Source organism: Rhododendron vialii, chromosome 12a, assembly GCF_030253575.1.
Source record: "Rhododendron vialii isolate Sample 1 chromosome 12a, ASM3025357v1".
Lineage (NCBI taxonomy): Eukaryota > Viridiplantae > Streptophyta > Magnoliopsida > Ericales > Ericaceae > Rhododendron > Rhododendron vialii.
The window spans coordinates 20,501,007-20,571,976 of NC_080568.1; the positions used below are offsets into that span (position 1 = coordinate 20,501,007).

Below are 70,970 nucleotides of genomic sequence, written 5' to 3' on the forward strand. Positions count from 1 at the left end.
CGATCCGATAATCCGAATCCGGTAATTCAATACGGATCCAGATCGGATCGGATTAAATCCGTTATCAATCCGAATCCGAACTTTATTTTTTAAAAAAATTTTAATTTTTTTTTAAAAAATAATAATTTTTTTTTTGAAAAAAAAAATGTTTAAGAAGTTGTATTTTTATTTTTTTATTTTTTTCGGAAATTTTATTTTTTTTTGAAAAAAAAAATTTTATTTTTTTGAAAAATAATTTTTATTTTTTGCTAAAATTTTTGAAGTAAAAAAAATTTCCGGATCGGATTCGGATTTTCGGATCGGATCCGGATTACCACTATCGGATTTGAGTCTTATCGGATCCGGATCGGATTTGGTCTTATCGGATCCGGATCGGATTTGGTCTTATCGGATCCGGATCCGGATCTGTCGGATTCGGATCGGATCCGGTCCATTGACAGGCCTACTTCGGAACTGCAGAGAAGCATGGAGCAAGTTGCAGTTGGAATCATAGTTATTGATACCGTTCTGTACCGGCCAGTACGTACCGTTTTGAAGAAGAACCGGTACCCTAACCCCCCAATTTCGTTCTGGTCTCAATACCGGTCGGTACCGGACTTTTCGGGAAATATCGGCGGAAATTCCGGCTGAAATTTTGTAGAGTTTTTTTTTTTTTTTACGCTACGTTTTTCTTTTTCCGGTCCTAAAAAAACAAAAAAAAAACGTTTCATGATTTTTTTCCCAAAAAAATAAAAAAAACGTTTTTAAAAATTTTAGCAAAACATGGGCACGTGCGCGAGGCTTAGATCCCGGATTTGCACCCCCTTTGCGCACGAATAACCCGTGACGCGCACCCGGTTAATTGGTTTCCAAATCAATTTTTCCAAATTGCCTTCGGCCACGGCACATTTTTCCGAGCGCGCGAGACCTCTTATTGGGTTCTCATTCACAAGTTCACTAGTATGCAAAGTCATTTAAAGTGGAAAAAGGTTTTGTAACTAAGCAATGTAGGACTAAAGATATTTTATGATGAATTGTATGATATGGGGGATTTTTTTGAATTACAATTATATATAATTATTATATATATTGTAGTTGCGGTAAATCCGAAACGGTACCCGGTACCTGACCGGTACCGGTACGTACCGTACCAGTAGGAAAACCGGTACCCTGTCCGAAACGGTATTCAGAACTATGGTTGGAATTGCTTTTTTTTTTTTTTTTTCAATCGATAGAAGAGATCCTTTTTACTCCGTATTAGATATGAAGTACATAGTACAAACTCGGGACACTACATCAATTGTGAGAGTCCATGAGACAACCTAGCCGAGCAACTCAATCAATACAAGAAATAAGTCCATCATAGGGTAAAAACAAAGAAAGAAATCCCTCTAAAGGAAGAACAACTCGAACTTCTGATCTCCTAGTAAGATACAAGAGTCCTGATCGACTAAGCTAGCTCCAGTTGGTTCAGTTGGAGTTGCTTTTAGTCACTGCATTCTCAACTCTCATGACCATGGGACAAACTAGTAAATGGGACAGTAGGGGTATCAGTCAAGGGTTAGGATCTCATCCAGTTTGTTAATGTCCATTTTGGTTCGGTCAACGGCTGTGATTAACTCAACTAAATCCAAAGCTTCACCTCATGCCACATCCAAATCTCAGACTTTACTCTCAAAAGAGACAGAGAATGATAATAACGGAAGTTTGTCCACTTGAAGAACTTTTTTTCTGTAATACGTCCAGCTAAGCTTTTTGGCCTTGTTTAGCTTAAGCTAGCTTCTTCTTTTTTTATAAAAATTCACATATTTATGTATTAGTTAGTTTTTTTTGTCTTAGTTTAATTTTGGGATTGGGCCCCCAAGATAAGTTGAGATGCGTGTGAGCTGATCCAAACAGTGAGTTATCAAAAAAATTTGTGAATTATTGGTTGTCTCGACGAGAAGAATCAAAAATGTAAAAAAAAAGAAAGAAAGAAAGATACAAACACAATTTTCTTTTTAAAAAAAAGAAGTCGCTCAATTTGTTTAACATTACACAAACACGTTCTAATAGAGAGTTGTCAAACAAAACCCTAGAAGATGAAAATTGTGTTATGTTGATGAGCCTACCGAGATTACAAAATTAAACATTGAATGTTATCAAATAAAGTTTGAATGGTGTCGGTATTACCCATTAAGTAATGATCGTTAATATGACCGCGTAATATTACACAACTTCAGCAACTTTTTTTTAAAAAAAAATACTCCCTCCGTCCCTAAATAAGTGTCCGGCGCGCAAAACTAGGCCTTCAAAAAAATGCATTTGTTTCGTTAAAAAAATTAATTTTTTTTCACAAATCAATAGATAGCAATGAGTTCTATTAGATTGTGAAAAAAATTAATTTTTTTAATAAAAAATATGCATGTTTTGTAAAGCCTAGTTTTGCGCGCCGGACACTTATTTAGGGACGGAGGGAGTAACAATTTTGTGTTGGGATTTTTTTTTTTTTTTTTACCTTTTCAATTCCTCTCGTCAAGACAACTAATAATTCACTTCTTTTTTTTATTTTATAACTCAGGTGTTTGGGTTAGCTAACGTACACCTCAATCAATCTTAGGGGCCCAATTCCACCACCTACTTACAGGGTATCCAACTAAAGTCGGAGCAAAGTTTCGTATGAACTGACCCCAAATGATAATTCACGAAAACTTGACACAAACTAACAAATACAGAAAAAATTAAACTAGGACAAAAAAACTACTAACAAATACAAAGATATTTGAATTAGTCTAAAAAATAAGCTGGCTTATTAACCCAAACATGGCGTAGTGCTTAGCTGGACGTATTAGAGAACGAAGTTCTTGAAGTGGGACAAACTTCCGTTAACATTCGTTATTTCTTTTTTTAGTAAAGTCTGAGAGTTGGACGTGGCATGAGGTGAAGCTTTGGATTTTAGTTGAGTTAATCACAGTCGTTGACTGGACCAAAATGGACATTAACATACTGGATGGGATCCTAACCCGTCAGTCAAAGTGTTGCCAATTATCGGTGACTCTAATTCTGACACCGGCGGTAGATCAACCCCACTCCGTTCAGAATAGGATGATTATCAGTACTAAAAAAGGGTGAACTAGGGACTTCACAACTAAAAATGGCGAAAATATAACTGTTCAAAATGGCTGGGATATATGAAAACTTAGGTGCTATGGCCAAATGGGATAATTATTTAATTAACCCAAATTAAATACTTTAATGCCTCTGCGATAAGGTTGAGCACGAATCTGGACCACACATTGATTCGTGCTCAACCTTGCCCCTGGGGCATTGAGTAATTTCTCAGTTTCTTGAAACAAAATGCAGGATGACCCACCAATTAGATAAGGATAGATTTGAAGTTAACAAAATCAGAAAAAGCAGCCCATGTCATTTGTCCGCAAAGTTCAACTGATTTTTCATATGTTCCAAAAACCTCTCAAAAGATTCAAAATTTGAACGATATCTCATACCACAGAAGATAACGTTTCTAGTTTGGTGTTATCTGAAACGAAGTGTATGTAACGCCTATTTTTAAAATAGAGTCGTGCTTAATTTCATCTAATAAAATGGGAAGTTTTGAGCGGACAAGGAGAGGTTATTTGTTTAAAGGATTGAATTTTCCTTTTTTTGCACCTACACTAGCATGTGATTCACATGCTGAATAAATATTTTTTTTTGCTGGTAAAAGGTAATCCTATGAGATTATTCTTTTCCTTTGCTGCATCAAAAGATATTTGGAAATCAAGTTTGATGATCATGTTCTCTCTTTTTCCATCGTTTTTTTTTTTGCCTTTTAATGTGAACAAACAAAACCAACCCTGCGGGATTGACTTGGTTGACAAGACCGGTTGGCGAGACTTGAGACTTAGGAGCAGGGGCGAAGCCAGCTCTTTAGCAGTGGGGTTAGATGAACCCACTAGGTTGCAAAATTGTAGATTTTCCTGGGTATAATTTTGTTGTTTTTTTTTTTTGTGTCAAAAGTGAGAAGATTGTATTGATAAATGTCTAGCGACACTTACAAAACGGAAATCATTACAAAGAACTTGGATAAAACCAAACTAATCGTCTAACAAATAAAAACGAGTAAATCACAAGACAATCGATATCTTTCATCTTAACCCAGGGATGGCTTGAAGCAACAACGATACTTTTAAACTACCTAACATCTAATTAGGAATCTCAAACGAGAAAAAGTGCAAAGTTAAGGATAAAGACACCAAATACCCAAACGATCAGATGCACTCCAACCAATGATGAACGCACCAATGAACTCCTAAGAACTACAGATTTGCCAACCCGCCAAAGACATCGTGTAGGGATAGAACGTTAAAGCACAGATATCGTTGTAAAGCAATTTCGACTGAAAGAACCTGGTCTATAGACAAAATTCGTCCAAAAACGAAACTAACAACTCTCGTAAAACGAGAGGCAATGAACCCATAGATTTGTAAGAGAAGATACAAAGGAACAAACCCAACCCGAAGCATAGTCTCTCTCTCTCTCATGTCACTCTTGAAATTTCACCTTTACTTTTTTCTTCTTTTACTTTTCTCCATGTGGACCTAAAACATACTCCCTCCGTTTCAAATTGAATGTCCGGTTCGGTCTTCAATGCAAAATTTAAATTGTTAATATCTTTCAATCTACGATGATTTTTATGTGCAATATGGATCTTATATGATAGATCTCAATTAGTTCTATTATGCAAAGTTTTTAAAATCTTTAAAGACATTATAGATTGAAAGATATTAACAATTTAAATTTCGCATTGGAGAACGAACTGGACCATCAGTATGGAATGGAGGGAGTAGTACGATAATCCACAGAAGCAACAATGAAGCCTCGGAGTTGAAGGGAGAAAAAAATTAGTACAAGTTTTCTCGTCATCAATTATGAAGTTCATGTCCTTGTATATATTTCTTCGTTTGAGCTGAGAATTGTAGAGTCTATTAAAGAAATGTAATGAATGTGAAAGGTTTTATATGGTACAAAATTATTTAATGACACCACTAACAACAATTCTTGGAGTCGCCACTGTTTAGGAATTTGGTTTCAGGTTCGGAACTTTTTAGATGATGCTAACTCCTTTGGGGCCAGCTTATGTTGTCCTTTGCTGTGGCTTAAAATGAATCCCGCTAGTGGATAGTATGATTGATATCACGGGATTAATCGAGTTGCTATAAGCTGACCCGATCACATGGTTTTAAAAAAAATGTGGATATACAAAACCTTTTAACTTCTAGTCAGTAAAGATTATAAAATCTATCGCTCTAAGTGAGATTTAACTTCATCTCACACCAAATTAAGAGGAAATTCCAACTCAGAGATGGTGCATCCAATGATGGAACATCCAATTATGCTTCATTCACATCTCACTCTTCAAATTTTATCTCGGTTGGCCAGGATTTTTGGATCTAACTAAGAGGTCAGAAGTTCGAATTTCTCAACCTACGTGTGGTTGTTCTTCCCTTTTCATTTATCGGGATTATTCTTCGCATAATGGGGCTTGTAATTGGGATAGGCTAGCTTATAGTGATTGTAAAATTGTTTGGGGATTGTTTCTCTCCCTAATGGGGCTAAGGCTTGTAGTTGGGGTGAACTTATAGTGATAGTAGATTGTTGGGATTGCTTCATCCCCCAATGGGGCTAGTGCCTAGTAGTTGTGTTGTGCTTGTGATTATTTCCAGTTTCAAATTTTTATACTTGCTATCTCCTACCACTTAAATTTTTTTTATCTCAAACCAAATTAGGAGGAAATTCCACAACAGACTCTCTAAAATGTTCAAACAATTTACCGCAATTACTATACCTCATCAAAGGACCATTATTCACTCCATTCTCTTATTTTCTTGCACCAGGAACATTTAATGAAAATATCTTCATATATTTAAAAGAAGTAGTATGGATATTTAAAGAAAAAAGAATGAATTAATATAGTAGTAGAATAGAAGCCGAATAGAGAGTCGGAAGCAATGAAAATCTTAAAAGGAGATCACTAGCTTAAAGTAGAAAAATAATTACTACTATTTGAATTTGATTTTAACTAAATTTAAAGAGACGGATGGAGATCCTCCTATAATTCCATTGTCCTCAATTACGAGATACTACTAAAAAACAAACTGGTTTCTTGGGAAGCCAAGTTTTGGAGATTAAAATTAACAGAAAGACTTATTAACGGACCTTTCCATGTATTTGCGTTTACGGAGTCAAATTGCGTGCGTTCAAAGTGTATTGGACGGTTCGGATTGTAAAAAAAACTATTCGCACGAAGAGTTAAACTCTTTCAGCAAATACTTTTTTTTTAAAATCCGGACCGTCCAATGCCGAAACGGACGACTATAATTGCACAACTCCGTGAAAAAAGTTTATCTCTAAAATTAAAGAGATCACGTGGTAATGCTTTCCATAAGATTTTGGTTAACCATGTGCATGTACTAGAAATTTGCTTCCGTGGGGCAAAAGAATGTGGTAAAAAATCATTTGTCTTGAAGCTTATTAGCAGTCAAATAAACTGTTGACAGGGACTTATTGTCCTCATTCCTCAGTCTCCTTTGTTCTCATCTCATTTTTTTCCGACCCTCGTGTCTGGACCATGCATCTCAACTAATTATTTCTCTGGTCTTGTCAAAGCAATGTCATCTATGTCGAGACCAGAAAATTCACAAAAAATGACTTGATTCTAATAATTCAACCGTGATCAATTATGTAGGGAGGAAACTACCGACCAACCGTACTAATCTTTGGGCTGTTCTCATCTCCTTTTTATTTACATAATTGCACGACAACACTTCCGTCCAATCAATCTTCTTCTCCTGTTATCTCTTTCAAACTCTTTCTCATGGAGGGGCACTCTCATTGCCTGAGTTCTACTATTACTACTCTATTGCTACTACTTTCAGCAATCTCTGTTCCGAATCCAGTGTTTGGCACAGCCACTTGTGATTTTCCGGCGATATTCAACTTCGGCGACTCGAATTCCGACACCGGCGGCTTGTCTGCGGCATTCGGGCAAGCGGGTCCGCCCCACGGCGAGTCGTATTTCCACCGCCCTGCCGGACGGTACTGCGACGGTCGTCTAGTAGTCGATTTTATAGGTACTGTATACAAATCCTCTTTCTTTCTTTACTTGCTGCCATTTTCTTTTTTTGGTACTTCCTCGCTGGCATTTTCGCTTGCCCGGAAAAATCACTTGCTTGGGTGAAGAAAGAACCGAATCTCCGGTAAGGCCCCTTTTTTTCCCATTTTAACTATCTATCGGAAAAGCTACAATGACAGTTGAGCTACTAACATTTTGTTATGGCAAATAGAGCAATCAGATAAGATGACCATGAGGGAAATCCCGAGGGTTGGCCAAGTAGTCTAAGCACATGGGAGTTTGTTTTCTTCTAAGGTCTCGGGTTCGACTCTCTTTTGTAGCAACTTTTGGGGTACCTCACCCCCACTTGTAAACGTGTATAACGGCTGTGAGAGAGACTGTAGGGATTGATCCGAGTTACGCGCAAGCTGGCCGAAAACACCCTGCGTTACAACAAAAAAAAAGAAAAAGAAGATGACCATGAGGGTTCTTTGTTGTAATTCACATACTATTATGAGTAGTATTCCTTGAGACCTGAATATCCTGTGTGTAGAACAACCATACACAAGGAAGCAGGTCAACAGGTACCCAACTCATGATTACAAATCTCAAGGGTTGTCGCAGTGGTTAACGGACTTGCCACGGCGTGGTTTATCATCCCAAGACTGCATGGTTGATTTTCCTCGCCTATCGGTAGTAATTTGTCCTTGGAGTCACCTCACCTCACACAAACATGTGGAAAGGGCTATGAAAGCTGGAGAGATTAGTCCGATTCGTTAGGACACTCTCCGCTACCAAAAAAGAAAAAACTCATAATAACAAGTTTATGATTAATCTCAAGAAATTTGATTCCTAGAAAGTTTCAGTCCGTGGCACTCCCGATAGCGCTCCATCTTTTGACTAATGTGGTCACCATAGATTAATATGATGTCGTATATCATATGAGCAATGTTATGGAGAGCGCATTTAGATATCATTTTGGATATCATATGATGTGTCACTATTACATTGATAGGATGTGCTCACTACGCAACATAGGGGGACGATCCACAAATACAGACACATCATATGGTACCCAAAATATGATACTTAAATGTGGTCACGAAAATATTAGTGCATTTTTTTCATGTTTGGAGTTCGAATGGGATTCTTAAATTAAATATCTACTCTGTAATCATCTTTCCAAACCAAGTAGGAATTTGATTCCTCCTCTCGTTTATGGTAAATAAGATCCCAAGCTCAATTCTTTAAGGGGGGGAAAAAAAAAATTCGACTTTCCTAGAGAGGATTCCTCTATGATTTTGAACGCTTTTGAACAACTGGTATCTTCTCCAAACAAAGTAAAAGTAGTAGAAACTTACAAAGCTAAAAAGTTTTGTGGCGAATGCACTATACAAAAGGCAAGCCTTAAACAATACCAGCAAATCACATCATAAGTCCTCTAGCAAAAAGTCTCGGTCCAAATTTTTTTTGCCCACTTTTACTATTCTGAACATTTCTAAATAAGTGTTATATTTTTAAATGTATATTATTTTAAATCTGCAATATGAGTTTTATTTAATAGATTTTGATTATATTTATTCAATAAAGTTTTCAAAATCTTAAAAAAAAAAACGACAGACATACCTCGAAACAGACAAGAAATTTGAGACGGGGGAGTAGCTAACGCATGTGAGGGTCACTAATTAATGTGTATATCATTGCCTCTTTCCAATTAGTGGCGACAAAATATGCCACTGAATAAGGGGAACAACCGAACAACCATACGCAAAATTGGTAACTTTACCTTTAAAAAAAATTGGCCCTTTTTCCGGGTGTTTCTTGAACGGTGAACCGTGAACCCCTGCTTTTGTAAGAATTCCTGTGTTGTTTTTGTTGGGATTTTGATTGCATTATAGAGTCCACCGACAGATCATGGAAGCATGTTTTTTTTCGCGAAAAAGTATTCAATGCCCTTGGAGCATCACCACGTGATGTCCCATACCTTTCATCAACCATACATTTTTGTAAAACCCGAGACTAATTGTGAGAACCCCACAACAATGTGTGGTGGGGAGAGGCTTGGGACTCGCTGAGAAATCTTTCATTATCTTAATGCACCAAAAATTGGTCCCACCATCGGTGTAAAATTCTGGGCATATGCTTTGATATAGTGGGGTCCAAAACACAGAATTGGACCATTTCTGGTGCCAGAGCGAAAAGTTTGAACCCGTGACCAATCACCAAAAAATGTAACACAGTTTTCGTTTTATTGAGTTTTGGGCCAGCGGGTGCGTGAATCATTTTACATGCAACCCGACTAATTCTCTTCCCGATCATGCCGATGGGAGGCCATAGATGCCGAAATGGGGAATTTACAAGATAAACTCTCTGTTACCTGGCCCAAAGCGCTTTTCTTTTGGTAGAAACACATTCTACCACTTGATTAACACTTCTGTATTGTGGGTTTTCAGCTGAAAGTTTCGGACTACCATATCTCAGCGCTTACCTTGATGCAGTGGGCTCCAACTTCACCCACGGAGCCAATTTCGCCACAGCGGGATCCACCGTTAGACCTCAGAACACGACTCTTCATCAAAGCGGCTATAGTCCCTTTTCATTGAACGTTCAATTTTATCAGTTCAGTGACTTCCACCGCCGGTCACAGTTTTTTCGTAACCAAGGTACTACTACTGAAGTACTACTGAAGTCAAATGACTATCATCAACCTTCGTGTCTTTAATCGGATCAACCAATAATGTACTTTGAGTAATGGAAAAACTTTCGAAAAAGTGTTCATGAAAATGTAACATTGGTTGATCCGGTCAAGGACACGACTGTTAAAAATTGAAAATATTATGGGACACATGGATTAGGAATTACTAGATCAAACAACTGGTTTATTGCTGAGTTATGATCTTCGGCTCGACTTATTTGGTATATAGGAGGAGTTTTCAAGGGACTTCTACCGGAAGGGGAAGATTTTTCTCGAGCTTTGTACACATTCGATATCGGCCAAAATGATCTGACTGCTGGTTATTTTCTCAACATGTCGACCGATCAAGTTAGAGCGTATGTTCCCGATGTTTTGGATCAATTCAGTGTAGTTGTTAAGGTGAGAAACCATTGTTTACATAGCTTGATCATCAAGTTCTTTACACTGCAGTTTTAAGTCAATTTGTTGCTAATCAAAGTTGGAACTTGAGGGTGAAGATTTCGTTTCTTGGCCTACCTTGGATCCCACATCGATGATCTGAGTCTTCCATTTCAAATGGCTCATCACTAAAATTATCTATTAGCCCATTATCAGTAGCCATGCCATCGTAAATCATTTGTGTGGGAAAAAAAAAAAAAACACTAGATATACTGTCCATCTTTTTCACCAAAAATGTGTTATGATGATGCGTTGATAACAACATACAATCAACCTCATTGCTGTTTTTTCTAGATGATTATCTTCTCTACAAGTCCTTCAAATGAACGGCTCAGAATATCAAAGCAAAATTTGCGATGGGCCGAGAAACAAAAAGTGCACCCTGCAGTTGGATTTCAGAAAATGTAAAAATACCCTAGTGCTTAGAGTTGATGCTTCTTCTGATGTGTTTGATTTCTTGCAGTCTATATATGCTCAAGGGGGTAGATCATTTTGGATACACAATACTGGTCCAGTGGGGTGCCTTCCGTACGTGATGGACCGGCTGCCAATCACGGCAGGACAGGTGGACAAGGCCGGATGCGCGAGCCCTTTCAATGAGGTGGCCCAGTATTTTAACAAGAAGTTGAAAGAAGCTGTGGGCAGGCTCCGACTGGATCTTCCATTGGCAGCACTCACATATGTTGATGTATATTCACTTAAGTACTCTCTCATCAGCCAAGCCCATCACTATGGTACTCTTCTTTTCTTCTTTCTTATGCCCATTTTTATCCAATGGGGGCCGGGGCAGTTGAAATCTGGCCTTTTCCCCTTCTGATTTTGTGTTTTCAACTTATTTTGTCTGCGATTTGGGTAACACAAACTCTCCAAAATAAGGAAAGCAAAAGCCACACCCCAAGGGTTCACATGGTAGTCCTAGGTCTGATGTTCAAAACTCATAGGTGTAATCAACACGTATGGTGCTAGTTCATATGGGACATCGTGCATGTAGAAATTTATCGAAAAGTTTGTTTTCCCCTTGCAAATTTGGTTTCCGTGAATTTCTTCAACCACTTAAAGTCGTATCATTATAAGCGTGCATTTGTAGTCGCGTTTTTGGACACGCGACTCCAACTGACTTATCTCAAAACACGAAATAGTTTGCAATTTCAATTAAGAGGAAGTTCAGAAACGCCTACTGGGATACTAAAAACACTAATACTTCATAGAAGTACTTGCGGTAATTTTGGGAAGTAAGATTCGAACCACTTAGAGCACGCAAATAAAAAGTCCCCCAATTTTAGAACCATGAATACATTTTGCTGCCCTCAGCATTCATGTAGTTATTGTCGATGTTCGATTTCCCTTGGTTCAGATAATTGTGAAATTTCGCAGGATTTGTGCACCCGCTGCAAGCTTGTTGCGGCCATGGTGGGAAGTACAACTACAACCCGCATATCGGGTGTGGAGGGAAAATTACAGTGCACGGCAAGGAAGTATTAGTAGGAAAGCCATGTCAAGATCCTTCAGTCGCGATCAACTGGGATGGGGTACACTTCACACAGGCAGCTAACAAGTGGGTTTTCGATCGGATTGTGGATGGTTCGTTTTCCGACCCTCCGATTCCATTGAAAATGGCCTGCCACAGGCACCCACCCAGCACATTGAAGTGATCAACAATGTGCTTGCTAAGTCACTGGAAATACTTGGGTTTTTTTTTCGAAGAGTTCTTTGTTCACTGTATTTGTAAGTCTGCTGTTGCTGTGGCATTGTGGCACTGTAATGTGGAAGGTGACTTGAGCTTAACTGATGAGAAATTTCACAGGATGGTAATAAGTGGTAACAATTTTCATTGGCCAGGGTTCATGCTTTGCCAATGTGACTATAATCTTGTTCCGCTAAGGGAAACAAGTATATTTGTACTAATTTTTTAATTAAATGTGCTGTATTATGATAGAATGATCTGTCTTGTAAAACGAAAAATAAGTACTTAAAAAATAAGAACCTTAGAGGATCGAACGGGGCCTACTAGATATATCCATCACATTTCCAAGGCCTCAGTCTGAAACAAGTGTAAAGCAAATTGCAGGAATTGACCACCACTTATTTTAGTGGATGCAGAAAGAAAATGGTGGTCCTAAAACCTAAAAATCTATGTGAAGATTTCTCCTTTTGCTGTATAGTTGAAGGACACAGATTTTGCGGGACTGCTTTACAATCAAGAAAGCCATCTTGTTTCCTCTACCCACCAAAATGGTACTGTATTCTATATTGGAGTGTTGTAAAGAGAATGTTCATTACGAAAAGTCTCTAAAAAAAATAATGCAACATTTTCATTTTGGCCTCCTTTTCTCTAACCTTAAATTAATCAGGATTTCATGAAGAAACAATTGACAAGGGGAAAATTGAAAGTTTAACAAATGTACAATCTAATAATCATGTTCCTTTGAATGGTTTCTCCCACTGATGCCAACAAAATGGGACTGAGGGAGTATTTTCGGTCGAAAATAAAGGAGAAACAATCATACAGAAAATTCGTCGAAAGTGATGATTTGTTTGAATGAAAAAAAGAAACGAAAATGATTTTTCATCTTTCTAAGATACCTTTCTGAAAATGAGACTGCACTTTATTTTTATTTTTCTTTCTACTAGTCTAGTATACTTTGAGCCAAGTACTCTAGGCATGAAACCCGAAAGGATTTGGTCAAGTGGGCATGAGAAAACTAATAAGTGATTGTCCTACATAAGATTGCGTATTCGAATCACACGGAGGCCGGGGGCCACTAGAGTTTGCTACCTTGTTAATTTCAGAGCCCCAGAGTTTACACGCAAGCTAGCCCCGACATCCAGTTATAAAAAAAGGGTACTCTAGGCATCAAACTTCAAGACATGTAACATGCATTTTGGAGGGCCAAACCTGATAGTTTGCCTTTTCCTTCTGCCATTTTGGTACAATTGTTCAAATGGACAACCTACTTATATTAAAGTAAAGATACATGGGTCCTAAGTCCTAACTGATGATAAGTATCTGCTAGAACTCTTTCTGAGGTAAAAGAAAATTAATAATCATTCATGTGATGGGTAGGGACTAGTGGAAGCATTCATTTGAAATATTACCACAATAGAATGAACTCGAATTCAAAGGTGAAGCACATGAATTTACTCTCAATCTATTCAGGAGTGAAGGAGGGGGAAAAAAAATCATTTTAGGCTTTGTGTTTGGTGGATGCTGGTTTCACCATTTACTGCATTTCCCTCCAAAACATCAGAACCTTTCTGACAAACTTAATGCCAGCTTCTCAAGTACACTTAAGAAATTAACACTTACAAGATAGTACATAACAGTGTCTTTGATTCTTGTGTGCCAATTGGGGGCTGCCCAGTAGTGTTTTTCTTGATCCTTGGTTGTGGAGCACAATGTTTTGTTTAGGTTGTCAAAAGTGTTTTGATTCTTTGTAGTAATTGTTTGTTACTGTAGCCCGTTGGCTTTGTATAGCAGGGGTATGCCTCTGAGAGTTTTGTAAGTCCTGTTTGAGCTTCAATGGAAAAGTACTTATCAAAAAAAAGAAAAGAAATAAACGACAGAAAAAATAAGTATCATTCTAGATACAATTTTCCCCGAATTTTTGGTTTGTTATTTTTTTAGGGTATTTTCTTTTTTTACTTTTCCGTTATTTTTTGTTTAGCTTGTCCTTGTAATTTTTGTGATTAATCATCATTCGTCTCAATAGGAGGAATCAAAAAAGTAGGAAAATGTGAACCGTAGTTGAAAAAAAGTTAAACTAAGACAACACTCCAAACAAAAAAAGGAAAAAAAAAAAAAACAGTTTTTTGGTAATTTTTTTCTATAGTGAATTTTTTTTTGTTGTTGCTATCGGTCATAATTTTTTACTTTTTAGACTCCAATCATCGATATAGATGATTAATCCAAAAAATTAAAACGTGAATCTAATAAAAATTCAGAAAAGAAGAAGAAAAATACCGAAACAAAAAATAACAAAAATTTAGGGAACACCCTAATGTGAGCATATGTAAGATGCCACAGAACACCTCTGTCAAGCCTTTGGAAGGGGTTATGAGATTGGAGAATAATTGAGTGATCCACTCTGTCCTGTCTAATTATGCCTGGTTTAACCAAACCTAGCAGGCTGTTGCTAACCCGAACCTTTTCTTTGGGCCCAAGCACTCCCATGTGCCGGTTTCCAATCTCCCCCCCCCCCCGCTCTCTCTCTCTCTCTCTAAATTACCAATGCTCATATTGATTACAACCCATATTCTGTTTCAATACTTTGCAAGTTGTATGACAATGTCGATGAGATACATGCTTGGAAAACAATTCATCTTAGCTAGTACTAACAAGGGTCTTTTCCTTGGCTTCACAAGGGAATGGCCATTGTGATTGCATTTGTAACGTAAATTCTTTCATTTGTTCTGCAAACTAACCGGTGAAGCGAGCATTTCAAAGGAATGATCATTCTATTCCAGCTTCATTCAAGTGAAACGAACACCGCCTTAACTCAATCAACCTTCCATGCATAGAGAAAGAGGCAAAAACCAGATGGTTCATCGGCACTATAATCCTCTCCGGATTGCATATTCTCCGCCTGAGTCGGTGACAACAGAGTCGATAGAAACGGCAATGACAAGGGTGATAAAGGCCTGAAAATGAAAAGTGCATGCCTTAATCCAGGACTAAAGAACCAGTCATGGACATCCCAACACACCTCCATTCGAACTTTATCGTCAACTTGTATCAGTTCATTTCCCCTGAACTTCCATTGAAGGTGCTTCACGCGAATAACCAAATCCCCATCGATCCTAATCTCCATGTCCGGATCAAACCCACCGAAGCACTCGATTGAAATCTCACAAAACGCTTCTTTTTCATGAAATTTAGCTCTTGTGGAGAATTTCCTCTTTCCAAAAACGTGCTCTTTCCTTGAAACCAACATCGGATCGTCAAGAGCCGGTCTACAACCGGTCCTCCTAAAGGCATCTTTCTTCAAATCACCAAGAAGCAACACAACCTCTTGATCACATGTAATGGCAACATAGTAATTCGATTGTGGCCCTGTTTCACCATTGAATTTTGCAGCCTTTAGGTCCCAAACAACACCAATAGTCTCACCATCCACATTAAATTGCTCCAACCCTTCTTTCCTCCAAAAAAGCCATGGCTTGAGCTGGATCTTCCGACAGTAGTATTCACCGCCATGTGCTCCTTGAACAGAGACAGATAACCCATGAACTAACATATTCTTGTACCATGTAACAGTTATCAGATGAAAACGGCCTGCGATCTTTGTTTGATACGCTGACATAACTATAGTCTGGCCTCCCCTTATAATAGCAGCAGAATCATCATCTGGCCTCTCACTGGAGGAAAAACAAGCAGGAATTCCAATTGGGTGATTTGTCATTCTTCAAATCTTCGTTAAGTGTCCAACAAAAGGAGATCAACATGCATCTAGCTCACAAGAGTACAAAAAATGGACAGAAAACTAAAGGATGGAAAGAAATGGATCAAGATCTTACAATGGAGCATGAGAGATCTTACTCACAAGATTTGTCCATAGATGCTGCCAGAGGTGGCATTATGTTGTAATCAAGAGAAAATTGGCAGTACGGAGGAAGAGGAGTGATAATGAGAGGAAGAGTTGGCATATTATATAGTAGCAGCTCAATCATATGTAAGACAGGTAAGCTTCTTTACCTTTTACGTAACCTTTCTGTGACTAACAAACTTAGCTTTCCTTACCCACAGAAAAGAAAAACAAGCTTTCCTTATCCTAGGAGGACAACCTTTTACATAAGATTTCACTATCACCTCCACTAATTTATCTTTGTGAAAAAGCAAGGTGAAAAGGAGACAACCCCATTCAAATGTCTTTCATAAATTTATGATTTCCCGACGCACAAACACAAGAAACTAAGAAAAGAACAGAGTTTTGTGTTTTGCATTATACGGATCCAACCACACCTATCTTGTGGGATGGGTCCCACATTCATATGAGACGGGTAATGGTTTCTAGGGTGGATTTTTATCTCTGATATTTTCCTTCCAAGAAATGAGAGCATGTGGGTGGGTAGAAGAAGACTACTGCGAAAGGAGGAATGAACACATATGAAAGAACTTTTTTATATCATTGATTACTGGAAATAGAGTTTCATCTGAAATGATTCAGATCAATTATCATGACTGTAATGTCATCCAAACTACCCCTTGTCACTGCAAGGTTCACAAGCTCATTACAAGCAGCCATAAGTCCACTAGAAGCTGGCCTCCTCTCCTTGTAGCTGCTGTGTTTTTGGTTTGGAGATTCAATCTTCATGTTCGTCTGAGAAGAAATCCGTTGGATCTTTGATGGAGGACTTTCATTTTCACAAGCAAAACCATTTTCACGTTCTTTTCTGGAAACTGTTTTCCTTTGGCTTGGGCTTCGACCAATCTTTTTCTTTGGTTTTAACTGGGCAACTCTCTGTGCTACTGGTGAAGTACTTGTACTCAAGAAGCCAAATCCATCACCTTTTTCAATTCGGAAATCAGTTAGGGTTCCCAGTTTCTTTTCGAGCAGACATGAGCGCACCACAATATCAACAGCTTCTTGATTCCCAACCTGAGCAAATTAGCAGAATTTGAAGTTTGCGAAGCATACATTGTACTGAATAGGCCTTGCAGTTTTATCTGCCAAGACTGACTCAAAGAAACCAAAAGAAGAAATAAACTTGGGTCATATATTTCGTTTAAGACCAAGGAAATTAGCAAGAAAAGGAAAGATATCAATAGGAAAACAAGGGGTATCACATAGGGAATGCATTGATCTTAAGATCTATGTTACGTGGATACTCACCAAAATCCCATCTCCAAGCAGGGGACACAACATAATATTTCTACACGTCAATGGGTTTTTTTTTTCCTTCAAAACATATGACGTTTACAGGGTGAAATAGAGCATTTCTCCTATAATGTAGGGGTATTACACGCAAGTTCATAGACAAACTTGTTGGGAATGTCTACCAGCACATGTCAAAAATTCTTTGGGAAGTATTCAGTGTAACACATACCCCGTATAAGCACCCACACGTACGTGAGTACTTGTATATATATTTAGAGGAGAGAAAATCCATTTGAGCATAAGGACGACTTGTGAAAATTTGAATTTTCCAGCCAAAAAGGTAAATTATCCTCTTTCTCACCTCTTCCCATAGCCCATCAGAAGCTAAGACAAGGTATTCCATGTCTGGATCCAAATTTAAAGTTTTTGTATCCGGCTCAGCCAGCACCCAGTCCTTCAGATGAGCATCTCCTATGCTTCTCGAGACCGAAAGTATCCCATGGACTCTCCAAGCTCCTCTGTGAATCTCCACATATCCACCCTATATCACAAGACAAAAGATGAGATTGAATTTGTTATCTCCTCTATGACGCTACGATACCAGCAAGCTTAATTGTACTACAGAAAGTACCTTGCTCTCTATTCTTTTCCGTTCATCCGCCTGTCCTGCTCTATGATCTTTTGTAAGGGCTTCAGCCACCCCACGTCTGCAAAGAACTGCCCTACAATCTCCTAAGTTTGAGATTACAATCTCATTCTCTTCAATCAAGGCTGTTACACAACAAGCCCCACTACCTAAACCCTGCAGTTATTACCACTGATTAGTACAATATTCAAACATGTGATGCTTTTGTAACGTCCAATGCATGTACAGTACTCATTAATGTCACTAATAGAAGGCTACAAAGAACATAATAGTGTATTACACATCCACAGCACTTTGCAATGTACATGTGTCCAGTAAGTAATAGTTTCTTCATCCACCAATGGGGTTATCTATTCTCGTATCTAAAGGGCGAACACCAGCTTGGTGTCTCTCATTTTTGAAGCCCTGCCATTCTTTTTCATTCCAAAAAACTGTTTTAAACCGAATTAAAAGAACAGAGAGATAAACTGTAGGGAAATAATTGACAATTTACACCACATAAGTCATAACAACCTAATGTCAATTTCCTCTTTCCTCTCCCCCACACATGTTTCACCTCTTCAGTCTTCACAAACTTTTCTCTTTCTCCTTTTCCTGTTCATACTCTTCACCTTGAAATCCATCCAACCATTGTTTGCTCCATTGTCCATTTTATTTCATTGACTTTAAAGATGTGGTTATAACCCCACCCCAAACAGGAAAAACGGTTTAGCATGCCACAATAGAAAGTTGGATACTCGGTACTTCCGGGGTAAATTAGCCTGGCCATGCTCGCCAACTCAGTGTCAGTCCACTTTGAAGAAGGTTTTCCTGGTTGGGAACTCTTTTGGGCAGGAGATGCAAAGGAAAAAAATGACAAAGCCAAAAGGGTAAATGCACTGCCTCATTTAGGGTTCTCACCTTCTACTTACGCGAGTCTTCTTTTGTTTTTGTTTTCTTTTAAAAAAAAATACCTTTACAATTTCATAAGCAAAACATAAAGGTGTATGTAAATGGTTCGGAGTATAGAAGTATGTCTGATGATTCTTTAGTTTTGGAATCGAGATATGTCTCTAACCTTGGGGTTCCATTCATGAACTGGTTAAGAAATTGGAGTTGAATTTATGAGAGAGAAGATTTTACAGATGGGTTTGGAGCTCGTAAGTTGGTCATCTAAGAATGCTATGACTGATCAAACGACAACCGAATACCAGTAATTTATTGATTTCTTGTGTGCTTTATTATCACATTGGTTAGAAGAATAAGGTTTATTTGATATCATAATCCACCATAGCTACAATGATACAATCATTATAAGCAATACAAGATCGACTCGACTGTAAATGCAGGTAAAAGGCATTTTAGTCCCAGATGAATAATTGGGATTAGAACTGACATGGCTGAATAACAAAAGTTGATAGACAAAGAGTAAAACATAAGACGACGACGTTAACATTTTAATTTCTCTGCAACATCTATACTACTATCGCAGTATATAAGCAGTTGACTTGATGTGATCTTTACTTTATTGTTTTTCATTTTCAACAAGAAAAAAAGACGATGATACTACAAAATCTAAAAGAAGAAGCCAAAAGTTATTTTCTTGTATTTTAACGTAACTCAACTTGCCCACACGATATTGCACATGCGCATGTGACCGGATTTCTAGTTTCCATGATAGCGATTTAAGCTTTTAAATTCGAGTCATTTAGAAGGCTACGAAGAACATTATACTGTACTACAAATACACAACAATTTGCATCATAAGTATTCTAATATTGAAGATTTTCTTGTCTAGCTCTTTAATCTTTTGGATCCCAGTCATTAAGAGCAATGTTGAGGAGTTTAAAAAATGAAGATTCTGTTTCTATTGAAGTAATCTGGCAAGTTATTGTAGTTTACATTCATATATCTTTAACTACAATCCAAACTCTTCTTTGAGGCCTGTATTCGACAAGGTCCAACCTTAGCTGCAAAGAAAAAGCTAGAACCTGTACTTGACAAAGTCACATTGGTACAAACGACAAGTAATTGTGACTTAAAAATATTAAATTTCTAGGATTTGGATGGATACTACGGAAATTGTTATAATAGTGTACATATGCTATTATCGCAGTATATAAACACTTGATTTGATGTGATCTTGACTTTATTGTTTTTTGTTTTTCAGAAGAAAAAAATTGTATGATATTACAAAAGGTATAAGAATAAGTCAAAAGGTTTTTTTTTTTTTGGGAAACTTAACTTACCTTGGCTTGCACACACGGCATTACATACGCATTGTGTGTGCCCCGATTTGGAGTTTTCTTGGTAGCAGTTTAAGCATTTAAATTCGAGTCATTTAGACTATAAAATGCATTATCCTGTACAACAAATTCAAGTCAATTTGCACTGTACGTATCCTAATGTTTAGCAGTTTCTTTGCCCATACCGGTTTAATGTTTTTAAATTCCACTCATTAAGAGCAATGTTTAGGAGATAAAAATATGAAGATTCTTTTTCTATTAAAGTAATCTGATAAATGACTCTGCTTTATGTGCATACATGATTAACTAGTAGCCAAACTTTTCTTTGAGGCCTGTAGTGGACAAGGTCCAACCTCAGTTGCTGCGAAAACATTCCCCTATGCCTGCAGCCAGCTAAACAATTTGACAGAGTCACATTTGTTCATGTGAAAACTGAAAAGTACTTGTGACTTGACATATTAAGTTTCTAGACATGCTCATACTCTAAAACTATCAAAATTAGATACTGTCTTATCTTTTGCTAAGTCAAAATTAGACCCCCTCAAAATTCGCAAGAGGCTGTTTCTTGGACCTGGCAGGGGTACTAATCAAGAGTAAACAGTTACCTAGCTTGTTTCACTGCTGGAAAAAGTCAATTAAATCTCCCACCACAAGAAACAGATTGCATTTCTTTGTATATCAAACTCTTAGCAGCTACTAAAAGTGAGCCCCTAACGTTTCCGTGCAACTCAGTAGATGCATTTCAGACACATTGCAACTATCCAGTCTAATTTCAGCCGTAAATTCCCAAGCATCGTACTTCTTAGTTATTTCCATCACTTGCAAGTCTAAATCATGTAGTTTTTGTGGCACAAGAAAAGCAGTTGTTTAGTAACGGAAATTCATCATCCAACAAGTAAAAAAGCATGTAAACTTCGTCATATAAACCCATTTTCCAGACTTACTTTCCCTAATCCAATTAATAAGAGTCTACTAAACTCCCAAGGAGGTAAGCTAACTACTATTTTCATAGCACAACAAAATTTGGCTGTTTATTGCTTCCTTTGTCAAAGTCACACAGTTGAGGATGAACATATTTGAAGAAAATTGTCATTACCAGTTTCAGGAACTCCTGGTCTGTTTTCAGATATCCATCCCTAACAGCCTCTTCCTTTACCACATTCCCTGAATGATTCTCGACCATTTTGAATATATTGGAATGCAAATTCTCAGCTACGAATTCCGCGGCTTTTCTACCTCCATGCCCGTCATAAACGCCGAAAAAACCCTACATTTCACCAATCTGACATCAGATGTCCATAGTTTTGGTAAATAATCTAGATGTCCATTGTGCTCACCCTACCATGTAAATCCCTAGTTTAGAGCCAAACATGCCGTTAACAACCATAACATTCAAAGACTTCGTAAAAAATCGAACCCATATAAATACACACACAGAGACACAAACCCCTTAACAGCCCTACATCTCACCAATCTCAGTTTTTTTTTTTTTGTTCAAAAGCATTTTGTTTACTCTACCATATAAAACCCCAATTTACAGCCAAAAACTCAATTAAGACCTAAAATTGAACTTCTTCTTTTTTTTGAACTTCCTCCATACTTAGACATCACACAATCTCATATGTGAACACACATATATATTATTTAGGGCTGCAAAAGAGCCGAGCGGCTTTGTGGCTCGGCTCGTTAAGGCTAGGCTCAGCTAGTTGAGTAATTCGAGTGTTAGGCCTATTTGCTAAATGAGTCAAGCTCAACTCGTTTGTATAGACTTGGCTCATTTAAGCCGAACTCGAGTTTTGCTTGTTTACTAAACGAGCCGAACTCAACACTCAAAAATTTGCTGTGTTTGGATGTGTTTTTAAGAAAAATTTTAAGTTTTGTTTTTTAGGTAATGAGTGGAGAGAGATAGAAAGAGAAATGAAAATAACGATTGGAGAGTGAAGAGAGAAATTAGAGTAATGATTGAAAGTAAAAGTAATGAGTGCTTTTGGAGTTGAATTTTTTTTTTCAAGTTTCCATCCAAACAAAGCAAGTATGTACGGGCTTGGCTCATTTAAAGAGTCTCATTCAGAGAATTAGTCAAGCTTGACTCGTTAAGTGCTCGACCCGGTTATAAACAAGCCTAAAACTCGACTTCGTTTAGTTAACGAGCCGAGCTCGAACCCTCCAAATCTTGCCCGGCTCGGCTCGTTTGATATATACGCACATACATGTATTTAACAATCTAAATTTACCTTAATGGAATCAGAGCAGGAAACACTAATCCTGTGGGTGTCTTCCATGAATTTTTTCTTTCCTTTGACAGAGGAAACCCCAACTCCAGATCCGCAAAAGGAGACGGCGTCGTTCTGAGGGGTCAAGTCTCTGTCTCTGATAGGGATCTCGCGCAGTACTACGTTTGGGATCTCAATGGTGGGAGGTCTCTTTCGCTTCAGAGAGCCAGAAACAAGGGCGGTGGTGGGGGCCACCTTGCGCCCTGTTTGGCTGTCCTCAAAATGCCAAGTCGAAGGTTGTTCTGCCGCGGCGGCGTCTTCGTTGATCAATTCTGCTAGTGGCGGAAAGCTCGGAGGTGGCATTTTTTTGTTGAGAGAGAGAGAGAGAGAGAGAGAGAGAAGGAAGGAGTGGTTTATGCAATGCTTTGGGTGGGTGTAGAGAGAATGAAATTGAGTTGTGTAGTGTAGTGTTGGTTGTGCAGAGAGAAGGCTCTTAACGGCTATAAATCGGAAAATAGTGTTGGCAATTTTTTGTTAGGAGAGAGAGAGAGAGAGAGAGATGGTGGTTCCGAACCGTTAGGGATAAATGGTCAAACGTTCGGAACTGATCTTTTATTTGAGGGAGGAAACTTTCAAAACTTACAGAATGGCGGTTGCAAGAATTAAGAAAAAAATAAAGGGAATTGATATTCGCGCTCTAAGATTTACTGCAGGCGCTCCACCTTTTTGTTTTTACACTGTGAATATCAATTCTCAAAATAAAAAGAGAATTTTAAAAAACAAAAAAACTTATACTTTAAATAATGTCAAAAAAACCAGAACTTTTCCTTCCATTAAACATTTAGGCCCCCACCTTTTGTTTAATTATCATCATGCGAAGCAATCACAAAAGCTTTCCCTTCTATCTCATATCGACGACGGAGAATGTTTCCATGATTACTTCTACGCAACTAAGGTTCTTGTTTAAAAATATTGAATTTACGATATTTTTAAACAAAAAACTAATTATTGTCATAAATCCTTGGCAAACGCATAATATTTACAACTGAATCAAAAAATTATGAACATCTAATGGAGCTAGTTTTTTACAATGAACGGTTTATTTTGGGTGTAATTTGAGAAAGTACTTGCTGCGAATTTAGCACTTTGTAATTTGTACGTGTTGGACAAAAGGAATTTCGTAACATCATACAAATTATTATGGACATTCCTTGTTATCACGTCAAAATCGTCACACCTTTTAGGCCGAGCTGCACCGCTCAATTTCTAATTGTTCTGCTGCCAAAATCTTTTTGGTTGTCACAAAATTTGATAAATAGCAATGTCGGTACTATCTATATTATAAAATAGAGCGGTCTTTTGTCTACTCATACAAATATGAGCACCCTTCCAGCCATCGGATCATACTTCCTATTAACTTTGTAGCCATCAGATCAAATGAATATAAAATGTCGACTCATACAAACAGAGCACCCTCTACAACCGTTCGATCATACTTCTTATTAACTTTGTACCCATCGGATCGAATGAATATTTCCTAATATAAAATTAGTGACTAATTATGGTAATCTATAACTAATGATATTCCGAAAAGGCATGATTGTATAATCCTAATGCTAATTGTATAATCAGCAAATTTTCAGGAAAGACATGATTGTTTAATCAGCCAAAATTGTATAATCATAATCCTAATGCTATATTCCGGAAATTAAATCAATCATGTCTTTCTTTTATTGACTAATCATAATCCTAATCTCAACTCTTTCTTTTATTGACTAATAATATTCCGAAAATTAGTGACTAATCCTAATGTTATAATCAGCCAAAATTTGAAATAAAAATCTATATTATTAAATAGAGCGGTCTTTTGTCTACTCATACAAATATGAGCACCCTTCCAGCCGTCGGATCATACTTCCTATTAACTTTGTAGCCATCAGATTGAATGAATATAAAATGTCGACTCATACAAACAAAGCACCCTCTACAACCGTTCGATCATACTTCCTATTAACTTTGTACCCATCGGATCGAATGAATATTTTCTAATATAAAATTAGTGACTAATTATGGTAATCTATAACTAATGATATTCCGGAAAGGCATGATTGTATAATCCTAATGCTAATTGTATAATCAGCAAATTTTCAGGAAAGGCATGATTGTTTAATCAGCCAAAATTGTATAATCATAATCATAATCCTAATGCTATATTTCGAAAATTAAATCTATCATGTCTTTCTTTTATTGACTAATCATAATCCTAATCTCAACTCTTTCTTTTATTGATTAATAATATTTCGGAAATTAGTGACTAATCCTAATGCTATAATCAGCCAAAATTTGAAATAAAAATCTATATTATAAAACAGAGCGTTTTTTGTCTATACATATAAATCCAGCACCCTCTACAACCGTCCGATCAATATTTCATGTTAGTTGTAGCCGTTTGATCGAGAGAGTACTTCCTAATATAAACTCTCCTAACCTTATGACCGATAAATCCTTTCAATTAATTGCTTTTACGTTGTTTCCTTAAGAAGGTTTTCCTATTTAATTTTCCTACATCCAACTCAATAATTTCCTTTTAGGTTGATTTTTTAACATTCAAAAATGAAACAAACCTTTTTTGATTCATATACTAAAAGAAAACATTCTTTGTTTTTTAAAGTTGATAATTACGTTGTTTCCTTAAAACGGAGTAGTATCTATAATATACTCTATAATACAATTCACGACGGTGTGGTGGCCCACACATTTTTCCTGCATAAATTTTGGCTGTTGAATTTAGGACACATTTCTCTGCACAAATCTTCACCCTTCATTCAACCATTGGCATTAGATGACTCAGATTGATTTCATCCGATGGTTGAGAGTTGCTCAATATGGTTTCAGTCGAATTTTTGGTAATGATTGGGTGGACTAGAGTAGCTCATTACGGGAAGATTATAGACTATAATTACGGTCATACAAAGACTGATTTATACGAGATTTTTGGCAATGATTTCTGAAATTGTCATTGATTGGCGTTGATTGGGTGAGAATATAATGACATGCTATTGGAAAATACAATGACGTGCTATAAATCGGGTAAGATAATATAATCACATGCAATAATGCCGTTGATTGGCGGCGTTGATTGGGTGAACAAATTTTGGTAATGATTTATTTGCCTTTGAATGGACTACGAATTTTGGTAAAGATTTATTTGCCTTTGGGTGAACAAATTTTGGTAATGATTAATTTGTTCAAAATAGCCAATTTTGAACAAAATTTTGGCTAAGTCGAATTTTGGGTGAACGAATGTCGCTCTCTCTCCCTAATCATTTTCTTTCCGGTTCTCTTTCCTGTCTCCCTGACTCTTGCTCTCTCTCCAGTTCTCTTTCCACAGGTATGACTCTTTGTTCTCTTTTTTTTTGAACAAACGGTTGTGGCGTCTGTGAATTGAAAAATTAGTTGTTTAGAAAATTAGGTCTTTGTTCTCTACTCACTGTGAATTCTTTATCCGGTTCTTTTTTTTTTTTTTTCCATGTCTTGGAATATCAAAGCTTTCTATTTTAATTTAAAGCACAATAGGCATCCGTGTTCTCATTTCAATTTTGAATATCGATGAAAACAGATAGGTTGGTGTGTGCCCTTTTTTTCAAAGCAGGATTTTTACATACTCCAAAGCAGGATTTTCCTCCATTCAATTGTTGTGAAAGCATTTTACTAAGAAGTACGGGAACCAGGTACATAAGGCCTAACCTATCTATTCCCAAATTACATTTAAACAAATCGAATTTTGAGTAAAAGATGACAATAACTCAAATAAATCTTACACAATCTTAAGTGTCTCCAATGTTCACAACGGCTGGAATTGCTTTTTTGGATCCTATGATAACCTCAATTGACTTCTACTATCTAATTATGAGTTTTTTTTTACCTGATCACGGGTACGATTGTTTGCGTGAAGAAGAGAAACGAAGATAAGAAAGCATTAGGTTGAGGTTATGAGTAAACTATTTTTTTTTTATCTGATCACGGGACAGGTACGATTGGCATTTGTTCAGTTTTGTTGGCGACGTCGACGATAACCATTAGTGTAGTATCCCACTATACTAGAGATTGAAGTATTTCCTGATCAAGTGTACGATTGGCTTTTGAACGATTTGCCGTTGGCATGGGTTTCTAAATGGGTTTTGAGATACTTTGTTTAAGTAGTTTGAATTTATTCTGTTTATTTTGAGATACTATTTGGATATGTGTAAAAGCTTAACATGGTGGTGTTATATTGGTCTGATTTTGAAAATATTGTTCTTTTTTCTGCCTCTTACATCTATTGTGAAAAAGAAGGCTCAATGGCCCAAGAAGAAAAAATTTACATGAACTTCTGCCAAGGAAAAGGAAAATGCACCGGTATGATTTTTTGAATTTTTGTATAGTTTTTGTAGAAAAGTTTAGGTTCGACCTCTTTCAAGTCTCTCTATTAATTCTATAAAAAATTGTTGGGAAGTCCACTATAGCATATTTGTAACCCACTAAATCCACTTCTAAATTTCATAACCCCTCTAGTCCACTAATTAGGTTTTGGTGAGGCCTTAAGTTCAATTCAATTAAAAAAGGAATTAGTTCAGAACCAAAATACCCTTACCTTTAAAAACTGTTAATCTGATGTATCTCACTCCTATAAAATCTCCCATATCCCACTCCTATAAAATCTCCCATATCCCACTCCTATAAAATCTCTCATATTCACGTTGTTCCCATATCCAAAAGGGAAACAGAGTCCAAACGAGAGAACGAGAGAGAGAGAGAGAGAGAGAGAGAGAGAGAGAGAGAAGATTACCCTTTCCATTCAAATCTCATATTTTTAGCCCATTATCCGTTCTACGTTTGAAATCCTAGCAGTTACGTTGGAATAAAGTGACAGAAGATTCTCCTTTTCTGATACACTGTATATAACGTAATTGTACATATATAACGTTTTATACTCGTTCATCAATTCTCATTTAACGTGCGATACTTACATTTTACGTTATATACTCATTCATCGGCTCGCATTTAACGTTATATGAGTTTTTGAAATCTTTTTTTATTATAATACAAGAACATATAACATTCCACGTTTACATCTGAACGTAATATACTTGTTCGTCAGTTCACATTTAACGTGAGATACTTACGTTTTACGTTATATACTCATTCATCAGCTCGCATTTAACGTTATATACTCATTCACTCATGACAGAAGACCACATATAACGATATTAAGGATGCAAACCTAAAATGATTTTGGTTGTTTAGGTTTAACCTTATATAATGTCAATATAACGTTATTGTATATAACGTTATATAACATTATATACTCGTTCATCAGTTCACAGTTAATGTGAGATACTTACATTTTACGTTATATACTCATTCATCAGCTCGCATTTTAACATTATATACAATGCAGTATCAAACCTTAACACGCCATCAATTTCAATTTATCCAAAATGTACGACCTAAGTCAGTGGGCAAGTCAAAACTTGTTCAAAATGAAACATCATTAATGTTCGAACCATCGAAGACAAAGTTTGTTCAAACCCCCATAAAAAATAAAAAATAAAAATAAAAATTGTCCCAATGACACCATCTCAGTCCTTCTCTATCACCATCTCATCAGTTCATCCATGCTGGAGGATCTATCCTTGCTATTGGCGGGACATTATATGTTCGTTCCACAGGTACCAACTTTTTATCTTTCTGATTTGGTTTTGTCATTCCTGCAAAGATACACAGAGTTAAACATATGCAAATATATATAACCTAAACACTAGCATGGTAATAAAGTAGATTCAAGAATCATGTATAACCTAAACACTAGCATTCAAATATAGTCGTATATGTTACCATAACCATAAATAACAGTAGACAATCCTATATGAATTGGTCCGCGCAGCGGCCCTAACAGACTCGAACATATAACCATATATGTTACCTAACAGCAGTTAAACAAAAGTACAAAAACATTCCAAAGCCAGCAAGACATTAATAAAACACGTAACATTATATAATATATATAACCATATATATTTAAGGTGAAAACATGATATATGACCTTCCGTTAGTCTACTGATCATATATAACATTTTATCAAAACTAATATGGAACATGTAATATTTGTATGTTGTTGCAATACAATGAAAATGATACGGTATATCATATATAGCCATATATATTTACGTTATTGAATTGGTCCGCGCAGCGGTTTATAGACCTGAATATATAACCATATATAAACTTATAAAATAGGCACATATAATGTTATATATTATTAACTGTCCAATTATGCTTTACTAATGAGTTCCTATATATACCTTGAACTGTACTCAGTTACCAACATTGATATAACCATATATACTATCAATCGAATCCCTAACTTAATTCAACCATACCATACCAGATCAAAGATTGATATAACCATATATACTCACAATCAACACCCTATCTTAACTTAACCAATACCTAACCGATTAGAGTTTGATATAACTATATCTACTCGCAATCAAAACCCTAATTTAACTGAGCCAAACCATTTATATAACCATATATACGATGAGAAACATAATCTACTCAGAACAGGGTCTCAGGGTTGACGGCTACCAATCATAAATTTTCCCCAGGATGCTGTGTACAAAACCCTCAATCACAGGGCAAATAACTTAGGTTTATAACCATATATACGAAGAGAATCATACCTGGTGTATCGATTGCGTTGTAGTATCTGACGAAGGCGATGGAGAAATGAAGGCGAAGAACAGCGACTAGCACTGAAATGAAGGCGACTAGATCTGACGAAGGCGAAGAACGGCGTCCGACTGAAATGAGGGCGAATCAAAGGCGACTAGCGCAACGGAGACGAATGTGGGTCAACAGGTGCGATCGTTGGTGAACGATCGCGACTTAACGAAGGAGGGCGACAATGAAGGAGGGCTGATGATGACGAAGGAGGGCCGACGACGACGAAGAAGGACCGGCGACGAAGAAGCCCGACGACGATGAAGGGCTCTTAGTCTGGTTCGTTGGGTCAATGGCTTTTTTTTTTCCTCTCTCTCTGGTTCATTTTGGAAATGGGGGGAGGGGGGAAGGGGGGGAGGGTGGATGGGTTTTGTAATGGGAGTAAATGGATATATTTGACATGGAGGAAAATACGGAGATTGAAAAAAAAACGGGGCAATTTTTTTTTTTGAAAGGAGGGGTATATTAGACTAATCAGGATTATTATATCTTTACTAATAGGTTAGTGGACTTAGGAGGTTACAGAATTTAGAAGTGGACTTAGTGGGTTTGGAAAGTGGTATAGTGGACCTAAGAAAAATTCTCCCTTAATTCTATGCAGGATTGACCTCCTTTACAAAGGGAAAAAAGTGTATGTGATGAGCAAAACGTCAATGTCATCCGTAGCAATGAGGTAAGTCCATCAATTTATTGACAAAAAAAAAGATGTCCATCAGTTCCATACATATATATTCACTATTTTCTTTTGTAAAAATTGACAATACACCATACCTTACTTTTATAGGACGAACGGAAATAAGAATCGGTTCAGGCAAAACAAATGTCAAATAGAGGGAAAGAGAAGGCAACTTATGCCATGGGAAATGAAAATGAATGGGTATGACTATTTCATTTCTCTAAACTTCTTTAGAATCAAATAGACATGTCATCTTCTGATTATTTTATTAACAACTGACTTTGTACATTGAGATTCAACCTCTTCGAGACAAAAAATATTGGAATAGTAATCCGTGATGAGCGGGATCACAATGTCATCCATGTGGAGAATGAAAATCAAAATTCAAGGGTATCATTTGCCTTTCTTTTGGTAGTTTTAAAAATTATCCGAGTCAAAATGACAAACTATGAAAGCATCTCTAAACTACACCTGTCTTTTTTGAGTCTAATCTAAAACAACGTCATGCAAACAGTTTAGTTTTTTAAATGCATTATGTGTTTGTAATTTAAATTTTTTTCCAATTTTAATGTGTGCTTTTTCATTCGCCTACTTTAGGCCCAAGCTGGTAGTATGTTATCAAAAGTGACATTGGACCAACATGCACGTTGAAAACAAGAAAGAAAAACAAAGCATTGTACAATTGGGCCAAAGATTGCTAGGAAATTGTGAGCGTTTTGGCAAATCGCGGGTATTTTTTAGCTTTCCTTTGGTAGCATCATGCAAATTTTCTAGCTTTCTTTTGATAGCTTCATGAGTGATCCAATGCACAACTATGTTTTTCTATACATAGTTCACACTTCGTATGAATTTGTGAGAGATAGAAATTCTCATGATTGTAATATTCTTTAGGTTCTTAAAGTCATAGCATTGAGCAGCCCCTCTAGAAAGTAGTAGTATTGAGGGAATGATGTTATTCAATTTTCCAATTGCTCACGTTCAAAGGATTAATCTTGAAGAAAGCATGACAGAAAGAGGGTGTGTTCTTTTTTTTTCGTTACAGATTACAGAATTCATAGCCAGCAAGGGTGGCCAACAATTTTGTCGCTAGCACTTCAATTGAGAGCCCATCTACGAGGCCTAGGAATTCACCAACTTCAGACAACGATGAGCTTATATGTATACGGAGTTCTATTTATATCCCAGTCACTATTTTTTCTCCATAGAAGGACTAATGTTTTATAAAGAAGATTGGTGTTCACTTTTCTTATGTCAGATAACAATCGCTCTCTTCATTACCTCATTTAATTCTCTTTTTTACTCCTATATGTTTCCGTAGACATTCCATTGGGAGTTGTCTTTGAAATTGGTAAATGTGATATTTTTTGAAAAACAAATTTGGATAGAACTGCAGTTTTTTGGTTGGAGAGACCAATGGTAAGGAAGGATAAGTTTAAGCCGGGTTTGGATGGCATGTGTTGCATTGTGCTTTAGGCGCAGGCTATTACTAGCATCAAAGAATGGGGATTGGAGTGAATCTACAAAAAAGTACTTTGAATGTTCTAGCTAGAACCTCCCACGAAAAAGAAAATAATGAGGATTTTCATATGCCATCTATCTCCGGAAAGAAAATAATGAGGATTTTCATATGCTATCTATTTGATCGTTTTATTCTGCTATTATTTTTGTTTGTTCATCTTTTGCCGAACAAACAAACAAAAAAATAGCAGAATTTTTAATTTTTTTAATTTTTTTTGTTTGTTTGTTTGGTTTAGTTGTTGGACGAATGGAATTGACTTGGTTAATTGCTGGTTGCTTGGAATTCGATCGGAAATCTCATTTGATTCTACATTCTATATTTGGTTCATGAGCAATAAGAAATTATATTCATTTGTTGTTGTAAACTTTAATATTTTTCTTAAATACAATTTACATTCTATATTTGGTTCATGAGCAATAAGAAATTATATTCATTTGTTGTTGTAAATTTTAATATTTTTCTTAAATACAATTACCTTAATATAAACTCTTGAACCTTATATGAAAAAAAGACTTTTCAGAGAGGTCAGCTTTCTTGGCGGGGGAGGTCAACAGTAGAAAAGGCTAATTCCTTTTAATTGTGTTTTAAACGCGTTGCGAAGGCACGGGCAATTACTAGTCTCTATAATCATTGTACTAACATAAAAAAAAAAAAAAAAGTACATAAACACCCCTTCAACTATCATTTATTCTTGTAAACACTCCCTTACATTTAAAAGCGCCCATGGAGATCCCCTCAACTACTTCCATTACCCAAGTGATACCCTTCCGTCTTAGAATTGTTTGTTAGAAGGTCACATGTCAGTAATTTAGGCTTTTTTTTGGACAAAAATGCCCTCTCATAAAGAACCATTTTGTTTGTGCTAGTATTTATGTTTACACCTATATACACTAAAATTAACACCCAAAAACTGTCCGAGACAACAACTCCTGCTAACTGCTCTTTTTATTAACAAAGCTTATTTGTTCAGAATTTGCCTTCCCGCCACCAGTTCATCTCTCTCTCTCTCTCTTAGCTTTCCTTACAAGAAAGCCAAAGAATAGCTCAAACACAGACATTGCATTTATTTCTTTGCCTTTGTTGACATCAGCTCTCTTTCTTCTTTTTCCCTCTAATCTCTGCTTCTCTCTCCAAATAAATCAGCCAAGAAGAAGAAGCCCCTATGGAAATGCCCAATGTTCTGGTTCCTTATTTTTTTTCTTGTAATATTAAAGATTGGGTTCAATCTCGACCCATTGGTCCCATTCTCGCCGAACCCATGTTCTTTTCTTCATCAAGAATCATCTTTTACGAATGGGTTTGTGTCAAACATTGAGAATAATGTTGGGTTTTTGAAGAAAGTTGGAGAAAATCAAGAATAGAGTGAGTTTTGGAAACAACCTGATGGATTGGGGTATAGGCCGTGTAGCAGAAACCGATCGTCCTTGCCGCCATCGTGCGATCCCTCTCCTGCGACGGCAAGATCGATGCCGCCCTCCGCCACCACCTCGCTGCCGACCCCCTCCTCTCTCCCGTAATCTCTCTCCACCTCCCCCAACCTTCAACTCCGCCACCTACCCCCCTTTCCTCGCCCTCACCAAATCCATCGTCTACCAGCAGCTCGCCTACAAGGCTGGCACCTCCATCTACACCCGCTTCGTCTCCCTTTTGTAGCGGTGAAAACAACATTGTTCCGGCTACCGTTCTAGCCGTAACCCCGCTCCAGCTCCAGATCGCGTATCGGGTCGGAAAGTGAGTTGCTTGCACGACAGGCGGTGGAAGTGCAACCCGGCCATCCTCCTCCTCCTCCTACTCTCTCTCTCTCTCTCTCTCTCTCTCTCTCCGAACTAGGGAGGGTTGGGGTAAATAATTTTAGGGTTTTTTTGAAATTATCATGTAAGAGTATAATATAATAAGGGTATTTTCGTTAATTTATCCATTCCGTTAATGGAGTTTGTCTTTATTTTGTTTCCAGTAGTTGAGGGGGTCTCTCTGGGCGCTTTTAAATGTGAAGGGATGTTTACGAGAAAAAATGATAATTGAGGGGGTGTTTAATGTACTTTCACCTAAAAAAAATGTGATCAAGGCAGAAATAATTTGAATAAATGTGGTAATGTGTGTCTTCAGGGACCCCATGTTAATTAAGGTGTAGTACCACATTATTAGGTGCAGGCTGGCTGGCTTCAATTTTACTTTAGGTGATATATAGGTGCGTGAATATTGACATCCACGCTTAGCTCCTAAATTACATTTTTTAGCACATTTTTCTTGGCTTGCTACTTGTTTGGCTTAGCATGTTGCCTTTGGATCGATGGTTCCAGCGAGGATGGGGAGGCTTTGGAGCCGTATGAAGAAGAAAAGGAATTTGGAAATTCTGTAGTGCAGCCCTTATTACAGAGGCTGTAAGACAATTGATCTGGCCGTTCTATAGCCCGCCCTACAGGATCCCGTGATCCGAAGAAAAGTGAGAAGTGCCTTGGATACTTGGAACCTTTGTGGAATCCAATTCAAAAGGAAAATTAAAGAGTTTGATTCAATCGCAAGTATGAGTCACTCGGCACAATTTATAGTGTTTTAACCATATCTGTATCACCTGATATCTGATTGAGGTGAGTTAGCTTCAGTTGAAAAAGCTGATTTAAAGAGCTACAACTTGAATAGAATAAAAAAAAATTCAATTCCAACGTGTACTAGGTCAAAACGGCCCTAAAGAAGAGTAGAAAATGCTAAAAAAAAAAAAAAAATTCAGTGCATGCATTTGGACGATATTTTTTGTTGCTTGCTAGATATTTTTTTTAACCATGCGTCCGGATGGAGTTGAGTTTTGTTCACCTTCCACTTAAGAGGGTTTAACATTACATTTTTTTCTATTTGTTGAAATAGTATGGATTCTACCACAAAGTGATGTCATGCTTACCAAAAAATATATTGCACGGTAAGTATGATATCACTTTGTGGTGGAATCCACATCATTTTAACCAATAAGAGGGAGGGTGAACAAAATTGCACTCTAACGGACGAAATACCCAACATAAACTGCCGAATCCACGAGCATATCTTGAAATCTTTTAAAAAGGAGAGAGACTCTACTGAACGAAGGATTTTCTAGTAGGCTACATTCACATTCATAGAAAAAAAAAGAAGAATTAATGTATTAATTTTATATTTTAATATCTTGTCTTGATAAATCATCAAAATCTTAGTTGCAAATTTTTATTTTTTTGCAAACAAAATTTTCACAAAACAATTATATTTAGTTCTTACTTGTTAACCATCCAAACGAAATAAGTTTAATAAAAATAACCAAATAATTGGTTTAATATGAAAAATGCATCAAAAGCTGGGTAATGAATAACCGTTATATCGGGTAACAAACACGTTTCATTATTGTTTTTAAACAAATAAGTTAAATAAATTAGATCATAAGTACTTAACGAAACATTTATAGGCAAATTATTCTAACCCATTATTTGTTCTCTCCCATTAAAAGAAAATAAACCCTTTTCGGCTATTCTCATTGCAAAAGATTGACCAACCATTCAAACTTATAAACCGTTGTAATTACCGTAATTATTCTTCACGCTCTCTCTCTCTCTCTCTCTCTCTCTCTCTCTCGCACGGCTCACACACGAAACCCTTTCCACTCTCCCTCTCCCTCTTCCATGGAAACCACAAACTCAACACCACTCCAAACTTCCATCCACCACACCATTATGTTAGGTTTTCGACCAAGAACTTACATTTATCTACTTCTATTAGGGTTTTTTTTTGACTTGTGTCTTCGATGAAAATTCAGAAATCTTGAAGGAATCTGGATGGGGGAGAAAAATCTATTTGGGGATTTTGATTTTGTGTTGATTAATCAGTTTGTGTTGATAAATTTGTTAATTTTTCTTGATGGGTCCAAAAAATCTTCGCCTTGGAGCCTGCGATGGGACGGCGTAGGGAAGTGCTCCGCCGTAGTGCACTCAATGGGCTACCGTGTAGGAGCTTAAGAGAGAGAATAGATTTCTGCTCCCTCAGTATTGCTCATTACCCCAAAAGCAGTGTCCTGCGTTGCCTCCATATTTTTTCGTCTCTTCTCTGTGTGTGGGTAAGCCTTTCATCTGATTATTTCTGCGTGAGGATTTTATACTGCATAGTATATTTGCGGTTTTTCATGTTGCGTTTGTTGGTTTGGTGTTGCCTCAGTAATTTTGCCTTCTTTTGTCGCAGTGTGGACTTCTCTTCTGCTTTCGTCAAGGCTTCCAGGCTGTTCGGTTGCGTTCTGTGTGCGTAAAGGTATGATCGGCTCGGTGTTTATGCCTTTGTTGGGTGGTGTTTGTGTTAGCGTGTGAAAATAGATGTTTTCTTCGTTGGGGGGCATTTGGGCGAGGGATTTGGGTCTGGTCCTATGTTGAATCTCCGTTGTTGTTTAAGTTTTGACATAAAAATCGCAGCGTTGAAAGAAGAAGACAATTATTGTTTTATTTCCATTAGTCTTGCCGACGAATAACTGTTGTAGGGTATTTGGGTTTCGTTCCTGCAGAGCAAAATTAGTTATTTTGTCAAAGCTGAGCAGGCTTTTTCGAGGTGGTTCTGTTTATGTACCTGTGGATTTCTTTGCGCAAAAACTCCACAGCAAAAAAGAAAGAATAATGTAAAAAATCAGTGGTCTTTCTTGAGAAACTGGCTTGGCAATTGCTGTTGTGGCCCTCTAACTTGTTTGTACTTGTGATTTTACGTATGCATGTGATACGTGTGTTTTTTAGAGATGGTGGCCTGTTAATTTGTGTTTGTGGTACATGTCTCTATTTTAGTTGCTAGCGCTTGTTAGATGATGGCATGTGGTTGCTGTACTTCATATTTGTGTCGTACAACAGATTTTCGATGGTAATAACATGAAATATTCCATATTATCACATGAGATCGTCACAAACGAGCTCTGAAATCTCTATGGTCTATTTTCTATTCTTATTGTGATTTCGTACAATATTAATTCTCATTTATTGCAATCTATAGTAATTATGAGGATTTTTGCTCCAAACAATCAAAACCATTACTATGTTTGTTGCTGCAAGGGAACTATTCTTCGGCTCCGTTTAGGGTTGAAGAATTGGTGAAAGGTTTTGGATGTTTTCTTTACTATTTTTAATTTGGATTAACATTTGAGTAAGGAGTGGAGATGTTGCTTAGTTTCACGATCATAACAGGTGCCGTGCTGGAAGGGGGGCTCATGTTAACCTAAAATGCGCAGAACGAGCTCGTATTACTGTAAATAACATTCTAGGTATCCTTTTTCTTCTGTGAGCTTCTGTAATGATTTATCCTTTTGCCTTAGCAGGCATCATGGTTTGGAGCTAAGAAGGTATCCCTTGAGAGTTCTAACATTGCCAATAGTCTTCAAAATTGCGTCCCTTGAGAGTTCTAACATTGCCAACAATGTCTTCAAAACCTGAGACGTAAATTAGGTGAACTTTGCTTAGAACTTGAATTTGGTGGGGGTAGGGGTAGGGGAAAAGGAAAAGCAAAGAGGAAAGGAATGTCGAAATGTGAAGGAAAACTGTTTTCTTTTGGGTTTTTTTTTGAACGTTATGAATCTCTTATTGGAAACATCTATTGTTAGGGTGTTACTGTTTAACGTTCTCTATTAGCTTCATCAGGGCTTGTAGTTTGTGTTCTATTTCGCTTCATCTTGGTTCACCTTTTATATCATTTGCTTGTTGAATTTAGGCATGGCACCCCTTTTGCAAGTTTATGGTATAGGTGAAACCTGCCTTTTCTCATCTAAATTGGACCTTCTCTTTCAATGTCTCTTTTATCTTTCTCTTTCAATGTCTCTTTTATCTTTCCCGTTGCCCATCATAATTGAGTTGCTTCTCTTTTGCTAATCTTTTTATGCTGGCTCAGCTAGTCAGCTCTATTTTATATGGTGTTGTTCCACCTGGTGCTCAATCATTGTCTTTCTTATTTAATGAGAAAAATGGTGGAGTGGATGGGTGAGGCAAGCCAAGGATAATAAAAGGAAGAAAACCCAGGTATAGGGCTTGCTTCAAACTTGAAAGTTTTCAATGGCATATTTTTTAGCTGCGTTTTTTTTTTTTTTTTTTTAAATTTTTCCTTGACTAGTTGGTAATCTTAGGTTAATGGTTGTCTCCTTTATTTTGACTTGACTAGATGGTAATTTTTGTTTCTAGACTAAAATTTAGCTTTTTTCCCTCTCTTGGAAGTGTTAAAGAGGATATTTGAAACTGACATGTATATTGATCTCATCTGATTTTGAAATTGGCATGTCCTAACCATATGTAAAAAGAAACACTTTGGTAATTAGATGGCTTGCCATTTTTGTCCAATTTGGACGATTTTACCCCTCAATTGCTGGCGATGTATGCTTGGCCGATTGTCCGTAATTGTCATTTGACTTCTTGTGCTGGGTTCTCATCTCAGTTGTATATGGGAACTCATTTCTGCCGTATATTTTCCTTGTGGTTCCCATTTAGCCTCGTACTAGGCCTTGGAGAAAGCAACATGCCTCTCTCTCTCTCTCTCTCTCTCTCGGAGAAGTGTTGAATAGGTAAAGCCTGTTTAGATTGATAGTTATGTATACGTGTATTTGAGGAGGGGGGGGGGGGGGGGGGGGGGGGGGGGGGGGGGGGGGGGAGGAGAGAGAGAGAGAGAGAGAGAGAGAGAGAGAGAAAGAATGGAGTTTGGATCATATCCAACCCTTTTTGCTTGGCTTCCAGTTTCTTGTTCATGATATTTCTGTCTCCATCGTAAGGAACAGCAAGCTGGACCATGAACCCATTAACAACTGTTGTTCAAAGAAGCTGTGATGATTAATTTTGTAGGGTTAAAATCAGGTTTTGAGGACGGACCTGTTTATTGGCGGGGTAACTCGTTGGAGCCATGAAGAAGCCAAGGTCCTTGGCCTAATTCAAGTAGATTTGAGCCTCACCCTATATTTCATACACCCACACGCACATATGAATCCGCCTATCCGTTAACTTATGGACGTGTTATTGCTTCTTTTTTTTGGGAGTTTAATCAAATCCCTATACGTATTGATACTCCTATGTTTTTGGGCTATTTTTTTTTATTATGGTTCTGTTTGAATTTGTTTTTGGGTTCTGATTTTCTATCTACATGATCCTTGATTATTTTCTGGTTTCTTAATTTGTTTTTGTGGGGCTGTTTTGTTGTGTTTGGTTGGTGGAGCTCCTGCAATAGGTAAGGCGTTTTTTATGATCTGATGGAAGGGAGTTCTTCTCTGTAATCATCACTCTCCTGGTGTTCAAATGGATTGTGCTGTAAACCAACAGGAATTTGAGTTTGTTTGCATCTTGGATCAGTTAGTGATCCTCAAATTTTATTTTATAGATGCAGATTTGGATTCTTCACATTTGACTGAGATAGATATGCGTGCAATCAGATTCATTTCGCTTGCATTTTGGTTTCCATTGCATTGCTTAAAGTGATCCCACTTTACCATAATGGCAAGCCTTACTGTTGGAAGTTGATTGTTTGTCTAAAAATTTATTTCTCAAAGTATTCACCAACTTTGATGTTTAAGCTTTTGTTGGAATTTAGCATTTAAGTTAACCTTCAATTTGATGGCAGCCCTAGCTGAAATTCCTGATGTCTGAACATTATTATTATTATTTTTGCCAGTTTGGGTCCTTGGGAAGATTACTTTAGATATCAAAATAATTTATGAGGTTTTTCTAATATCTTGAATGGTTATATTCTCATTTGATCTTGTGAAACTTTCGTCACTCAACTCTTTCGTTCTAACTTCTACCATGGAGGGTTTAACTCATTGCATTGATAGGATGTCAATCCTTTGATGAATAATTGGAGTACTATAGAGATGTGCTCATAGGAAGTTGTTGAGGTGATAAAGTTATTTCCACCAATCTAGGCCTTATGGTCTTTTAATTCTCATATGCTCACTTGTTGGAAGTTGAATGAGTTTAAGTTGCAAGAAATGTATTTGGCTTCACTATTCTGTTATGTTGTGCTTCTTTCATTTTAATATCTTTGATGTAGGTATAGCTCAGTAAAAATATTTTTGAAGTATAATATTTTTTTCCCTACGATCTGTATGTGCATGTAAATTGTTGATGTATCTATGCATGTGTTAGGTACTCTACTAGTCTACTGCAATTGACATGATTGATTTGGCTTGGGATTTGGGATTGCTTGTGGACCCATGTAGAAGTAGCTTTGGAAGTGTCATATATTTGTCCTCTGTTGTTTTTTAATTTCAATTTTTATGGTCTTTTATGGACTCTGGTTTGTGGGGTGCGAGTATGTATGTGAGAGTTTTTCCTGTTTGTTCTTTTTGCATCTCACTTTGAGTGATTGATGAAAGTTGTGAAGTGCTCCATTGGGTCACTAATTCAGAACAACACTTTTTCTTCATTATCTGCTATGTTGAGTGAACATAGATATCTGCTTTTTATCTGTTATATTCTCAACTCATGCTAAGCTGCTATAATGTTGCCTTGCCAATGGTGGCAGGCTTCTGTTCTGTTTCTTTGAGCATTTGTTTCACATTGTGCTATCTGACTGAGCAAATTTTTTTTTTGATTGGCATATCTAACTAAGCAATTGAAATCAGATTGCACATTCTTTTGTTTGTAGTTGGGCTTATCTTATGGGAGTTTGAATGTAAATGTACCAACTAAGCAATTGAAATATACCTTGTTATTAGGTATATTTCTTCAAAATCTTATTCCCATGATTTGATTGATTTTCATTACTTTCAATCCAATCCTATCCCATGTAAAACGAACATGTTAGATGACAACCCTATCTTTTAATCCGGTGCAAAACAAACACGCAAGTTACCAATCCCACCTCATTATCAATCCCTTCTCATTACCAATCTCAATCCCACCTTATTACCAATCCCCTCATACCTATAACGATTTTCAAACATGCCCTTAGAGTCCCCATTAACTTGGCATTATTAAATAAATGGTGATGGTCTGTTGTACCTGGGTTAATTGTAAGGGTTATTTTCCTTTGCCATTTTGTTTTTGTTTTTTAAAAGGGAGTCGTGTGTATTTCATGAGGAACATGATTCTGCATCTGTTTTTGAACTTCGTATGATCATCCATGGTGGACTATTGGAATGAAGTAGTGTATTTTGTCTTAGAGAAGAATGAATACCTAGAAGAGAAGGCATAGTGAGTTTGAACGAGACAGGTATAGTGCTATTGACACTCTCTAAACAGAGAATGGATGTTGTTTGTATGTGGGAACTGTGATTTATCATTTATAATGCATCTTTGAGTGATTCAATGACAATGATTACGGTAAGTGTCTTTAAGTACGGTTCACAGTTAGCTAAATTTTGTTATTGCAAAGTAAAAAAATCTAGAAAAACCTTTTATTTTTGTTCTATATGCTTTCTTCTGATTTTTTTTCCTATTTTCGACCATTAAATCTATGGCCATTTTACCAAGTTTGATTTTTGTAAAGTTTATCATGGTACAAAGAATTGTACGGGTAATTTTATGGGACGTGTTGTAGGCACGGGTTATCCACTAGTGTATATATATACATATATGCACATACATGTATACCCTTATATCTCTCTATGTGTGGAAGATTTGTATTTTCCTTGAATAGATGCTATGCATTATTTTGTCTAATTTCGCATTGTTCTTCTGTTGCTTCTTGATTACGAATTGCGTTGATAGTTTCTTCATTCGTGGTTTGGGAGAATCTTTTTTTTTCCGGGTATGACAATATTCTGTTTGGGTGTTTTTTGGGGATTCTACCTTTTTTTGTTTTGGGCAATTATCTTTTTTGTCTTTTACTGATGCATTACCGTTGTTTATTAGCAGCTGTTTGTGGAGTGTTTTTTTTTTTTTTTCCCTTTTATTCAAGTTTGTTATGCAATTGGTTGAACTATTTCCTTGGTGGCATAGCTGTTTGATGATTCTCATTCTTGTAATAATTCCTTTCCATTTCATGCATAAGCAGAACGTTATCTACAATGGCTCTGCCTTTGAAAAAAGCAGGCTGGTTTTGGCTTACCACATGAGGCAAAATAGGCAGCATTCTTTAGCTAACACCTTAGTAATCATTTAACAGATAACATTACAGCAGGCCATTGTTCGATAGTCTCTCATGGAAGTTACATCCAGGCTTGGGAACCTAAGTTAAAACCGCAACTAACAAGAGAATGCGTGATGAAGTTGTTATAGTTTTTTTTGGTTTGGAATGGATAAAACCGGAAAAGAATAGGTAAAGGTAAACTTGAATATTTTCTAAGTGCATGGAGTTCATTGTTTCTATTATCATTAGGGTTGTTTAGAAGTGATGAGGTCGAGGTATGGATTTCATTCTCTTTGTTTGTGATCTATGAGATGTTGGTGATAATTCTTCTTGCTGCAGCTTCTGGGGAGAGACTGTTATGATATTGATATTGCAATAGACAACGTGCTTGGGAAAGAATTTTGTGAGAAGGTCAATGAGTACTCGTCGAGTAAAGGGGAAGAAGCTCACAAAATTGGTGTCATCCAGTGGTATATACCTCTCTTCTTTCTTTGTTTCTCTGTTACTTGTCTCAATACCATAGAACGTTGGCGTGCTTTTTATGAATTTGCTACTTAAGTTCATATGAGAGCTATAGCCGTTTCATTCCTTTTCGTTGTTATGATGTTCCATATTGTCCCTCTTAAATATTAAGCTTCTTAAAGTCATAATGTTTGAAGTTCACACGCGGAGAGAAAGTAAAATGCAAGATCTAGTTGCAAATTAATTATCTCTCTTGAGCCTTGACGATGAATTTAATGGCTGCTGACTTGTTTAATTTTTATTGCATGTTGGAGGGACAGAAAAGGAGATGGGAAAGATAATTCAAGGCAAAGAACTTTAGAGTTTTATTAATTTTTTGGGTATACAAAGGCCTTTTGATTGAATATCCCATTGTTTAGGGCTTTAAGGCTTTTCTTTCCCTATGACTACAGTGGTGAATTCATTCACTTAGTGGTATCTCTAATATACTTGTATGATGTTTACGCTTTGATAGAGGCATTTGATTGCCAAAGAAATGAAGAAAGAAATAGTAATAGATGGAAGTGCTAAGCATTGTGGTCATATTGCAATGCCTTGTAGCTTAATAAAATATATTTGTAGCTTAGGAATTTTGTGTTGTGTGGAAATCAAGAAAGCTAGGTTTCTGATTCTCGCTAGAGGACTGGTGTGGAGGTTTGGATTTCAAGGTAAAACTGTTGGATTGTCCATAATGTGATATTAGTTTAGGGATATGTTCCATGCCAAGAGTGATAAATAGATAGAGGAAAGATGAGAACGTTGGTTGAGGCAATAAGAAGGGACAAGAATGGCTCAAAAGTTTTAGGAAAGGAATGCCCCACGGATGGCTAGGGTAAGGTGTGGGATTAGAGATGCCAATTTCACTCGAAACCAATGGGTACCTAAACAGATTCGCCTCCGCAAGGTGTTTTTTCTGAACTTTTCCTACGCGTGGGTTGATTTGGTTTTGTAATAAGAAAGTACCCTCACTGAACCCAAACCCGAAACCGATCCAAACAATACCCTAGGGCTTCTTAGTTACCAATCATGAAATTAACTTGTACATGTATACGTACCCAACGTTGTGGGTTCATTTTTTCAGTTTTTTAGATGTTTCCTCCTGTTGTTGATTTTTGAGATTTAGGATATGTTTTTTTTTGTTTGTGTGTGTGTGTGTTTCCTTCATCTTTCTCTGTTTATTGATGAAATTACTAATCGTGCAGTACAATGCAGTTCAGGTAAAACCAAACCCTCTATGGTTTGGTTATGATACTGATGCACCGAAAAACCATAGCCGTCCGGTATCGGTCCCAGTGTGGGTTTGGGCTGAATTTTGCAACAAATCAAAAAGAGCTGGTTTTGATTTCTCAAATTTGTAATAACATACATGAATTAAGCTCTAATTGAACAGTGGAAATACGTATGGTGCCGGTGCGTTTTAATTTTCTTGGCCCGCGTCATGAACATCCAGTTAACCCATTTACGACCTGTTCAAAACCCATTCATAGATGGGCTGGTACAATTCAACCCAATTACTCACCTATTAAATAAATGGGCAGATTTGGACAGGTTATAAGTGCGTGGACAGTGGTAATTGGGTTTGGGTTGAGACTGCCACCTCTAGCGATGAGTATGGGGGTTTATGTGGAGGCTTAAACCACAACCAGGGACTCGTTCATGTGGGGAGAGTATAGGAGCTCCTAAGTACCGGAGAGGTATCATTGACAGTTATCAGTTTTTTGGGTACAATACTGGATATCATTTCCTTCTACAACTTTTGAGTTGTTATTTTTGTTAGTGTTGGAGTGTATTCATTTCCAAAGTGGCACTGATACCTTGAACTTAATATGATTCTTCTGGATGTTCAATCTTGCATTATGTATCCGACTATTTTCAAAATTGTAGCAATCCAGACCACTCTAAACACTTGGAAACAGCACGGATGCGCCTGTTTGACATGTTAACTTGCGACCTGAAGACTACTGTGAGAATAGTTGCAGTCCTACCATGGTACTCAGTTTTCTTTTCAATTTATTGTATGTCATTTTGCTCTTCTTAGGTGGGTACCATGCATGCTGTTTTCTGAACTTCGTATTATGAAGCAAGTTGCTCATAAGAATATTGATGATTGAGGGCAGTATAAAAATAAACTTCGGTTTAAACATGTAATTTGCTTGATAAATCTGATTGGAGGAAATTTGTTAGTCGAGATATGTCAAATGGTTGCCCAAATTATTCTAAATTTACTTGTACAATTATGCTCTGTGGGTAGCTGTTCCATGTTCTGATAACTTCGAAATATTATTCTAATCAGCCAAAAGGTCATTAATTCTTTTGTTCCACGATAATGCCAAGGCTACGAGGCGTGCAACAATAAGAGATAAGTTCTCCTGTTTCTTTCTGGATAGTTATAGTACACCTCTGACCTCTTAGGATAAAAGGACAATTATGAACTTTCTTGTGGCCATAATCCATGCAAATACTTTTAGTTAAAAGGGCACGTTTGTGCTCCAAACAATGATTTATTTCGATCATCAATCTTATCAAAGAAGGATTTACAAGGGAAAAGCCTAGATGAATGTTGGGACCAAACTCTTGATCAATAAGATTTTTTTCCTTAAGAAGACATTGTCTAAAATAAACTTAATCACACATTTAAATTTAGTTCCCAAGGCACAAGAAATTGTAATATAAAGTTATACAAGCATTGGCAGTGTCGTGACATCAAGTAAAGTGACCCAGTTGAGGAAAATAATGATCACATGTGCTGTCACTGTTCATTGGCTTCATATGCATCGTTGGGCCATTCCCTTATTGCTTAAGCTTTTGGGACTATAGGTATGTCCAACATTGTATTAGAGCTTTGGTCTCTAGGAAGTTCTAGGTTTAGGTCTCTCCATTTGTATTATGCTTCTCCCCTTTACAATCTATTTTGCTCTCTAACGTTTGCATCTACATGTGCAAGATCGGGTTGTACTGAGGGAAGGTGCTTGATAGCTTGATATATTGTTGGAATTGAGCCCATTTTCTAACAGCTTCATCTTTTGGGACAATTGGTGATCTAACACCCACCCTTCAATGACACACCTTGAGTACCTAGTATTAACCACTTGAGATCAGGTCAACAGGGCTCATAAATGAGTGATTAGGTGTGTTATGGTTTTTGAAAGGTCACTAGAATTGAGTCCATATGAAATTTACAAAGTTGGCGGACTAAAATATGGAGATTTCTATTTTCAATGATGTGTGGTTTCTGGTTGGGGAAACTACTGAGTTTCTTTGGCTATCTCTGTGCAAATTGTTGCCTTGCCCTGTTACAACACTGACGGCATAGTTGGACCTCTCATTTGTAGCTAGTAATCTGCAGTCATTTCTTCTTCAATGATTTCAATGACCAAGGTTGCATCTGCCCAAAAGCACGTTCTATGCTGCATGTGACGTGCTTGAACTTTTGGTACTTTTTTATCCCCTCCTTCCCCTCCCTAATTTAAAGCCGATTAATAGAAAACATAATTGTTACACCAACCATTCCGTTGATTTAGGTAAGCTTCAACTCTCTTCCCCTCCTTTTTCTGTGTGTTGATGTTGTTTGCTTCAATAGATGCCATTGACCAGTGTTGCTGCTTCAACTATTTTCAGGATCTACGTTGTTTATATGGATGCTGCCTGGAACCTTATTCAGCTTATTGGATTCTCTACCTTCAATGTGAGTAGTGCAACATACATGTTCTCTATGTTTTGCATAGAGAAGGATATGTAAATATTGTTAATGAATGCACCCATGTTGTGGGGGGGGGGGTGTTTGGTTTTGGGTTTCAAACAGACAAACACTTGTTATTTATGCGTGAATGATATATTTATTTTGCTGCTGTGAATGATCCTACATGAGTTATATACGGATTACAAACATACAGATGTGTACTAGATTACATGCACGAATAAGCTTGTAAAGTTTTTAGTGGGCTATTTAAAGCACAAATAGGCTTTAACTGTTTTACCCAAGGTTGACCAAGTCAAACGAAACCTTGACCTCTACCTTCTGTGGATCAATATGCCTGTTGGGCTCTCATTTAGCTTTGTCATTTAAAATACGTGATTTTGGAAAGGGGATTACTAATTCTTTTTGATTGGCAAGTACTATTTCTTACTGTGATGTTCCTGCACTTAAATCTAATAGTATTTGGCGAAAGCATCGTACTTTGCCTATTCTAAATGCGCTTTGCCTAATCTAAATTATTTCTTTCTTTCCAAATTCCGAAAGGCTTCTTAAATATATTTTGGTGAGGAAAGTTCTTAAAACATTGCATTTGTGTTTGATGTGTTTGAGCCTTGAGGCAAAATGGTAGAATTTTAACTGAAGAATTGATTTTTCTTATAGGAAAATAACATACATACATGTTTTGGTTTACTCCTTTCTTTGTTTTAGGGAAGCCTAATGTTGGTCCTAGTCATTGACATTGTTGATTGTCTTCCAAACTATGTTGTTGGTCTGCGGCGTCTACCGGAATAAACTATGAGAACTGACCTCCAAATAATGCTCGGCATCGTTGTGCCTTATGTGACAATATGATTTATGTTATATTTAGGAATGAAACACACTTTAGTATGTTGTGCTCTAGAAATGCAGGCACAAGAACATTAGGCTTTTAGTTCTATGTTGGACTAGGACCCCATGCTTGGAATATGTGATGATTTAATTAAAGTCAGTTTGTCAATAACAAACAATCTCTTAGTCAAGATATTGCCAAGTCATAACTCATAACATATACAAACATAAAGTTGTACATTTTCATTAAGATTGACCCATTGGTTATTGTTAATCCGTGCACTACCAAAAATTTCCTAGAATCAAGTTGTGGAAGAACAAAAAGATAATCAGACACGAAATGTCCAGCCGAAGTAATTAGTGAACATGACTAATTCATTTGGTTTTTTGGGTACGCAAACTCGATTTATGTACTTCTATGAGTTATAAACCTGATTCAAATGCTAGATTTTTGCTCACAGTTATTAATGTTCTTGACTCGGTTGATCAATGGTATTGGTTGCAAGAAAAAGTGAAAAGATGGCCTTTCTGCTCATGACTTGTTGCATTATATTTATGGCATTGAGTAAGACTCATGTATATTTCTAGTTCTGGTTTCTGTGGTTTGGTGACTCATTTTCTGCCACTCTCTGGTCTGTTGGTATCTATCGTAATGTTTATTACCACCACCTCAAGGGCTTATACTTATCAAATCAGTTGATCTGTGCCTTCCTTGTTACTTCTCCTATTATTTTTATTTGTTGTCCTGTGTATGTATTAAGGTGTTTCTTTGATTTGGAGTTTATTTTTGTTCAACTGTGCAATTTAGGTTGAACAAAAGAGGCTCGACCTATATGCAAAACTCTTTCTACCACTTTGAAGCACAATGTACAAAGTTAACAAATCTAAAGAGGTACTCTTGCTCTCTCTTTGTGCATCTAAAACAGTACTCTATCTCTTTCCTACAGTGTGCGTGCGCGCGCGCCTCTCTTTGTGTGTCTTGCACACCGGGAAATGGGGCGATGCGGCATTGGGGACTAAGGTCCACATGTGCAACTCATTTTTTAGTTTTGAACTATTGCACAAAACTCAAACTTTCGTGGAGATATATGCCTGGTTTTGGTGTTATGCCTGGTTCCATGTGTGCTAATACCTTTGCTGCTGCTTTAAGTAATGTCATGCTTACCAAAAAGTGTATTGCATGGTAAGTATGACATCACTTTGTGGTGGGGTCCACACTATTTCAACCAATAAGAGAGGGTAATGTTCACCCTCTTTTAAGGAGGGTGAACAAAATTGTACTCCTGCTTTAATTATGGAGTGTGATGTAGGGATGCGTATGAATTAATGAATAATGAGCAACAAGGACAATCACAAATAAATTGGTTGGAGAAACTCTCTTTAGACTCTTTTTCATCCTATATATAATAAAAACTCCCCTTGCCCTAAGGCTTACAAATTGTAGGAGGAATCCTACACACTAGGAAATAAAGAAAAAGGAAACAATAAATTTAGGACCAACTATTCTTCTTGAAATCAAGCAAATATTAAAAGGAAACTAAATAAATTAAATTAGAAAACTGAGTACAATAGAATGCTTGTTTCCAAATTTGCAAGACTCCTTAACAAAATAACTAAAACCAAAATAAAAAACTAAATAAACTATTTCTTAAGTAATATAAGATTTCCATTCAGCATCATTCTCCTAGGCTTGATAAAACTCATCCTCGAGTTTCCATTACTTAAATAATCTTGCACGTCGAAACTTTTCCGCATCGATCTTATATTTTAAGTTGATGTTCTTGAATTTGAATTTCAAATATTCTACAAAAACGAGAAAAACAATTTTGTTCCAAACTTGCATGAGGGCAAGCTCACAAAAAGGATCTGCTAATTGAAATTTTTTATCAAACTCAACATTCCTTAATATGAAGATAGAATCTATAGAACTACGATCCAACTTTCCAAATTGTTTGCATGCATTATATTCAACCCAATGTTATTCCTTTGTTCCTCAATGAGATCAACTATTGAGTTAGAATGTTGACTCTTAATGGGTGAGTTTATAACGTTATAATTTGTAAGATTGTGAAACTCGAGTACCTCTTGCCACTGCATTAAATTTGTATTATTCGACGAGGAACTCAGACCATCTTTTTTCTTAGGATCCCTCTCTCACCTCTCGTCAACGAATGATTCTTCATCATAAATTGGCGGTTTACTCCATTCCACAATTGGATCCGAAATAGAATTTGATGTGAACAACCACTCACTTGTAACCTCTTCCACCATATAGTAATCAAAGCCAGAAAATTGTCAGGTTGCGTGCAACCGTTGAACTCTATTATGTCGAGTTTGAAGTTTGATACCCATTGCCTCGAATGAGCTCTCACCGTGGGTCTTCCCCTCCGCGGCCGATTCGTAGCAACCAGGTTGTCATCTTCATCCTCGACATAATCGACATCCTCCCCTTCCACGAAACGCGGATTCGAAGGATGGTTTTGAGGTGCACCACTAGAAACGCGGATTCGTAGGATGGTTTTAAGTTGCACCGCTAGCAACCGCCATGGTAGTCGACTACTTTCTAAGCTCTTGAAACTACTCTTAAAAATGTTGTGCAAAATGAGCTTCTGTTCATGTTTCTCGAGCATCATCAAACCGTTCATAGATTTCCTCAACAATGACTGTCCAATGACCCTGTCCACCTCGACCTCCAGCACCTCATTGGGCAAGGAAGCGTATGAAATTTAAAATGGATGTGCAACGATGACAATCACAAACAAGATAGGTTTAGAGAAACTGTCTCTAGACTCTTTTTCATTCAATATTTATAGAAAACAAACTCCCCTTGCACCAAGGCTTACAACTCAATTTATTGTAGGAGAAATCCTACACTAGGAAATGAAGAAAAAGGAAACAATAAATTTTAGAAACTAACTATTCTTCTTGACCAAGCAAATATTGAAAGGAAACTAAGTAAACTAAATCAGAAAACTGAATACTCTAGAATACTTATTTCTAAAATTGTGAGGCTCCCTAACAAAATAACTATAATCAAATCAAAATAGGAAAACTAAATATAATATTTCTTAACTAATATAATATTTCTATTATGGATCAAGTTGGTATTGTTTGCACCTAGTGGGTGGGTGAATTGGCTAACTCAATTCAGTTATCAACATAAGAGTACAGGTCTTTGTTTTATGTAATACCAAAACCGATCACAGTTGATGCTACGAATCCTATAGAAATTAAAGATCAATGACAACAAATCCAAACAAAATTTAATGATCAATGACACAATTTAACATGTAATCCTTCTGGCAAATACTACCATGGGATGAAAACTGCAATCTGACAACCCAAATCATTCAGTTATGGATCAAAAGTGTACAAGGTCTAGAGGAAAGGAATTACCACCATTACATACTTTACCAAACTCACATTTTTCCACAAAGTTCCATGAGCTCGATCTCAGCTCCAACTCGGCTCTAACCCAGTACTTTGGCACCCTTAAACTATTTACTAGAAAAGGCTTACTAGAAGAGAACAAAAAAGAACCAGCCTGATAGTTTCCTGGTTTAGTTCCAATATAGCGCTTTATACTTCAAGATGATAATTTGCAACACGAAAACAATATAGAGTCCACTGTTTTTTTCCCCTTTCTGGTTACCTTGTTTGGGACTCGGTAGAACTTCTACATTTCACCCAATGATTTTTACACTGTTTTTACCGTATACTTGCATACATAGATCTGTGATTGTCACCCAACCGGCTTCCTTATTCTATTTTCATCTTGCCAAAAAAATGGTATTTTAGCTGTGCAGCTCTCAAAATTAGTTATCCCTGTTTTATTTGTTGCTTCTTTTGTTTATGTTTTTTTATTAGATATAATCTTTTTGTTCATTTCTTGGATTTCCTAACTTCAAGGTCAAGAGTCAAGACTATACCTGTCTGCCCTACAGGTTCTACTTATAAATTACATCTTTCGCAACTCTCTCAAGCTAAAGGCGAGCAATGCTGAAACAGTTAGTTCATACTTCATATCCATTTCATTTTAACATTCTAGATATTGAGATCCTTTTGCGTCATCCTCTGAATCTTCTTGTTCATTTATGAGTAGGCTTGACCACAGTGTTATATTAAGTGTAGGTTATAAATGTGCACAAAGCAACTAAGAATTTGGTATCCTTGATTCCTCATATTTTGTCTAATGTTCCGGACATAAAAGTTGCTGAAGTTGATTGGGGAAGAGGGACTCTTGATGTTCCTGTTGTTTCAGAATTACGGATATTGGCAGGTTCTTGCCTTTCTTTTTAGTCGTAACTTCTTGTGATATTTGATCCTTCCTCTGTTATATAATTATTTTTGGTGAATCTCTACTTATAAGAAACCTTCGAGAATCTGTGTATTGATTGGGAATCACACTATTCTTGATTTTGGAACGAGTAAGTAAAAATTCTAAGTTGTTGAGCTCAAGGTTTTAAAATACCCCTGCATATGCTTTGCCTTTTCCTTTTACCCAAATAAGTTTGCCGAGATTTATTAAGAGCTCCAAGGATAAGTTACGGTTGTTTGGCAAGCTCTCGTCCTTATTCTCTTTTGTAGTGAGTAATGACTGTGGAGAGTGGTTTGGTAGGTCTGACCCCTCGACAACTCGAATGACCTCATCTGAACCTCTCATCACTCAATTATATAGAGTGGTCAGATGATGTTCTTGGCAGTGTAAGCCATGAGGTTGAGGTCAATGAGCAAGTCCCTTCTACGGTGGTATAATGTGCGGCATACCTATAATTATTATTTAGTTTTTCATTTTTGCATCAACGACAATTCTTTTGTATATCCTCCTCCTAGACTTTCTAGACTTTATTTGGGACTCACATTTTTATAAAAGTAAAATGCTAACCACTATCCAATGGGAATTGTTTTGGTTATTATGTATGTAAATGTGTAAAAGAAATGAACAATAAGTGGATGGGTAAATTGGAAATGTCTTAATATATTAAACAATTTATGGAGATGATGAATACTTCATCTTTACCTCCAACTGAACCATCAACGTTGGGCAGTGGTTAGACCACCTTGTAATTGTGTCATTTTCGTACATTCCCCCCGAGATATATAATTTTAGCTTTCTTCTTGGGCTAAATTTAGTGATACTACTCTTTATAGATTCGTACTTAGCTCCTAGCCTCCTAAGTTGTCATATCTTTCACATCATTTCCAGAAGCACCATCGGTTGAGCTCAAAATAATCTCTACAAGTCTATGTAGTAGTAGAATTAAGGCTATTTATGTTATTTTGTGAGTCTTGAAGCACTGACACCTCTAGAGATCGACGTATTGCAGTATCAGACACTGGGACACGTATGTGGCGTGTTCCCTAATTTAATTTAAATTTTTTAGAGGGACATGGGGGGACAAGGCAGAGATTAAAGTGTAATTTTTTTTAAAAAATTTGGGGGTAAAATTGTAATTTTTTAATAGGGTTGTATTGATCTTCTGGATGTCTTGTTTTGTTTGAATGGTTTGGGAACTATGGATATTTCGTTGTCCACATTTTGCATTTAAACTTGGAAAAAAATTGAAAAAAATATAAATAAATATACACGTAGCGTGTCCCCCGCCGTGTCCTAGTCCTATTTTTTTAGAATTCCATGTCCGTGTCCGTATCTATATTCGTGTCTGTGCATCATAGGACTACATTAGACATATAGAGCTTAGACTTTTTGGGTCCCCGTTTTGGACGTTCTCTTTCTAGAATTAGCTATGGGATTTTTGGTTTGCATTAAAGAGATAAGAACTTAGAACTTCTAGGCTCAATCCTAGCTGTTCATCTCGTCGGAATTTCTCATCGAAACCCTAAAACTGCGCAGAAAACCTCGCCGGAGTCCTTAACTCACCCAAAAATCAAAACCCAAAGGGGAGCCTTGCCTATTTCTCATCACCCTAAACCCAAATCTACACCCTAAAATCACTAATTGGAGACCTAAACCCCAAATCAAAACCTATTCGAATATTTTCGAACCTTAAATCGCACCTATTCGAACCTAAATTGAGCCTTAGATCAACTCAAAACCCTATTTCGAACCCAACCCACACCATTTGAGTTTGATTCAGACCATAACCCTCATTTTTGAACACTACTCCACACGACTCGAGTTTGATTCAGACCCTTACCCTCTTTTTCGCACTCGATCCTTCCCTTTCGGAGCTTGAACAACAACCCAAACCTGCGAAGTACATCTTCAGTACTCGACCCTCTCGAATAAGGGTCAACTAGCCTTCGGTTCAATTCGAAACTGTGATCCTATAGGTCTTTGATCTACTCTTTTGGCACTGGAATCAGTTTTTTCAGGTTCAATTTCATTTGGGTTTATCTTGTTTGTTGAAGTTTGTTGCTATTTGCTTCGGTTTCTCGAACATTGTTGTGGGTTTGTCGCTAATTTGATTGTTCGTGTTGATTACTTGTGATTCGTGGTGGTTTGGAATCCCGAGTTGACTGGTCTTGACTTGCTTGTTTGGAGTTGCGTTTGATTGTTAAAATGGCTCATCATCGAGGGACTGGTAGGAGAGGAGGTAGAGGTAGAGGATTCGTAGTGAATAATGGTGTAGAGATTGAGAATGACAACCATAACCATGAGATGGAAGAGTTGAGGCAACAAGTTGCTACCCTAACGGCGATGGTACAATTCTTGCTAGTGCATTGGAGGGTAGTGGTGAGTCCAAGGACTCTCAAAGTCACTTTGACAACTTGTTTGGTGATCCAAATTGGCGTAGGCCACATCCCGCTCAGTTTCCTTATAAGTGGTACAATAACATTAAGATTGAATTTCCCGAGTTCAATGGAAGCCTAAACCTAGATGAATTTGTTGATTGGTTGAATACCTTTGAAAGGGTGTTTGATTATGGCGAAGTATCCGAGGAGAAGAAAGTGAAGTTAGTGACTATCCTTCTCAAAGGAAAGACTTCCGCTTGGTGGGAGCAATTGCAACTTAGTAGGCAAAAAAGAGGAAACTCAAGGAACAGTTCTTGCCTTTCAACTACATGCAAAACCTATGCAATTGCACAATCTCAGGCAAAATGGATAAATGGTTAAAAACCAAGGGGATGAATCATGCACTTAAAACATTGTGTTACTACCAGTATTCTTACTCAATGATCATGTAACCTCACTACGAATCCCAAGAACTACTTGTCGTATCCACGTTCATCACACCTCTGCATGATTGCCAAATCTCGAATCCTTAAGACTTTTGAACTCCAGGAAAGGACTTGACTTATAAATTGGATTGTTGATGTACCAAACCTCTCGAAGATGATCTCTTAGCGCAAGGCATTCACAAATCTTCAAGATACACAAACAAAAGCCCTATAAGTGTTTTTGGGATATGAACAAGAGCTCTGGAAGAATGACTGTCACGCATGCCCATCTGACCTAAAAGATTTGTATTTTTAAGACTACTGAACCCGACCAATTTCTCTCAAGCCAAAAAATTTCACTCAAAACAGTTTCAGTTTCGCTTAAGCAAACTGTCAAAGCCGAAACACATTAGTGAACATCGATGGATAGGGTGCCTGATGGTCGCTGGAGCAACTTTCCTGCCTCTGAATATGCTGCACTGACTTCAGAACCGAGCTTGACTAACTGCTACTGCTCTCTAAAGTCTAAACCAATACATAATAACTATCCTGTTTCACAAACCTAAAACCGACACGCTATGAAAGTGTAAAAGAGAAGTGCAACTCGATCCAAAAGAGATACACACAAATGTTAGTTTTGGTCATGAACTTGACAACCATAAAGGGAGCTCGGCCTATGGAGCTTTAGATATGAGAAGAAAAAAAATGAAGTTTTTAACATGATTCATTGTTCGACTTTCCAGAGCTTTTGTTGGCTGATCATCTTGTCCTGTCCCTTAAACACATCTTCAACTAAATGTTATGGTGTTTTTAAAGTTTCTTGTTTAACTTTGACATGAAGAATTTCGCTGCTTCGGCTTGTGGTAGTGTTAAAGTTATGATACCATTGAGAGATGACTTAAGTTTTCTTCAGATAATTATTCATGATTTTCCCTGATTGACTTGAGCAAATAGCTATCCTATCCTCTTCAAACAGATTATTCAGTAACTCAATGACTGAATTTTTAAAATTTTGTTTTGGAGAAGAGATCACAAACATTCAAGATTGTTGAGAATGCAATCACGGATCTGGGTATGGTCGATTCCCCTTTTCCAACACCATCAGAAAAAACCATTGATGTTTGATTTTTCGTTTATGTTTATATATATATATATATATATATATATATATATATATATATATATATATATATATATATATATATATATATATATATATCTAATAATATAGCTTGCTAAATGCTAACATTGTGAATTTAGTTGTTAATTCCTCGGTGACATGCTATGAGTGGGGCTTTTTGAAATAAATATTGGTATGCTCTCCTTTGTCTTCAAACATTAGATTACTAGCCTGCATTACATTTTCTGAAGAGAGATGTTTCAATTTAAAATTAATCTTTTGAAATTCCATGTGAGATCCCACATCTGGAAGCTCTAGAATTGTATAGTTATATATAGTAACGCAGACCAGCTTCTATTAAGCCGAGATTAACCCTTTGAGTCATGTGATTAGGTTAAGGATAAGCAGGTTAGCTAGCGCGGGCTGTTACAGGTGGTATCAGTGCCGACACCAGCCGGAAGTGTGAGGCAAATCCCGCTAGGAGACACCGGAAGTATGAGGCGGGTCCTGCTAGGAAACGTGCTTAGGTGGGCCCGATAAGGGAGGAGCTTGAGGTGCTTGTCATGCTTGGGCGGATCCCACATGAGACGAGCTTGAGGAGCTTGGCGTGCTTAAACGGGTACTTGTCTCACATCTATTGGTGGGTAAAAGTGATGAACCATAAGGCGCGACGAGAACGTTGCGATCCTAAATGGGGGAGAGTGTGAGATCCACATCGGGAAGCTCTGGAACTGTATAGTTATATACTACATATAGTAATGCCAACCAACTACTATTATTCTGAGATAACCTTTTGAGTCACGTGGTTAAATGAAGGGTAAGCATGTCAGCTGGAGCAGACTGTTACATTCCAATCCTTTCTGCTTGGAAAGGGGAGCTTAGTATTCATGGTATTCCAATTCGTGGTTTGTTGCTTTTACTTGACACATCCACTGAGGGACCAATTTGATTTAAACACGGTAATTATGCTCTGGTGGAACCGGTCAATGTCTGTACTCTGTTCTCTCATTTTTTTAACCTGTTATGTTTAATGTTTGAATCTAACATAGGTAGGTATTCCTGAATTATGCAAAGCAGTAAAAAACTTAATCATAGCGAGTAGAGGTGATAACTTTTCTAAAGATATTTTTTCTTGGCTGTTGTCCTCACTTTCTACCACTTTCTAGAATATTCTTGCTGAATGAACACAAAAAAGTATGTTTTTCTTTTATTTCTTGCATTTTCTACCATTATCTCGCTAATCAAATAGACCCTAGAAGTTTTTTTTAAGGTAACGAAGGAAAAGTGCTACAGCTAAGCCATTATATGGACCTGACTGCGCAACCCAAATCTCCAGGGGAGCTAGTGCGGCCACACCAGTCACGGTCCCCTTTTTACTTCAAGATACTTATCCGGCGGGAAATCGAATCTTAGATCATGAGAATACTCTCAAAACAACTATTAGCGCAACCCTGAGTGTGTAACAGTAGATGTTTTTTATTAAAAGATAACATTACAAAAACTTTTATGGTTGGAAATATTTATTAGTAGTTAGCAACCCAAAATGAAATATTTATGGTTGGAAATATTAAAAGATAACATTACAACCCGGAGTAATTTTTTGTGTACTGTGATTCTGTGCATAGCACGGGTTTGAATCGTTTGATCCTAGTTAACCTAATAGAAGCATTTCAAATCAACTGGAACAAAATTAAAGTTTCCTAAACCAAGTTATTATTAAAATAAAGTTTTCGTGAGTGAATATTTCTCGACAGTCAACACCTTGTAAGAAAAAAGAAGTCTGAAAGATTAGCAGATGAGTGACAAAAAATGAGAGATTACAGTCTAATAAAGCAACATCAACGTTTAATACTTCTTCCGTTTCAAAATGAGTGGCCTTTTTGAAAAAGTGTCATTTTCAATTGTTTATATATTTCAATATTAGTGTTAAAAAATATGCATGCAATATGGATCTTGTTTGATACTCTCTCCGTCCTCTTTTTAAAGTCCAGTAGTCCATTTTGAACCGTTTCTTAATAAGTGTTCATTTTGTAAAGTTAGTGAGTAAAAGTCGGTACATTTTTCATTTTGCCCCTAAAATTAGATTTTATTTTGAAAAGTTAGTGAGTAAAAGTGTAATGATGATGTCTCTATAGAGGGTAAGTAGGAAAAATGAAGGTAAAAGTTGATATGAAGGTGTAATGATGATGTTTTCTTAATAAGTTGGAGTTACGAAGCGGGACACTTAAAAAAAGACGAAGGGAATAGATTTTAATTAGTTCTATTAAACAAAGTTTTCAAAATCACATAAAATTTCATAAATCAAAAGATATAAGCATTTTAAAATGACACGGAGTCCTAAAAAAGTCATCCATTTTAAAACGGAAGAGTATATTAGAAGAAGGAAAAAAAGCAAGTTAAAAAAGAAGAAGAAGAGTAACGGCGATGTCAGTCACACTAAATAATACTCCCTCTGTCCCTAAATAAGTGTCCGACGCGCAAACTTAAAACTTACAAAAGATGCATATTTTTCATTCAAAAATCTAATTTTTTTTCCACAATCTAATAGAACTCATTGTCATCTATTGATTTGTGAAAAAAATTTAATTTTTTTAATGAAACAAATGCATTTTTTTAAAGGCCTAGATTTGCGCGTCGGACACTTATTTAGGGACGGAAGGAGTAGTAAGAAATCTCACGTGTTCCCAGTGACATTTGTGTTGCATATATCAAAAGAATTTTAAAGTTGTATTCTGATTCCCACCCAATCTACCGACAAAGATCTCAACTTCATTTTGATAATAAAAAATTACTACTACTAAACTTTCAAAAGTGTTACAACCACACACAATTATAATACAAACGCTCACAAAGGGGTGAGGCTCACATACATTGCACACCTCTAGTGTGTGGGGTTCATTCCATTTTTGAGTGTCTGTGTAGATGTTTGTGTGATTGTGTATGGTTGTACTCCTTTCATCCCATTTTCTTTGGACTTTTTTTATATTCGTGTCATTCTTAAAACTTTTTTATTTTTGAGCATGAATCTCCAAAAATATGCAATATGAATCTTGTTTAATAGTTCTCAATTAGATCTATAGTACAAAAAAAGTATTATAAATTGGGAAATATAATAGTTTAAAAAATGACACAAATATCAAAAAATGCCAAAGAAAATGGGACGGATAGAGTATAATTTTTTTTTTCCCGAACAAACAGAAATTCATGTGTGGTTGTATAATTATTGACTAAACTTCTAGCCCCAGGTACACTTACACAATCATTAGATCAAGTGTCTCAATTTTTATTTGCTATTGACAATTGGACACTGTCTAAAATGTTATAGAGGCTCGTATAGTAACTGAAACGGACTTGACTCATTAAGAAGCTGTTCATTCCAAACGAGTCGAGCTCAAATTTATAATCCATTTGGATTAAATGTCCTTATTAAAAAAAATTGCATTCGTTAGTTGTGTGTCGTTTTTTTTGAATTATTTCATCATCATGACGAGAGGAATTTTAAAAGTAAAAAATTATTTTCGAAATTGAATTTTTTTTAATAAAGAGAAAAATAAGCTAATAAGCCAACTTTTATTTCTTTATTCAAAAAAATTTGGGTTTCGATCATGATTTTTTATTTTTTATTTTTTAAGTTTCTTTTGTCATAATGAACTAATAATCTAAAAAATCTAAAAAAAAAATTAACACAAAATTAATAAATGTCAAATTTTTTTGAATAAAAACATAAGCACCACCGAGTTGTGGTCCAAGCAATTGTGATAACGTACCGTACATATGCTCTAGTCCAAAAGTAAGCAAGCACATGTCCACAAAGTTCAATCCCTTTCAGACTTTTTTTTTTTTTTTTAATTCAAAGCTCATTTCATTAAAATATCGAACGACACTTGCAACGATTCCATTCAAACACAGTAAAAAAGACAATTACAGCTAATTCATCACAAAAAAATACACAAGAAAAACAATGACAAAGAGATGAAGCTGGTGTTTAGATTCTAAACCGAGGCAGAGGCTCAGTACACACTGTCTCAAAGGATCGGGTCACGTGGAGCTACCAATCTATCCATCCATCCTGCCGCCACTTAAGAGTAACTGCATCGAAATTCCCACAAAAGCAGACTTCTCTTCTGTCAATAATACTCCATGTGGGTTCTCCTTTGAATTTGATTTCCGGTGGAATCCCGTAGCTTATCCTTTTGACTTTAAAATTTGTTATGATCATATATATGTGTTGATTTTCCTTCCATTTCATTTCACCTTTTGTGTTGGTTTTCCTGCAGGTCCACCTCATCGTTCGGTTAAATCAGTAAAATTTTGCATTCGAGTGGGAGAGAAACTTATTTCCGGAGCATCTGCAAATAACCTATTTACAAAGCCGTGCAATGTTAGTCGTCCATTTCGGCAATCAATGATCCGAATTTTAAAAAAACTATTCATGGAGATAGGTTTTTTTTTAAAATCTAGGCTATCCAAAATACTTTTAGACGGCTGAGATTGAGCTCCACAAACATTTGTTTACAGCTGCTTTGTAAGCAAGATTTTCTCTACTACTTTTATGCGATGGAGTACCATTACATTTTTCCTTAGCTTTTTTATTTTTATTTTTTTATATAAGCTTTCGCTTATTCGAGGAACTTAAAGTACGAATCCCTTTAACTACATAGATCTAGGACATTTTTGTAACATCGTAGAAAAAATGAACAAAGAATACATTCCATGAAAGCTATGACAACTACCAGTACTGTTGGATAATGCTAGAGAGAGAGAGAGAGAGAGAGAGAGAGTTTGATGCGGCGGGGATCTCTCATCTGATCACTCATATGAAGCAACATACTTACATACAGTACCCACTGTGATAATTTTTTGGACTATTTTTTTTTTGCCATTCGTTAATACTCTATCTTAGGGGACTTGAGAAGGGGAATTGGTGCTTACGGGAATCGCATGGGAGTATAAGGCTCCGTTCAGTTGCCAAGAATGTTGTACAGGAAAGTTATTCTCAGGAAAAGTCAAGTAAAGTGAAGTAAAAGAAAAAGAAAATTATTTTCCTGTGAGTGTTCATTTGACAAAAGAATTTTGCAAGAATAATTAAGGTTTAGTTGTTCATTTGTCAGGAAAAAGAAATTTTCGGAAAAATTTTGTGAGTGTTCACTCATTTTCCTTTTCCCGCGACGCAAAATCCTGTGTTTTTTGCAGGATCACTTTTGCAGGAAAGTAATTCCTGCAGGAAAACTTAAAAACGTGTTTCCTACTACTTTCTTGCCAACTGAACACTACAAAAATCATGGAAAAGTTGATTTTCCCATCATTTCCTGTACTTTCCTGGCAACTGAACGGAGCCTAAGGGAAACACCAACTGCACTGCACTCCACTTGCATATTTTTTTGACTATTTGAGCGGTCAATTTTTGTTAAGCTACTAAATCTATGCCAATAATTAAGGTTACCATACATTCATGAAAGCTTATTCAAGAGCAATAGATCATCAGAATCTGGTTGTCCATAGTTGTTAAGACAAATATGACTCGTTAAGATAAATTTGAGATCCGATCAACCTAAATTTACGAATGTTATGTTTTATAAATTGAGATCTTCAAAAGGAACAATTTGAATAATCAGCTGAGTAATCGTTACATGAGTAATCTTGATTCATAAAGCCATAGTGAATTATTGCTTTTATTAGTTATCTCCACGTTCTAAAAACATGGAGGATGGACTTTTCCTTTCCATATAAAAAAAATTCATATCCTGTTATATGCTTAAGCATAATTTAATAGAATTCATGTCTTGGCTTTCTATTTGCAGTTTGCAATTAGTGATTACCACGTTAGTTTTTTTTTTTTTTTTTTAACCATTGAAATCAAATTACCTAGTTAGTTCAAATTGCACGAATTGAAATCAAATTACCCAGTTAAGTCAATGATTTTTTGGTAGGTAATTTAGGTGGTTGGTATCTAAATATGAGACACATGATGTGTTGGAAATTGACTAGAATTCCTAAATTGACTAGGATTCCTTTTCCTATTTGGTTTAGGTTTATTTAGTGTTTTCCTATAAATAGGGACCTTGGGGGTTCCTAGGGTTATGGTCTTTTGTTCAAGGGCTTAGATATTAGGGTTTTGTTTATGCTCTTAGGGTTCCACCAAGGGTTTGTGTCTCCCTTTTGGGTTCCACCAGAGATTTGTCCCTAGATATCTGTTTGGTGCTTCAATTAGAGTTACGGGTATAGCCGGCTCTTTGTTTCTCTCCCCGTTTATAGTGAATCCTCTTGCTCTTTTCCCCGTGGAGTACGTTCTTGCTTTGTGCTTGAACGGAACCACGTATATCCTTGTGTTCTTGTTTATCGCTTGTTGATTTATTATATTCTCAATTTCGTGTTCGGCACAACAAATTGGTATCAGAGCTCCGGGTTTCAATCCGAGGCTTTTGTTTTCTGTTGCGTATTGTGCAATTGGTGATCGTTTCAATGGCGACTCGTTTCGAAATTGCGAAGTTCGATGGGCAGAGCACTAGCTTCAGTTTATGGCGTATTAAGATGAAGGCTTTGCTTGTTCAACAAGGATTACACAAGACTTTGTTAGGAAAATTGAAGAAGCCTGCTGATATGCAGGATAGTGTGTTTGAGGATCTCGATGCGAAGGCGCTCAGTTCGATTCAGTTGTGTTTAGCCGATGATGTGCTTCGCGAGGTCGGGGAGGAGGATACTACTGCCGGTATTTGGTTGAAGTTGGAAAGCATCTATATGACGAAGTCTCTTACCAACCGGTTGTATTTGAAGCAGCGCCTTTATACGTTTCGTATGAGGGAAGGTACGCCCGTAAAAGACCATCTAGATGAGTTAAATCGAATTATTATGGATTTAAAAAATATTGATGTTGTGATTGATGATGAAGATCAAGCCCTTATTGTGTTATGTTCTTTGCCTGCATCTTATGAGCATTTTGTTACTACCCTACTTTACGGGAGGGATACGATTTCCATGGAGGACGTTAAGTCTAGTTTGTATTCGAAAGAATTGAGGAAAAAAGTATCCGGTGAGGGTGGTGATTTTGATGCTCAGGGTTTGATGGTGCAAGGAAGAACTTTTGAGAGGGATTATGGCAGTAGAGGGGTTTCTGGCTCTCGTTCCACAAATCAGGAAGTAAAGTGTTTTTACTGTAGGAAATATGGGCACATGGTGAGAAATTGTCCTAGGTTGAAAAATAAGGATAATTTTGAAGAGAAGGTTGTTGCTGGTATTGTTGAAGAAGATTCCGACGATTCACTTATGGTTCTTTCTGTGAGTGTCGGTGATGTCTGTTCGAATAACGAATGGATTCTGGACTCCGGATGTTCTTACCACATGTGTCCGAATAAAGATTGGTTCGATACTTATGAATCGGTCAGCTGTGGTACAGTTCTTATGGGGAATAACATGTCCTGTAGAATTGTTGGGATTGGAACAATTAAAGTCAGAATGCATGATGGGTTTGTGAGGACGTTGTTTGGTGTTCGACATATACCAGATTTGAAGAGGAACCTTATCTCTTTGGGTACTCTTGACTCTTTGGGTTGGAAGCATACCGCTGAAGGTGGAGTCTTGAGGGTTTTGAAGGGTGCTCGTGTTTTGATGAAGGGTCGGAAATCGAATAACCTCTATGTGCTTGATGGTAGTACGATTGTGGGTGCTACATCTTTGGGTTCTTCATCGGTGAATTCGAGGTTGACTCAGTGTTGGGTTTTTAACTCTGTGGTAGAGTCGGTAATTAACTCCGTGTGGAGTTTGAGCAGATCTTCGAGTGCATTCGGGAGGGATGCGTTGGGTGGGAGGTGCCCGTTGGAAGATAGAGGCTCAATTTGGAGGCATGTGCGGCTGGGTTTCCTGAGTCGCGTTTACAAGGTCAAGCATGTGTGCTTGAGCCTTACTCGTTTGTGCCGTTGGTGATGGCCCCGTGGGGGGGCTTTTGGGGGAGATGAGCGATTAAAGGAGAGGATTGCCTATAGTGTTGAATTCGATGGAATTCAAGTCAAGGTGGAGATTTGTTGGAAATTGACTAGAATTCCTAAATTGACTAGGATTCCTTTTCCTATTTGGTTTAGGTTTATTTAGTGTTTTCCTATAAATAGGGACCTTGGGGGTTCCTAGGGTTATGGTCTTTTGTTCAAGGGCTTAGATATTAGGGTTTTGTTTATGCTCTTAGGGTTCCACCAAGGGTTTGTGTCTCCCTTTTGGGTTCCACCAGAGATTTGTCCCTAGATATCTGTTTGGTGCTTCAATTAGAGTTACGGGTATAGCCGGCTCTTTGTTTCTCTCCCCGTTTATAGTGAATCCTCTTGCTCTTTTCCCCGTGGAGTACGTTCTTGCTTTGTGCTTGAACGGAACCACGTATATCCTTGTGTTCTTGTTTATCGCTTGTTGATTTATTATATTCTCAATTTCGTGTTCGGCACAACATGATGCCATCCTCTTCAATGGCCTTCTTGCTATGGACAAATACCAAACTATCTATTCTTACATTTCTAAAAGTTTTTAGGAGTTTTTCTAAGTTGACTTCATATTTATTTTATTTCTATAATTTTCTAACAAAAACGAATAGAAAATATCAAATTTTGACTAGAAGACTAACCAAATTTACATGAAAAAAATAAATCTAGAAAGCAGATGGCTTTGTACATATGCCAAACTTTGTCTAACATTTATTTGCTTTTGCCTTTGAATCTTCGTTGGAAATAAAGTTGGTACTAAAATTAGGACTCTTTCAATTTGGCCCCATAATTGCTTTTTTCCCAAACAGAGGCAAAAACCAATATCGTGGGGTTGGCCAATTTGGACTTTGGACTTTCGCTCGCTCTTAAATTTCAAGTTCGACTTTTTTCTTGTCAACAATTTTTGGAGTCTCCTCACCTATATGCATAATGACATAAGCATGTGAAATGAATGTAGGCGGAGCTTTAAAGATTAGTTCGAGACGCGCGTAAGGTAGCCCGAGACATTATTGAAAAAAAGATTAATTCGAAATGCGAGCAAAGTAGTCCGAGACATTGTTTTAAAAAAAAACACACCAATAATGTGAAAGCAAATCATGGACCAATTTAAGGGGTTCTGAGCAAAGACCCCACCACCATTCGGGGAATCACACTAGGAGTAAATGAAACCGCTAATTACCAATTTAATGGTCTAAGCTCTTAAAAGAAAGAAAAATGGAAGTTTTAATTTCCGAATTTCAGTCCAACCGACGGTCTTTTCGTTTACCCGTCTCCCTCTGAATTTTCAAATATAAGGAAAGATCTTTTATTGCCCCATAAAGCTGCTCACGAGAAGATCAGACATTCCTTTTCCTTGGAAAAAGTTCTTTCTTTAGATTTTACAAACGTTTTTGAATTAATATATTTGCACACAGAAGATTCGATCAAGAAGCTTGTGAGCAGCTGTTCCACCCTCGTTTATTTGCCCAGATTTTCGGCTCACTGGGAAACTAGTTTCTCGTGATTCCTTAGTCTTTTACCACTGCCCGTCAGGTTCTCTCTCTCTCTCTCTCTCTCTCTCTCTCTCTCTCTCTCTCTCTCTCTCTCTCTCTCTGTGTGTGTGTGTGTGTGTGTGTGTACATATATATCTGTATATGTATATACATGGGTATATCCATATGTTTGTATATAATATAAGTGATAAATGGTACAAGTAATGGGTTGTTCACAGATTTAACGAATTGCTGCGAATGCTGTTAAAGAATTTAGGTATGGTAGCCTTATCTGTCGATTTTTGAGTTAGCTTTGTCTTTAGGCAAATTTGCTTCTAAGTTATTTGCTTTATCTTTGGAATTAAGAAACACGTGCTGACAGTACTGGTAGGCCACTGGGAATTTGGTTGGCTGCGTTTTATGAAGATAATTTAGTTTGTGAGAAGGGTCAAAAACCATACACGGTGGCTAGCTTTTGGAGGTTACCCAGTTGGGGAATTGAATGTGGGATGCTTGGGTTTGTAATATATTAGGTGCAAGAGAACTGCAATTTTCAAAAGGGTTGCACATGGCTAGTTTCTTGATTGATTATGGAGTTAGATTTGGATGAGGGTATTGAGGGGTGGAACCACATGTGCCGTGGTGGCCGTTGAATTAGTCCACGGGAGTCTAAAAAGGGTTGCTACTTTGTGGGTTTGAGTTGTAGTCGTTGATAACTTGATAAAGGCATTCCTTTGTCCTTTGTTGTTTTGCATAGATAATTTAGTTTTATAAGATGAGTTAAGAAGACAGGAAAGGGGTAAGGATAGCATGGCTTTAGACGAATACCCAGACACTGGTTGTTGGTTAAGGTTTGTGTGAAGAAAAGAAAAGGAAGTAGGGCTCCAAATAGCATTCTGGGCAGGTGGATGTCATCGTCTTGGTTCTCTACAAATCTTGATTTTTGTCTGCTGATATTACGTTTCTGATGCAATTGGACTTGGGTAGCAACTTTTGGTTGTGATCTGTCATTTGAAGAATCATTAGAATAATCGACTGCAGAAGATTTAGTCCCTTGAAATTTTACCCTCTAGTTGAGATTGGAGTACAAAAACTTTTTAAATATATTTTGTTGGGTGTTCCCTTAAGTCTTATCTGCATTACTTAATTGTATTCAATAATTTCATATTGTTTCAAAATTGTTGTTGCTATTACATATTCCATTACAACTCTGCATCCTTTCAGGTTTTATCTTCCTTGTATGTGGGCTCTATTATTTTCTGAAGGAGTGGACTGGTCCCTCTGAATTGGCCGGGCAATGCAAAGTAGCTCTTGGAGCTTCTTGTTATTGTTTATATAGGACCAGGGGACCATAAATAGATGGGACTTCTCGCACGCAGGTTTGGAACTTTCATTGACATTTGAAACTTTAACTGAGCTAGAGACTAGAGTAAAAGAGGTCATATGTGATACAACTTTTGTTTACATTCCATTACCATCTTGTTGGCTGCAGTGCAATTTCTAGAAAACCAAACGATACCATGAGGCTTATTGTGACAACTTTTGTTGGGGTTGTTTTGGGCTTCTTGATAGGAGTATCATTTCCATCACTTACGTTAACAAAGGTGCACGAGAAATGCTTTTTTCCTGTCCACATATTTCATCTTCTGCCTATCCTTTCCATGCTATTTAATGTTTATCTCTGTTACTCACTTTGCACGATATCATTTTCTTTGTAAATTGTTTTGTAATTTCGCAGCTGAATCTTCCGTCCGTTGATCTTCGGGATAAAAATTCCGGCCTCTCAACACACACACTTTTGAATGCATGGTCTGCTTTGAAGGGAAACAAAAACACATCAATTGAAGCTAAAAAACCGGATAGTACTAAGGTATATTTTGTCTCCTTGTTGCGCCAGTTGTCTTTCATGCATGTTAGAAAATTTACTTGTTTGCAAGCAGGGCCAGCCCTAGGGCAAGGCCCAAGAGGCCACGGCTTGGGGCCTCCAAAGTTTGGGCCCAAAATAGGGCCCCCTTCTTTAAGTAAGTATATAGAAGTATATTATTTGTTCGTAGAATAAAACAAGTACCGTTGTTGGTTCAGTGGTAAGTTATTCCTTGCTTTACAAAATGTCCAAGTTCGAATCCTGGCAAGATAACTTCCTTTTTAATTGTTTTTTCGCCAAAAAAAGCTCAAGCTTTGCCGTTTTCGCTGCTGTGATTCAAACGTAGGTCAGGAAGGACTCAAGGCGGTCACTTAAGTCGCCGGAACAAAGGCATTTAACGTGCTCAATATGGACCAAACCAGTAATATAACAAACATTTGTATTATTGTTATCTAATTTTAAAAATATGTAGGGCCCCACCCCAACATTTCTCCTAGGGCCTCCCAATACCTTGGGCTGGCCCTGTCCGCAAGTGTTGCGAATTGAAATGTTGACAATTTTCTTCTAGTATTTTTCTTTCGTCCACCTGTTTTCTGGAAAAATAATCAGGAAAAGACTTGTTTCATGAAGTACTGCTATATTATCTAACTCAACCAATTGGTCTTGTGTGGAGAGGCTATCGCGCGCTAGTATCCGAGGTGATAACTAATTGACTCGGGACAAGGCTCTGATGCACCCCAGATGCGTGACCCTTGGCCGAGTACTGCACGTAGAGAGGTAAACAAGGATTCAAAACATAGGGATCACAACGAATAAATTGCACTTATTGTACAATCAAAGGGGAAATCACTTTGTATGCTAATATGAACTAGAGTCTTGTCCAAAAGCACTGTGAAAGAATAGCTCTAATACCATGTTAAGGTCATATTATTAGGTTTGGAGTTCATAGTAAGTCAATTTCCTGCAAGTTATAACTACAGCCAGATTTTCTTCCTAAATTTGCCGGATTGCTTGCATATAGAGCAATTTTCAACTAACTACCTCAAAGAGTTGAGCAGCTATATCCATCTTTGACATCGCCTGCTTCCCTATGACTCTTACACAGATTTGGGTCCCATCGAATCCACGAGGTGCAGAAAGGTTACCCCCAGCCATTGTTGCAGCTGATTCAGACTTCTATCTCCGCAGATTGTGGGGCTTACCTAGTGAGGCGAGTCTCTTCTTTTTCACCTTTATCTGCATTTGTTTGTTATTTGAATTGTTAAATGAATGGAGTAGAATCATGTCACATTCTTTTCCCTTGGAACTTCAAGTTTTTCTGGGTTTTTTAGTGCGATTGAATCTCTCTCTCTCCTCTTTTTTTTTTTTTTTATAAATACGAGGGACAAAAAGAATGTTTGAAATACCGAAACTTACATTTTATTGAAATGAGAAGCAAGAACAAGGGCAATCAAATGCATTCTGGTCGGTGGAAAATAATTTCTCACTATGAAAAGTGTGAATTCATAAATTTTTTATGACATCTGTATAGGATCCTTTGCCTTGTTAGATTTTACAGATTGAACACTTTAAACAACTATTCAAACCACTAAATAGATGGAATAATTGTTTTTAAATGTAGCACTATGGGGCACATAAAACCCATCATTAGATATGTATTATTACCAGGAACACAAAGGAGTGCAATGATGGATTGATATTACATTATCTTCTTCAATAGCCTGCACTAATCTGAATGTTTTCTAATGGATCCCCCTTTTGTTTAACCCACTCAGGATGAAATTTGTAGGATGTGGTAGATTTTCATTTAAACTTTGGAGTGTTCGATCGTGTTGGCTTTCGCAGGATTTAACTATCAAACAGAAGTATCTCGTGACATTCACAGTTGGTTATGGTCAGAAAGATAACGTGAATGCAGCAGTCAAAAAGGTCTCTCTCTCTCTCTCTCTCTCTCTCTCTCTCTCTCTCTCTCTCTCTCTCTCTCTCTCTCCTGAATCCATCTTTCTGACAGTTCTCAGAAAACTTCACAATACTTCTGTTTCATTATGATGGCCGAACAACTGAATGGGATGAGTTTGAGTGGTCAAAGCGAGCTATTCATGTGAGTGCGCCAAAGCAAACAAAATGGTGAGGAATTACTGGAAATTGGACATGGACTTTAATCACTTTATATTTATTTTTAGTTGCAATAATTGCATATATCCGGCCTGTTCATATCCTGCTTACACTTTCTGCTGCTTCAAATTTTGAAGGTGGTATGCAAAACGATTTTTGCATCCTGACATTGTGGCTGCATATGATTACATATTTATCTGGGATGAAGACCTTGGGGTTGAGCATTTTAACGCTGAAGAGTGAGTATTAACCAAGAAACGCCATGTTTATGACATTTTTAAATCAGCTGATTAAGACTTGTGTCCATTATTTGGTCAATTCTAGGTACATAAGGCTTGTGCGAAAGCATGGCTTGGAAATTTCCCAACCTGGTTTAGAACCTATGAGGGGGCTAGTATGGCAAATGACGAAGAGAAGAGGGGATCGTGAACTTCACAAGTAAGAAATGATGGAAATTTTATGCAGCGGCTCTGTTTGATGGATATAGAATCAGTTTTTCTGATCATTTCTCAGAAAAACTTTTTGCGGTTGACTAATGTTGAAACTCTGTTTTTGAAGATTTTTTTTCACACAACAATAACTTTTAAGAAAAGATCAAAACTTTTAGAATTGTTGAAATCCAATGGTTTAAATTAAATGGAATTGGAAACCAATGACTTTTGTATAAGAATGGTTTCTTAATAAGTATTCTGAAAAGGCAACCAAACAGCAACCTTGTCTTCCTTAAGATAAAGTTGTCAACTGATGAAATAACCTTATCTCCTTGGTCTTTTGTTTGCCTTTGTTGTAACCAGAGAAACAGAGGAGAAACCGGGCTGGTGCAAGCACCCACTTATGCCTCCTTGTGCAGCGTATAACTACTTGTCATTAGCATCATTATTCCACATCTTCTTTATAACTGCCAGATCTGCTAGTGGAGCCTTGTATTCTTTTTCTGTTTTTGTGACTGCAGATTTATCGAGATCATGGCACCGGTGTTTTCTAGAGATGCATGGCGCTGTGTGTGGCATTTGATTCAGGTATGCAGTCTGTCACAACTTCATCCATTCTTAGGGCCTGGTTGGTGACATTGCAAAATATTTGCTTATTTCATGTAATAAGCAGTAAGGAAAATCATGTCCCTACCAATTGCTTGCTTAGTTGCCTAAGCAATTAAGCAACTCAGCTCCACCTAACAAGCTTATTTGCTTGCTTCTTATTTTTAAGCAAGAAGCAATTAAGCAAGCAAGCCAAACGGCCCTTTAAAGGATATCGAGTCCTCTATTATTCATCTCGTTGTAGTCTGTATGTTTGATGCATTATGATGGGCATTGTAGAATGACTTGGTCCATGGATGGGGTCTGGACTTTGCCCTTCAAAGATGCGTTGAGGTCAGTTATTCTCTTTCATCCCATTTAATATTTATCTTTTTTTATTCTTCACATACCGGTCTGGTAAAAAGACATTGTTCGTGGCATGATGAGTAGATTTCTCTTTTCTTCTAATCAGCCGGCTCATGAGAAAATTGGAGTCGTCGATGCTCAGTGGATAGTTCATCAAACGGTTCCATCACTCGGAAACCAGGTAAAAGTTGAAAGCATTGGTCAAGAACATGCAAGCTCTCACACATTTTTTCATACATTATATGCACATACATACTTGCTCAGCCACAACTAACTAGCCTTTTCTCTTTTGATAGGGCCAAGCAGAGAATGGGAAGCCACCATGGCAAGGGGTATTTAATTTTATTTCTCGTCTTCCTGTTCTAGTTATTTTTTCCCTTCTACGAATCATATTGTTCGTTCATTTTAATTCAATCTCTCTCTCTCTCTCTCTCTCTCTCTCTCTCTCTCTCTCTCTCTCTCTCTCTCTCTCTCCATACATGGGTATAATGGAGACTGAATATATTCACGTGTTTTCTTTATGCTCGATTTTTGGTGCGGACTTTTAGTCCTAGAAGTTTTGTGCTCATGATTTCAATAACTTGTTCAATTTTGTGGTCCCTCTGCTGGCCAGGTGCGGGAGAGGTGTAGAAGAGAGTGGAAAATGTTTCAGGACCGGCTATCGAATGCAGATAAAGCTTACAACAAATCCATGGGAATTGACCCTCCGAATTCTACGACTCGATAGTGGTGTGGGCTGGATGCAATCACCTCCATCATAATGGGGTCATTAGTGTTACATTTGTGTACCTATATAGTTGATTAGTGTAATGGATCAATCAGAAGCGCGGGGTACCTAGTTTCCCTAGGTCAAAGGATGCGGGATGAGTAAAGGCGTAATAAGTTTTTCTCAATTTTACATATAACTAGCCATAGAATCGTTTCGAATAGTTTACTACAATGATTCGACTTAATTTTAATTGTTACTATTAGTGGTCGAATATGTTGATCGATGGTTGCGAAATGGAGCGGAAAATTCTCGACCCATTTTCTGGTTAGCAATGTTGTAGCGATGTGCACTTGTTTTAAAGTCCATTTGAGCATCCACAGGGATGAGTATTTTGATTTTATAAATGCCACAAAAGTTGATGAGATGAGAGGGTAATTAACTGATTTCAACATGCCCTAGGTTGCCCTGTGCATTATGGGGACCGTAGGCTCAGGGTACTATATACATTCTTTATAAGGAAATTGATTTCTACACTTTCCTAATTAATGCAAATATTATTTTTTTTGTCTTTTAGTGGATGAATTTACAGAATAGTTTCTGAAATTTGTAAAAAGTGTGTGCATGCAGGGATTGGTTCATAAATTCATCTGCTAAAAAGAAGAAGAAGGAGTGTTTGCATTAATTAGGGAAGTGTAGAAATCAATTTCGCTTTATAATTATGATAAAACCATTCTTTTGCCTAATTTTTGTTACTCCGTTCGTCCCAAAAGGTTGGTTCATCTTTTCTTTTGGGATGTTACAAGTTTCATGTCCGTATTCACTAGGAAAAATTTGAGGTTTTTTTTCTACATGTTTGCCCTCTATTTTCAAATTCAAACATTAAAGTGGGGAAAAGAACTAGAGTTTAAAAAGTAATCATTGTATTTATATAAAAATTAAGGGTAATTTTGAAATTTTATTGTTTGGAAGAGTAATGATTGTGTTCTCTTAAAAAACTACACTGCGAATTTTATTTAACTTCCGCTAATGATATAGGTACCGACGGCCGGGGAGGGAAATCGTACCGACCGGCCGCGCCGGGCCATCTCCGGCCACCGGACGGCCGATCTG

At 37.1% G+C, this 70,970-nt stretch overlaps 4 protein-coding genes and 1 long non-coding RNA gene across 11 annotated transcripts; 4 read left to right on the top strand and 1 right to left on the bottom strand.

The window, feature by feature from the left end:
- Window positions 1–6,556: 6,556 nt before the first annotated feature.
- LOC131312146 (GDSL esterase/lipase At3g26430) lies at window positions 6,557–12,140 on the top strand. Of its 2 annotated transcripts, none has more exons than XM_058339909.1 (5): window positions 6,557–7,091; window positions 9,526–9,735; window positions 9,997–10,166; window positions 10,669–10,939; window positions 11,580–12,140. In XM_058339909.1, exons 1-5 carry the CDS (start codon window positions 6,836–6,838, stop codon window positions 11,855–11,857), a joined length of 1,185 nt encoding a protein of 394 aa, XP_058195892.1. In that variant the 5' UTR covers window positions 6,557–6,835; the 3' UTR covers window positions 11,858–12,140. The 2 variants fall into 2 exon arrangements, with proteins under 2 accessions (XP_058195892.1, XP_058195893.1); XM_058339910.1 differs by lacking the exon at window positions 6,557–7,091 and adding an exon at window positions 9,350–9,473.
- Window positions 12,141–14,235: 2,095 nt separating this feature from the next.
- Window positions 14,236–22,677, bottom strand: LOC131311591 (probable protein phosphatase 2C 14). The gene is made up of 6 exons (XM_058339085.1): window positions 22,126–22,677; window positions 20,988–21,158; window positions 17,652–17,822; window positions 17,382–17,561; window positions 16,353–16,801; window positions 14,236–15,587 (listed from the first exon to the last, which is right to left on the bottom strand). The coding sequence occupies exons 1-6, from the start codon at window positions 22,465–22,467 to the stop codon at window positions 14,702–14,704; spliced, it is 2,199 nt and encodes a 732-aa protein (XP_058195068.1). The 5' UTR covers window positions 22,468–22,677; the 3' UTR covers window positions 14,236–14,701.
- An 11,946-nt stretch (window positions 22,678–34,623) lies between these two features.
- Window positions 34,624–52,545, top strand: LOC131309552 (uncharacterized). The gene is made up of 9 exons (XM_058336168.1): window positions 34,624–35,136; window positions 35,259–35,324; window positions 41,430–41,560; window positions 43,476–43,580; window positions 45,210–45,276; window positions 50,061–50,123; window positions 50,248–50,395; window positions 50,795–50,865; window positions 52,453–52,545. Exons 1-9 carry the CDS (start codon window positions 34,975–34,977, stop codon window positions 52,543–52,545), a joined length of 906 nt encoding a protein of 301 aa, XP_058192151.1. The 5' UTR covers window positions 34,624–34,974.
- A 1,709-nt stretch (window positions 52,546–54,254) lies between these two features.
- Window positions 54,255–55,858, top strand: LOC131311399 (uncharacterized). Its single transcript, XR_009195489.1, has 2 exons — window positions 54,255–54,309; window positions 55,628–55,858. It is a non-coding gene; the product is annotated as an uncharacterized LOC131311399 (long non-coding RNA).
- Window positions 55,859–63,435: 7,577 nt separating this feature from the next.
- On the top strand, window positions 63,436–70,166 carry LOC131311087 (uncharacterized). 6 transcript variants are annotated; one of them, XM_058338409.1, is made up of 15 exons: window positions 63,436–63,851; window positions 65,015–65,169; window positions 65,283–65,394; window positions 65,529–65,660; window positions 66,760–66,864; window positions 67,500–67,583; window positions 67,666–67,781; window positions 67,907–68,008; window positions 68,094–68,207; window positions 68,564–68,620; window positions 68,722–68,788; window positions 69,086–69,139; window positions 69,258–69,332; window positions 69,448–69,483; window positions 69,765–70,166. In XM_058338409.1, exons 2-15 carry the CDS (start codon window positions 65,150–65,152, stop codon window positions 69,876–69,878), a joined length of 1,188 nt encoding a protein of 395 aa, XP_058194392.1. In that variant the 5' UTR covers window positions 63,436–63,851; window positions 65,015–65,149; the 3' UTR covers window positions 69,879–70,166. The 6 variants fall into 6 exon arrangements, with proteins under 6 accessions (XP_058194392.1, XP_058194397.1, XP_058194396.1 ...); XM_058338414.1 differs by having other exon boundaries at window positions 65,283–65,393; window positions 65,555–65,660; XM_058338413.1 differs by having other exon boundaries at window positions 63,485–63,851; window positions 65,056–65,169.
- The last annotated feature ends 804 nt before the right edge of the window (window positions 70,167–70,970 follow it).

What these genes read in the sequence shown, in the direction of transcription:
- LOC131312146 (XM_058339909.1), top strand. Translation starts at nt 6,836, where the DNA reads ATGGAGGGGCACTCTCATTGCCTGAGTTCTACTATTACTACTCTATTG. An exon ending in TCTAGTAGTCGATTTTATAG is followed by an intron (nt 7,092 to 9,525) that starts GTACTGTATACA and finishes GTGGGTTTTCAG; the next exon opens with CTGAAAGTTTCGGACTACCA. An exon ending in ACAGTTTTTTCGTAACCAAG is followed by an intron (nt 9,736 to 9,996) that starts GTACTACTACTG and finishes TTTGGTATATAG; the next exon opens with GAGGAGTTTTCAAGGGACTT.
- LOC131311591 (XM_058339085.1), bottom strand. Translation starts at nt 22,467, where the DNA reads ATGCCACCTCCGAGCTTTCCGCCACTAGCAGAATTGATCAACGAAGAC. An exon ending in CTGATGGGCTATGGGAAGAG is followed by an intron (nt 16,802 to 17,381) that starts GTGAGAAAGAGG and finishes TAATTTGCTCAG; the next exon opens with GTTGGGAATCAAGAAGCTGT. An exon ending in GATCTGAATCATTTCAGATG is followed by an intron (nt 15,588 to 16,352) that starts AAACTCTATTTC and finishes AAATCACCCAAT; the next exon opens with TGGAATTCCTGCTTGTTTTT.
- LOC131309552 (XM_058336168.1), top strand. Translation starts at nt 34,975, where the DNA reads ATGGGACGGCGTAGGGAAGTGCTCCGCCGTAGTGCACTCAATGGGCTA. An exon ending in TTGGATTCTCTACCTTCAAT is followed by an intron (nt 45,277 to 50,060) that starts GTGAGTAGTGCA and finishes TCTGCCCTACAG; the next exon opens with GTTCTACTTATAAATTACAT. An exon ending in AGCAAGTCCCTTCTACGGTG is followed by an intron (nt 50,866 to 52,452) that starts GTATAATGTGCG and finishes CAGTTTTTTCAG; the next exon opens with GTTCAATTTCATTTGGGTTT.
- LOC131311087 (XM_058338409.1), top strand. Translation starts at nt 65,150, where the DNA reads ATGGGACTTCTCGCACGCAG. An exon ending in CATCACTTACGTTAACAAAG is followed by an intron (nt 65,395 to 65,528) that starts GTGCACGAGAAA and finishes GTAATTTCGCAG; the next exon opens with CTGAATCTTCCGTCCGTTGA. An exon ending in TGAATGCAGCAGTCAAAAAG is followed by an intron (nt 67,584 to 67,665) that starts GTCTCTCTCTCT and finishes TCTTTCTGACAG; the next exon opens with TTCTCAGAAAACTTCACAAT.